The following is a 52,318-nucleotide window of genomic DNA, read 5'->3' as shown; positions in this document are numbered from 1 at the left end:
TCCTGCCCGAAGACGAGAGTCCTTAGAATAATTTCGGGTGACCCGTCCACTCGCATTGTCGCTTAAACTTTTCACATGCAGGAAGTGTTTTTCTTCACTGACGTGAGAAAGAAAACTCCTTTTCCCTTCTCTTTCTCTCGCCTGACGGATGGGTGTTCACTGTGTTTCCATATTTCACACATTTTCTTTTAAATCTTCCGTTGCTCCTCATTTTTGAGCAGATTAGGGTTCGGATTGTTGGTTGTGGGGGTAGGGGGTGTTGGGTGAGGGTTGGAGGGACAAATCGCTGGGGGTTGGAGTATTCGGGCCGCACGACGTTCGACTGGCGACCTTCCGGCAACCGAGGAGGGGCATTGAAAGACAGGTCTCGCGTCCACGTAGCAACCCGGTTTACAGCGTCCTCGATGTCCGCTTCCCGGTGCTCTCGCGGTGCACCATTCACCCTCCCTCGCCCAACATGCACGCGGATCATAAGAATTTCGAATCCGACCAGACGCGGCGGGAATTAAGAGAAGACTGTTTGCTTTCTTCTTTACTTCTTTTTACTTTCTTCACGAAATTTTCCTAAATCGTTCGATGGTTCGGTGGTTTTGCTGAGTTAGCTGCGAGGTTTCGAAACATCCCGCCGCTGGCGTATATAATTACTATAATGTATACATATATTTATAATATATCATTTATACAATCTAGAGAAAAAGGGATCTTTTTTTCAACGGGGTTTGCTGCGGGGAAGGTCGCGCGTCGCGTGTCACCGGACGGCCCTGGAAAAGTATATACTAAGGCCGATTTTGGTTAAGAATACGCTTCGCATTATTTTTTTTTCTCTCCTCATCTTCCACTCTTTTGATCAACTTTTAATTTTAACATTAAGGCGCAACGTGATAAACTTGTACTTTTTTCCTTGATGTGTCTTTTAGATTCTGGCCGAAACTGCGTGTACGTGTGCCGGGTGTGAGTGTGACTCGATGTGTGTGTATGTGTGTGTGTGTTGTTCCTGTGTGTGAATGTCCTTCTACATAATGTGTGCACGACGTGTCGTTGTACGCTTGTGTGTGTGGGTGTGCTGCTAGGCGATTGATGCACTTCGCCTTGCCGAGCACTGACTGTTGTGTAATTTTCTGAGGAGCGGGAACACTACCGCCACGTACCAAATGCGTGACGCGTCGCGCGTGTTCCCGCTCGCCATTCGAGCTGAGTTTCTCTTTCTTTTTTGGTGTTTGCCGAAAAACGGAATTTTTGCATTCTCCGTCTGCGAGGAAATGTCCCCGTTTCCGCTTAACGCGCCGGCGAACATCTCGAGTTATCCTCGAGTTTTCGATCGGTTCGAGTCGTCTCGCGGAACGGTCCGAGGACCATTCCCCGCACCACGTCTCTGTGTGTCGTCTTGTGCGCAACCTAGGACAGCAATGAATCGATCCAAAACTTCTCGTGTCGAAAGCGAACCGAATAAAACGCCGGTAAAACTTACGAAAGGAATATGTTCTCTCGTGTCGAAAGTGGTATAGTCTTTAAATATCGTAATGCGTGAAAAGTAGACAGGTTGACGAGCTAGGACCTCTGTCTCAAATCCTGGACTAATTGGGAAGTGTTAATAGTTCGGGAGATTGGAGTATACACAATCGTCACCGATGCCTGTTGTAACGAAAACCGGTTGTATAATTGTCGACGAGCGATGTAAACGCAAATGTTTGTACTTCTTGACTCGTTAATGCGATGTTATGGTTTAATATTTACTCGAAATTGGTCGCTGTTGATCATTGGCCCTTGTACTTTTCATTATTGTTGCTGAACTATGAATTCTAGCTAAGAGTTAGTAAGAATGAAATTTTCAGGCTTTATAAGTTTCTTTTATACAGAATATGTACTTACATTGAATTATTTTACAAATACATCGCTCGTGTTTAAACGAAATCCAGTGAAGGCTCTAAGGGCTTCCATAAAGACAAATACAATAGTATCGTCTATGGGCCGCTTAACAATAAAATCTGTGTTGTGTGAAGCACTGATAACGGAATGATGAGTCGTTAATGTGTGAATCCTGTTGAATAGTCCAGCGTGAAACAGAGACAGAGGTGCCAAGTCGAAAATGTATATACTCGCTTGTGCAGGTTGCCCCGACATAGGCCAGAATAGTCGAGCCAGCCGGGGCGCAGAAAAACAATTCCCACAATATTCTTACAAGACGTTCCAGCCGACCGGGCAAAGTCAGCACCACCGTTCGTCGCACCGTGTTGTTTTCCCCGTGTCTATTATCGGTACACCTTTTGAAAAAAATATTTCCGCTCGAAATCTTTGTTTCCCCCGTGACCGCGCGAGCTGTGACACGCTCACGCCCCGCGACGGAAATTTAACGACTAACATTTATTTTATCAAAGTATTGTCTGGCTTTGGCGTGATAATTTTAAAGTCTATATAAAATCCCCTTGACTCTTGTCCCGGTGCGACGAAGCTGGGCCGACACGGTGCCCAGGCTCGCGTCCCATTTTTATCACCTCAATCTGCGGAGGGTCTGCGCTTCTACATATATTATCTCTGAGGACTTCAATTGGACTCAACGCGGCGATCTAGCTCACATCCTCACACATCAACGTAGGTATTTTTTGCTTTGTATTTCTGTTGGTTTGCTGCTAACTGCTTGTCTTTCACTTCATCGTTACTAAATAAGTATCTTTCTCTCTCACATCTTTCGCAGTATCTTTGTTAACTTCTTTTTCCTACACACGATAATACGTATATAACCTAACACGACTTTTTTTGCTGGCTGAGACGTATGCGCAAGAAATACACTCCATTGACATTTAAACATTATTCATCATTTTCTCATCTAGTGTGTGCTCTTCTCGGGTACACGCACGTCACATTCACCACCTTTCTTTCGGGCTCCTTCGACTCGCTCACTGACGCAGGAATTCGCAACGATAAATTAGAAAGTTTCACCAAAAATGGACGCGACGTTAGTCGGTCGCGTTAATTCTTTAATTTCTCTTTTTACATCCGCTGAAAAATCGCTGGATGAGAGTGATGAAAATCGAGGGGAAAATCACGCGCGAATATTTTTTAGAAGGACATCTCGCGACGCAACGAATACGTGCAAAGGTGCGAATCCGATTAGCGTTTCTCGATGCAATCGAAATGGGCATATGTTGCGACAACCAAACGACGCGGACAAGGTACGAATTTTTTAATTATGTTTCCGTTTGCCAGAAATCGATGGGACCAGCAATTGATGTCCCGTCGAAATATTTTTACGCCACAAGAGGGCGAAGAATACCGAATACCGATATCAATGAAAATGAAAATTTCTCGTTTTGGGGACGGTGGGTTGGAGGGATGGAGGACGAAATATATTCCATTAGCAAGCAGGATCCTTATTAAGTTTTTTCCCGCTGGTATCATTCGTAGCTTTCACACTCGGTGGCTGGAGGGCTGGATGGATAGTGACACGTTTAGTATCTGTCATTCCTGGTGCTTTGTGTGTATCGCCTGCCTTTTTGCAATCGATTTTATCCTTCTGGATAATGCTACTGAGTCGGACGACGGACCTGAAATTGGCCACTAGATTCCGTCCTTTTCTTTTCCTCTCTCTTTTGTTTACTTCTTCTTTTGTTAATTTCCTTTTTTCTTTAAAAAAGACAACCTTCCTATATCATGCGTCTCTCTTTCTCTCTCTCTCTCTCTCTCTCTCTCTCTCTCTCTCTCTCTTTCTCTCTCGCTTTCTCTCTTTCTTTCTTTCTCTCTTTCTCTCCCTCTCTCTCTATGTATCACTCTCACTTTTATCGTTCGTATGCTTTCAAGCATGTTCACGTACATAAATCACGTTTCAGCTGTTTCTCCTATGCATTCATGCTCGCGAAAGATTTGCCAAAAGTATCGTGCACGAAAAGGATGAATGGGAGTGGGTGGGGGAATTCATCGTTAAACTTACATTTACAACTGGTCTAATAATTTCTTCTCTCTCCTCTTATTCTCCACTCTCCTAAACTCATCTTCTCTTTTATCATTTACTAGTCTTGTTTTTCTTTACAATACATATATGCGGACCTCCCGGTAGGCAAAGAGGTCGGCGATCTCTGTATAATTTTTTCTCAATTTTTTTCACTTTTCAATTTTTTTCCTCAACTCACACACTTTCGTTGTCCCCTACTGCTCGTCGCACTCGCTCGGTCGGCTCATTCACACTGTTCCCGTTCGCTCGTCACCCGTTCACACCCTCTCGCTCCAGTCTTCACTCTTTCTCTCAACTAGGATCGGTTTGCGCCGAACGTCTATCGCCCGTGGCTCCGAACTCAGTTCTGAAATCGCAATTCGCAATGGATTTCTTGTTCAGACGTGACTTTTTTTCTTTACCCACTACACATTCCCTTGATCTTCCCCTACTCTGTAACAGCTGTTCTGCTACTACGCCTACCATCGAACACCGTTTTCCCCGATTGTTCCTCCTCCAACCAAAAAAATCACCTGTTGAGATCGCGAGATTTCGTGGCTTCAACTACACGCTTTCTACACCGTTCCCAATTTCGTCGGTATCCACCTCTATCCCCTTTGAACGCCCACCCATCCCGCAGGCTCCCGACATCAACGGATCCTTCGGTCACGGTTGACGGACTCCGAGAGCTTCCGGTTTTCTTCGATCCGCGTCCGAGGTCCCTGGACATCGCGTTGGGACCCCAGAAACAGTTCGATTCGATTGCGTAACTCTTCGTTCGCTGACTCGATGGGATTCGAGATGTGCATGGGATCGTGTAATCGTGGAGATTAATCGAGGAGCACAAGTCTTTCGAGAGCTGGAGTATCAACAGCCTCTCGTTACGGCGATTGTCGATGAAAATATACGCGAGGGGTAAGATGGTTGGGGCCGAGTTAACACTTTGCAGGCTGTTTTTGGTCGTTGTTGGCTGCCGTCGGTGGTTTTTTTCTAATTCGAGGTAGTTGAACGGCGATCGATGTACTCATGCAGGAACAAGGGATTGTTTATTCGAAACTGGTCGCCGAAGTTCAGCTAGAAGGCTAAGCGATAGGAACTTTAATTTAGAATTTTCGCTACCTCTATTAAATTTTTTCTTATCTTCATTTTTGCTTTCTCTCTCTTTCTCTCTCTCTCTCTCTTTCTCTCACTCTCCCACTCTCTCTCTCTTTCTCTCATCACGAAATAGATCTCGAAAAGCAGCCAAAGACATTACTTAAACTAATTCTCTCGACACTTAGTCCCTTCATGGTGCGAAATTTCCGACTGAATATATTTTTATTCACATTTCGAATAAACAATCCCGGTTAGAAACAGAACGATAACATCTCTGCGGTGAACGAAATTTATTGCACGATTAACGATGAAAATAGTAACGGAAAGTATTAAGCGATCATAGTAAAGGGAACCGAACCCAGTTGGAACATCACAGCCTGCAAAATGTGAAATCCGTGATCGAGGCAGGAGCATCGACTGCCTCTTGTTCTGCAAAGGAACACAAAAACAACGATCTCGAATATCGTAGTCAGCGACGAAAAATTTTCCAATGAAAAGAATTCTACGATTCGAAAGCAAAAAACTAATTTTATCTACGTTAATTCGACGAGGCCCGGAGTAATCGACAGGCATCCGTCGAGTTCCCTGTAACCAACTGACACAAATCGATACTAAGATACACTCGATGATATGTAGATAGTCGATGAATGGACCGACCACCACCGACAAATTTTTTTTTCCCAAAGACACCGTAAAGTGTTCACGCGAACACACCTCTCGGAATCCTCGACCGGAGGGTTTCCAAATTTTTCTTCTTCGCCCCCACATCAATTTTCTTTTTCCGTCCGTCTTTTCCTCATTTTTAAAAAGTTTAGTCGCTTTCACCTAAAAATCTCCTACCGAAACTTATCGTAGACTTAACGCGCTACGTGTACTACGAGATTATCACACAGAAAGTTTGCTCACTCGGTGTCAACAATCAGTAATTCTCCCTGCTTCTCTCTCTTTTTTCTCCTTAATCGTCTCATCTTATTTTTTCACTTTAATTTCTTCGCATACGCACCTGCTCCCTCGCATAAAAACATAACCTCTTTCTTCGCATTCATCCCGTCTTTGTATGTTTCTCGTACGCGTTCTCGTTCACCGTATCTATCTATTCATCTCTCTCTCTCTCTCCCAAATTCACACCATCCTACGCATTCACTATTCCCCATTCCAGTCACACCATCGCCGAATCACTCGAATTTCTTTTCCTTTGCGTCCCTAGCCTATCAAAATTAACGTCGTGCGCGCGCGTGTGCGCCCAATCCGAAAGGCGCGATTTTCGGTTCGCAATTGAGACTCTATAGAGACAAAAAAAAGAAAAAGAAAATGATCGTTCACTGTATATCATCCCCCTTTCTTTCCCCTTTTCTCTAACTCCCTTTCTCTATATCGCGCGCGTCCGCAAATATCGACACGTTTATTCTCCGTAATCACGTATTCCGACATAATAAGTATATCCTAATTACGTTTCTAATAGTTTGAGGAATGATTATTCTCGATGAACGTACTTCGAAGTATTCTCAGCTTTCATTTCGCTCGCGCGCGCATGCACACACTCACGCACACATACACACACACGCGCGCGCGTTCTCGTACTGTCGCATTCTATTCTCGAGATTAATCTCGCATTCACTCACCGCCTTAAATTCCTATTCGTACGACTTTATCAATTTTTTCATCTTTATCACGACGATTCTCAAACTCGATAGTAATAATCGTAATAATAATATATAAATATATAGTAATAATTAGTTTATTAGTGTGTGTTCTTTTTCTGTTAATTTGTTATTCCTCATTAAACGGGTATTTCTCATTTCTTCCTCTGCAGCGTGATACGACCTTCCGCTCGGTTTTCAATAGTATTTTTACTTTTTTTGGTTTAATTACCTCGAGTTTAATCGTTTATATAATAATTAATAGCTTGCAAGTATTTAACGTTAAATTACTATTACCTAATTCTGCTTACACGTGTTCCTTAAGACTTACGCGTTTAGGTATGTATGTAATGTGCTTCACCATCAGCTTTCGATTCTTTCAAATCTTCTCTTTCGGTTCCCATTCGGATCTCTCGCGCATGCTCACCTTCTTCTCATGTCTGTATATTCGAAAAAATCTTCTCGTTTTCGTCCTTATGTGGTGTACACACACGTTCTCCGTGCCTCGGCCCCGCTACAGAAAATGTAATAACGGCGAGTCGATCGGCTTTCGTTCGTTCATCCTCCATTCGCAATCGTGTCTTCCTTCCACCGTCTCTCTCCATGCTTCGAACAGGATCACGCGCGGACTCGTGTTGTCTGTGAAAGTTATTATCGTCAGCACAAAGAAATCCGTTTTTTTTTTCACATTCCCCGGAGTTTCACTCCAGGGTCCATGTCCCCTCGCCTCCCCTCGTCAGACGACCGTCGACGACCACGGGACACCTGCCTCGTCCACCGCTGCATCCTCGAACGGGACAACCCCTTTCGGGGTTGCGTTGTCGGATGGACGCCGTACGATCGTGGCGTTGACGCGATCGCGACATTGCGACGCGTCACGATCACGGGACAGATCAATCGGAACACAAGGGAAGCGGGACGCGTAAGTCGGCTACGATACGCGTTTCTGCAAATTTTTTCGGTTGCTTGTTTCGCGATTCGTTACCTCGATTCGTGGCGGTTCGTCCTTCGCGTCCCCGGGACCATCCTCTCGATCCTCGATCGACGGAGAAAGAAATTCGATACTCTGTTCTTCACTTGGTAATTTACGCTTCGACGAATAGCTCTCCTCGGTTCACGGAAATTGTCGGCTGGTGGTTTCCGTTCGGACGACGCTCGCGGGACATCCGCGAGCCTTTCATTTGTCTGCGATGAGAAGGACGACTCGGGATTTTTTGTTATTTTCGGAAAATGGATTTTTCTTTTTCAAGCGACGTTCGTCGGTGATCGTGTCGGCGCCGGGTTCAACCGGCAACAAATGTTTGTCGGTCTTATTGTTGGCGTGGCTTCTGTTACTGATATGCGTGTGAATCGAATCAAGTTCGGATTGGCTTGAATCATTTTAAACGAATTGTCATACTATCGATAATGTGGTTTTCCCTTTTCTGGCGGGAATGTGTAGGTCGGCTTCCGATGTAATACATACGGTATTTTTGCTTGTATTTCTCGCAGAAGTAGTGGAGTATCAGGGGTGGGGCTGCGGTTTTGTAATCGAATGCACGATGAATGTTTCCATTCACGAATTGTTTGGTTTTTACTGGAATTTGTTGAAGTTTCTTGTAGTTCTGTTAACTTGGTTATGAAGAAGATGCTTCCTTTCGGAAAAGATGTTGACGCGTAAAATAGTTTCGAAAGTTTCGCGAAGCGAGCGCTGTTTAATTCGCGAATGCTTGTTGTTTTACAAAATCTCTTATTAAAATCAGAAAGATTGTTATTAATCGTTGATTCGAACACGTATATTCGTAGGAATATCAAACTTATTTGCGAAAAAAATAACGTTTAGCCGTTTCATTTATACTAATTCCCTCGACCCTTTGAATAATTTATTGTTAAACATAATCGATCGATCCCACGGAACATCGATAAATTTCCCCTCTTCGCTAAATTCAACCTTACTGTCGCTTTTCGTCGATCCGTTGTTTAAAGTGCTGGATAAAAAAATTCAGAACGGTCGAAAAGTTTTTCCGGAAAATTTAAACGTACCGCCAAATATTTGCGGCACAAACGAGCGCAATTTGTCGAACGCAACGTGCATGCTAATCACGTCGCGCATTGATAGATTAAATTTCCTTCGAAATTCGTTATTAAAATTTCCCCCTGGCGTGTAGTGTTTGTGGGTTGCGAGTAACGTAGGAACTAAAGTCGAACGAAAACAAGAATTTCCGCACAACGGTGCGTGAATCGGGCTGGAGAAACCGGAAGGATCGAATCGTCGAGCCTCGACGGCGACCACCAGGTACATTGTTATCGTTTTCGAAAAAATTTCCTACAGTTTTTTCCCTCTAATTCGCTTCCTACCCCCATATTTCTTTCTCTTCCTCTATTCTTTCCCGTGAACGTTTAGACCAAAAAATCTTAGGCCAGCGCCGAAGGAAATATCTAATTTTAGGCCAGTGTCATCTAAGTTATCTAAAAGTCGAAATTTTTCAAATTTTTCTCACGTCCCTCCGAGATATACATTTTCTTTGTCTTTATTATTACACAGAGACACGAAAGCCTCTCGTGTCCTTCGCGTGGCGATTCGACCCCGACGACGATCGGTTTCCAACCCAGAAATTCTTCGTCGCGTTTTTCGCGACGTGTTTCCGTTCATTTTGGATGGAAGGTAGGCCAGGTAGTTGATCGAACAATTTCGAGACAATTTGCCGAATGTTTTTCAAATTTTTGTCCTTCTTCGTTTGTTTTTTTATTTCGAGTTAGGGTGGCGCGTACTGAAGGTTGAATGAAAACAGAATGAACGAAAATAAAAAATACAACGCAAGTCCAATGTTTCGCTTTTATTGTCGTAAATAATAAATAAAATAATAATCAATAAGTTGATCGTTAAAATTAAAAAATAGTGACTCGTGACTAGGTTAAGACTCACCGCTTACAAAAAACGTGTGTTTCGTGTGATATTCCTTTTTGCTTTTGCTCTTAGCTGTGTACACTGCATAATACATGCTTAATAATAATAATAATAATAATAATAATAATAATAATAATAATAATCGTCATCGTCGTCGTCATAATAATACAATAACTAAATACAATAATAACTAAATGCCAGAACGGAGACGAAACGTCATCGAGAAGAAGCAAGGACGAAAGGGAAAAGAATGATAAGGGAAGTGGACAGGCGGACAGGGAACACGAGTTTACTCGTGATGTGTTTCTCGCGGCATAAAGGACGAGCCAACGCTTCGACGTAAACACTAAACCAATGACAATAAATAATTGCCACTAGACGTAGAAGTGATAATTGCGATTCGAATCAAAATTGTCACGTTTCCATGGAATAGTCAGAACACAACTAATCATAATAGTACTAATCATCATAATAATAATTATAATAATTGTTGACGGAAATATTTAATAATAATAGCGGTAATAACTAATAATAATAATAATAATAGTGCACGTAATAGCGAGAATAACAGTGGTAGTAATAGTGAGAAAGGTAAGTAGGTTAAGTTACAAGGGACTGGCTACCACCCAAGATATATTTATAATTGTAATTATTATACTTTACGATAAAATTATCTACAAACCGTCTCGCGGAAATGAAACTTTTTGCGGTAAGGATACATAGGCGTAGACATTGCGATTTCATCCTCTGTACAAAGTACGAGCGCGGTTGGGTTCTACGTCGTTTTAATAGTGTTTCGTGTTCGTGTGTACGTATCCGTGTGTGTGCGTAAATGTGTGTGTCTCCGAGTAATTGGGGTAGGGTACAAGAGGAATGAGGGAGGCGTCTATCCCTTTTGTCACACATTCTTCGTGCAATTTTAATCGCGCCAACATCCGTTTTTCGTTTCATAAGTCTCTAATATATATACATATAATTTGATATGCAATTACATGTATATATACATCTTCCGAATTTCTTCATATAATATAGATGTCTATATATATGTGTATATATAAGTTTTTATAATAATCTACTTTGTATATAGTTTACGCACCGGCTCGCGGTCATTTAACGTTCCTCCATGAATTTTCTTTACGTAGTCAATTTTATTACTCTTATTATCTTGTTTCGTGTATCTCTTTTTTTTTTTCTTAAAAATCATCTAACGCTTTAGAAAGCCGCCGGTGCTGGATCCGTTTCTAAATATCGCTTCGCCCATCCCTTTTATCGTCCCTGCTACTCGTACTCCTGTCTCTGCGACTAGCCTAACCTCGTTTCCTATCAATTAACCGTTAATAAAAACATCTCTACGTAATGATACCGCGTAATCATGATCCGTGCACCGTTCTCTCGTTTAATACAACGCGACTGTACTACACTCTGACATAATAGACATCTTACTTTGTTTTTTTCTTCTTCGTTTCTGTTCTCCTGTCGCCGAGGCAACATCGGACCACGAAAATATAATTATTAACGACAAAACATTCCTCGTCACCGTAGCAAAAACTGAAAACAGTTCACGGTTCTCGAGTGACCGCGTTCGCGAACAGCCGGATCGCGTCGCGTTTCACACAAGTTTTATGTGCTTCGGATGTTCGCCGCGTCACGTTTGTCCGATGTGGAATTCCGAGGCTCAGCGCCTCGAAATATCGTTGGAATGTTCGTATGTACATCCTAGGACATATAAGATTTCCGTTTTCAATCGAGCCGACTGTTTGTTTACGTCAACCTCGAACCCGCCCGTACGATTTTTGCACGGTGCGATCATTAAAATAATTATTATGTACAACTTAAGAGAAAGGATCGAGATCCTGTTGGGCAAGCCGTGGGTTGGCCCCACGACACGGCCCCGATCTTCATTGGTAACTGATGTTTGCTCCTGTCGAAGGGGGATAAAAAAGTAAATCGTAGCTAAACAGTCCGTCGAAGGTTTCGTGCCCGTCGATTCGATACGAACCGCCGTTTTCTCGACTCTGGTCGAATTATAACAAATCGTCATCGTGGCTCGTTTAATACGAGCAAAAGTTTGCGGTGTGATCGTGCTAAAAAACAAATTCTTTGCCGGTGACGACGATCGATGGGTGCGTGTGTATCTCTCTGGGCGCGGCCAACCCGATCGACGCACGGGGTTCACCGCTTTAAAAAAAAAAAGAACACGACGAGGTACAGCGTGACGAAATGCCGCGTGTGAAACTGGCCATCGTTGTTTTCAGTGCGCTTGAAACGGCTCCGAACGGAGGGCGAAGCATCCGTTCCGAGCCATTTCCGAAGATCCACAAGAAGGGTTCCTCTTCTGCCCCGCAATCGGAAGCTTGCGGAGGATCCGTCCAGCGGATCTCGCTCCACGATTAGACAATAACGGTATTATCGGCTCTTTGAAAAAACATGGATAAAATAATACACCGTGCACCTCGTGTCTCTCTCTCTCTCTCTCTCTCTCTCTCTCTCTCTATCTCTCACTCTCTGTCTTTCTCTCCGAATACGAACGAAAGCCACCCATTCGCTCGTCGTCGTGGGCACTACACATGTTTCTTATCCCTATTCCCACCAAAAAACGACTCCTTATGAATTAGGCGGTAATCGTGGACTGTACGCAACAAATCGAAACAATACTCGACGCTCTCGAAGTAGTATGTGTGTGTGTACAATATGAATCCTTGCCGTTCATTGATCACGCCCTCTCGTCCTGTTTCTCTTCGTTTTTCACCAAAGACAGTCGGTGCGTTTTGATAACTCGGTGTATGGTTGCGTCGTCGCGGCGAGAAACAGGGTGGACAGGTTCGTGGCCTCGCTAATGCAACTCGAGGTACCGAGGGATCTATACGAGACACGCTCGGTCAGGAATTCTTTTTTTGTTGAAGGCACGAAGCGTAAAAGAGATATATCCACCCGGTCTCGCGCGATGACGTTGTTCTCGTGATTAGGTCACAGCCTGATCCTTTGTCGGCACTCCTCATCGTCGTCTGGTTGATGATCGATGCCTCCGTCGCTTGTTCGTTATTTTGCGTGTGTTTTTTCTCATTCCTTTGCACACGCGTACCATTTACACATCCGAACGCTGCGTTTCTTCCATGTAGTATCTTCCCTAACGTAAGGTCTACCTCACGTTTTCTCTCGCGCTCTCTCTCTCTCACTCTCTCTACCTGTCTCTCTCTCTCTCTCTCACGTTCGTTCTGCGATATGTTAGTTTAAGGATACCTGAACGCGCTTTACGCGAAGGACGTGTACCTCCCATGGCGGATGCGATCCTTCTTCGCTGGGCCGTTCCGTCATCTCTCTTACTGTTTCTTGGTATTACCGGGAGCCGACGAGCGCTGATGAGCCCGCGCACCACGAAGAGCAAGAGCCACGCGACATCCTGATTCATTCGAGCTGCTCCAGGAAGTTCGGGGTCTTGAAGTACTCCGGCACTGGGTCGTCCAGCCTTGAGATCACCTTGTAGATCGACTTTTTCCAACTCTGCTCGGTGTCCTTGCCGCCCTGGATTGCTTTGAAGAACTCTTTCAACGTCTGTTCGACGACATACCTGAAGTTGCTCGGTACCTGCAATTGTTATCAAAATCGTTAGATTAGTCTGTTGAACCCGGGACTTTTGACGTATTTACGTTTATTGGCACCCCTATTACCGTGAACCGTGGGTACACGAGACAATAATAATTTTGCAGTCGATGTTAATGAAATATAACCGTTTGGCGCATTCAAATAATATTGGGTCAGTGTAAACATTTTAATACTACAACTAATAATAATTTTAATTGTAATTTCAGAATACATTAACGGAAAAAAAGTTTTATTCCAATAAACAAATTTGTGGACTATTATTATTTATCGAATTTCTATAATTAAATTGTATTAATAAATTTTCAAGTTTTCTCGAAATAGATCACAAGTGTTTTTTACGGTGTTTGTAACGTTTATCTCTTCGATAAGCAAAAAACATAGTTAAAGGGAAATACAAACTACTACTTGGAACATAAATAGTAATCTTAAAGTGTAGTGAAAATGATGAAGTTTTATACTCGATCTTTATGTTGCTGGTTACAGATACAATCAAATGTAAAGAACCTATAAATAATTGTAACATAGAAGATTTATTCAACATTTTGATCTTTTGCTCAATTTTCCGTTCGTTCCATAATTATCGCCCTACTAATAAGCATGTGAAATATTGAAATCTGAGATTCTGTACAGTAAACTTCACACGTTATCAACTTTGAATTACAACAGCCATATCGATGTCTGTCCCATCATCCCCGCCTACCCACCCAAAAAAGATTATCGATGGTCGAACTTTGCATAAGGCAAGGAAGCATCAAAGATTTAATCGTCAGACAGTTTGCTGGCGGGAACGCATAAATCCGGTGCATAAGCGCGAAAGATAATTTCTCCGCGTTCATTACGGTCCACCGAAGGAGCTGTGAATCCGAAGAATTAATGCGATGTTACGTATCGCTTAACGAGCGGCGCGGGCGCGCGGTGCAAAGAGTTTCCCCACTCATAATTAGTACGTTTGGGTTATTAACGAATACGAGTAATTAATTACACGTCAAGCGGGCCGCGATTGTGACCGCGTGCGGAAAAGAATAAGGCCCCCGGGTTTCACCGAAGACTCGTTAAATAATATTAAATAGCTGCTTTACGCCGTGCATACACGCCGTCACGTGGATACCGCGAATACACAATCAGAGTCGTTAGCCGTGACGAAAGTAAATTGCGTCTCACAATGGAAAATAGAGATCAACGAGTGATTTGCAGTGTGGAAACGTAACCGGCCACCGGCGTGTAAACAGGATGTATTCCAGTTTGTAGTGGTCGAAATCCCGAAATCGAATCCGCATCGATCTTAGCTTAAATTTTGGGATTTTATCATTAATATCTGGTATCGAGTTGGAGAGAATTGTGTTGAAAAATAAGTCGCAGAATATGCAAAATAAACATACAAGAATATAGTAAAATTTAGGAAATGAAAAATATTAATATTATCTATTAGTTTATCGAGTCCTTATCTAACCAATGGTTCTGTTTATTTTTCCCTTTGTAAAATTTGTTTATAATTGGACTGTCTTAACTAATAATGCCAGTACTCTTTCGGACAAATGATTTTGGAAATTATGATTGTTAGGTCCTGCTGCTTTTTAGGACACCTTTTTAGATTTATTCTATATAATTCAATAGGAAGATTATTTTCGTTGTTTTAAAGTCGCCATTGCTTGTAGCAGTTATCCATCCGACATAGAGATGAATATTTAACATTGCAGTGTATATAGAATTTCAGTTAATAAAGTTGTACTAGCTATAAAAAAGTTATATGAAAATAAAGAAAGAGATCTTACCTCAAGGTGGTTATTTCGGTTGTAATGGAGGTTGAGAACCCGGTAGATTTCCGAGTCACCTCCGACCCGAAGATCATCGACGTTCTTCACTCCTTCTGAAACCGCTTGCCTCGCGTATTTCTCCATTTGGATGTAGTAGAACTCTCTGTAAAACGAAAGCGACTTAATCAGAGGATGCATGATTCTCCAATAACTCTAATCTAAAGAGTTATACTACTCTGCGAGTACCCAATATTGTATAAACGAATGTCTCATCGTTCCAATGCGCGAAACATCGGGAATTGACGTTAATTAATAGTGACACACAACCCGATAGATAAAAAAGAACGAACACGCGGGGCAGTATTATCCAAGACATACGAACGAAAGTATCAGAGACTCCCATGCTTAAGGAAGGGAAAGGGTTGAAACCGTCAAAAAAGGGGCGAAAATAATTTCTTTCCCTCCGAGTTGTCCACCATCGTGCCTGACGTTAATTCTCGCGGATCGGAGAATGCTAATGCACTACCGATAATTAATTAAGGTCGATACTGAAAGTGGTCTGACGCAAGCGGGAGAAGATGAAGAACGAAGAAGGGGACAGAGTGGCAAAGAGGTGTGTACAACTCCTCGTCGGCTGGCAAGCGACGCGGTTCAAAGAGACTATTAAGAACGTGTTACAGTGTATCGTCCAAGAAGATCTCGACACCCTCGTCGGGGCAACCGCCGCCGACTTTCACAGGGACGTGTGTGGTGCACGCCGGCGAAGGCGCAGGCGCGCCCGCGCGCGTCCAAACATCGTGGAATTGGTGTGTTACGCCTTCTTTTTTTCCCTCTCCTTTCCTTGTCCCGCAAAGGAAAAAATCGAGCTCCCGTCAAGTTTGCCGGTTTACGTTCATTAATTAACGCAGTTAAAACAAGCGCAAGTCACTAATTGGCGGGTAATTTGTATAGTAATAGTGACCTGCGACTTCGTACAGGGAGCCGAAAGGGGAGAGGGGGGGGCGGGGGTGGCACCGCGCAAAGGGGTGGCTCCGCTTCGGTGGATCTCACCGAAAACTGAGGAAAGGAGCGCGCCGCTACAGGAGCGAATACTTTGAACCGCCGTGATCCTTTGTACGGCGCGTCTTTGCCAGCGGGACTTCAATGGGGCCACCACTGATTAAGAAATTAATTATTTTTCTTTCAGTTGAAACGCCCTGGTTCCGCGTCGGATTCGTTCATTCGGTTACGTAGGAGCAACCACAGGAAAGGTGTTGGTAAACTTCTGGTAAAAAGATCGCTAATGGTATCATTGTATACTTAACGTCACCTGAAAAGGTTTTCCGTCTTTTATGATTTCCGAAACAAAGATTGGATAACTTAGCGAAATGATCTAAATACTGGAAGTATATTTAAATCATACTATAAGTGAACATTAAAATTTATAAAATATACAGAATAGTAATAAAATATTTTTAAGAAGTATGGATCGTATCATTTGGATAGAAGCAAATATGCATATTACTCTAGACTAGTTTTCTTCGAGCACTGAATCTTTTCAGTAAAAAAAGGGAGTAGCAAGGGAAAAATACGGAAAGACGACGACGAAGAAGAGGGCCGTCCTTGTATTCTTTCGTACCGTGAGCGAACAAGTCGAGCGAAGTAAACACACCGAACGACTTAACGCGAAATGGAAAGAGAGAGAGAGAGAGAGAGAGAGAGAGAGAGAGAGAGACAGAGTCGGGAGAACGAGTAAGCGGAGTTTGTTACGTGCCCGGATATTTTTTCCATTCTTCCCTTGATCTTTCGTTCCCGGAGTCCCTATCCTGCTCACCCTTAAACGCACACAGAAGTCGGGGCCGCGGTGGTGGAAAGTATCCTAGAGTAGCAAGCCCAGAATGGCAGTGAGAATGGCAGCAAGGTTGATCTTGCACTTTGGATCCCGAGGGGATGGAAAGAAGTACGGTTCAGCGGGAAATCAACCAGTAGTGCTACTGCGGCTTGTATAACTCGAGGTTCCTGAATGCTCGACAATGTGAGGCAACCAGTTCAACCTTCGGGTCTTGGTCTTTGCTCGGTGCCGTTGGGAGCAATTTTTAAGATTGCTTCCGCCTGGCAGAGTCGCGCACGACTCGTCGGAGAATCGTCGAACGTTTCCATATTCGTCGTGGTTACCGAGTGAATCGAGGTGCACTGTGGACGACGATATATTCTATTAAGATGCTTTATCTCCTCTCCTGCCTATAATTTATCAATTTACTTTTTGTATATTTCGAATGGTTTGTTACAGACTATTTGTTCTTTCAGATCGACGGTACAAATGATCTTCGCAAGAGTTGAAAGTTCGAAACGACAACCCGAGGATCTAGGCAGCTCTAGATTTCATGGACACTCGGGATAACGAATAAGACCGCAGGATAGAGAAATGCGAAAACAAGATCACCGGTGGAATGGCACTCATCGATCGAACGTACTCGAACCAACGGAAGAAAACAATGGGATCTTTCGTGCATCGCGACCGGATCTACATATATCTGGCGACCAGAAGAAAGGGCGAGAGGAGGAGTCAGGTGGCAGAAACGCGAGAGGCTCTTCTCATTCGATCACTCCAGATTGGCTCTCTCGCCAATTAAGACAATTTCGCGTGCTCTTATCAGCAGTCAGTCAGAGAAGGTTATGCACACGAGAGAGGAGAATTGAAAGAGGAGTGTGTCTCTGCAAAATCGTGTCCCGTACCCTTTCTCTCACTCTCTCTCTCTCACCTCCCCTCTACCCCTTTCGCCGTAGCACGTTCTCGTTCACTATCTCCCTTTCCGGCTGCTCTCCCTTTCGCTGCGTTCTCTCTCTCTTTCCATCTCTCTATTTCAACGTCTCCTTGAACCGTCACCGGCATCCACCCATCAGGACCGAGCCACCCCCGACTTCAGGCTCTCGGAGGTAACGTGTATGTGTCACCTGCGTCTATAATCCTTACTCAACCACCCATCAACCGCATTCAAGCTCGTCGGATCGCCGAGTATAGGCGGAATATGGTAGGTAGACTGGGCTAGGTCTGGGCTGGGCTGGGCTTGGCTGGGTTATGTACCTACGTAATACCGCATGGTAGATACGCATATATATCCGCGAAGTGCCTAATTAAAACAGACACCAGGAGACAGAGAGAAAACGGGACGAGAGACGAGGTTGGTCGCATAATAGGGTGTAAGGGCGCGAGGGAGATGGGACTAGTTCCGTAGTCGGTTTGACAAAAAGCCCGAGTGCTAGAATTGCCACTCTTCGACCACCAAGTGCAGAGGAGAAGAGCAACGGTGAGCGAGAAGAAAGGAGGAGGAGTGAGAGGGAGGAAAGTGAGAAAGGAGAAGAGTGCCACCGGGAGGAAGATAGTGAGAGTAAGGGCTAGAGGGTGAGCCACGAAGTCATTCATTATAGTATTGTATAATTAGGATAATAATAAGCTCTTCAGGGGCTTGGGATTTCTTGCGCCCCGTTGCAACGGGTCGACGTCAAGAGAGAAAGAGAGAGAAAGAAAAAGAGAGAGAGAGAGAGAGAGAGAGAGAGAGAGAGAGAGAAAGAGAGAGAGAGAGCCGGGAGCAGAAACAGAGGAAAAGAGCGTGATCCTCCTGGAGGGTGCTGATTATTAGCATCTAATTACGACCTGCTCTTGCCACCGAAAAAAAAAGAGAGGAAGCGAGGGAGGTGGTGGTTAGAAAGAAGATGAAGATGCGGGGTGTCTTCGAGGAGGGAATAATTAGCCCTTGCCGCGAACGGAAATCGTTACGTCGCGTTTCTCGCGATCCTTAGCCCCGTAAGAGAGATTCTTTTTCTGGGGAGGAAGGGTACAGAACGGCCAAAGTGTTAATGAGAGTTGGTTTCGTAATATAATTCAACGATGTTTCTAACAATATTTAACGATTTTTACTAAATATTTTCTTTAATATTTTCCATCTTCTGTATGTATCAAATGTTTATGAATATCGTCGACAGAACAGTCATGCTGTTCGAGGGTTTCTTGAATTTCCATTCTTTTCCTCTTTCTCCCTCACCATGTTCCCCTCCTGCTACCCCGCACAAAGGACCGCGAATTGAGGCACGACACCCGCAAATTCGTGAATTCCTTTTTAGTCACGGCGACGCGTTCTGCAACGCAGGTGAGGCAACAATGAGAGCTTTAGAGGTGCCGTGTATTGAAGCGTTTAATGGCAATGATGGTTGTCGACGTGACACCTCCTTCATACGTGATCTTTATCGTCGCGAGTTGCTGTTTCGACGCGTCTCTTTTGTAACGGGTTACACGCCGTATAGGCGAGAGTACCAATTAAAAGGGGGAACATCAGCGCATGGGTGTTTTTTTTGTAATTTTACGCCACTCCGTACTCACTGGGGTCGATTCGTGAAAGAAATAGGAGTATCTTCTTTACGATACGTTCGATCCTCATCGATCCCTTATTTTTTTTCTTGACTTCCGTTTCTGCTCGGGGAACGCAGGGTTGACAAGGTGACTTACGTCGTCTCGTTCAACCAAAGAGAAGCCCATTTGCATTTTGACTCGGCAAACAAGGGGTAACGGAACGTCGACTAGGAGGAAAATCGCGATATGGAATCGTGTGGATTTCCAAGCCGCAAAATGACTCTGGGCGTAACGACGACTTGCGTCTTCTCGCCTTATACTCTCCCCTTCCCCTGGTTCTATTCAAAGATCCTCAATCGTGCTTCTTAAGCCAACCAACCGGCTCCCTTTTAACGGTTATACCAAGTCGGTCGACCTTCGACAATGCAGAACACCTCGGTTCCCCAAGACCGGAGTTGACCCTTAAAATCTCAACCCCTCGCCCGGCTTTCTTGGCGGAACTTTCCCACGGACGACTCCCTCGAAGGGGAGAAGACGCTTAAGAAACAGCCGACAATCTGCCAAGATTCGCAAAGTGTCGGCTCCGGTGTCGATCACCTTGAAAGCTTTGTCCCCCTTCCTCTATGAAACAGCTGTGGCCGAGCTGGGAACAAATTTCTACATCCTTTAAATGTATCCTCGAGGGAAAGGTATCGACGTTTTGAAATTGCAATCGATTTGTAAGCATGTATTTGAAGGAAACTTATTTAATTTTTTTATTGTACCGCATATACTGTTAAATTATAGTTACACCTCAAAGGATTTATGAATTATTTTCAATTCGATTCTCAGACATTTGAGTAATTACTTGTATACTGTGGTTCAGTTGATTTTTAATTAAGAATGATAACGAATTGTGATGTGTTAGCTAAACGAATGTTTATAACACAGCCCATGCAACGTACAAACTGTTTTAAAATTATGTACTCGTATGTTTGTTTTTAGGGTTGTAATATTACCAGATTTGTGAATTTCAATGTCCTACAGAATAAGAATTAATTCAGAACCATATTTCCTTCTCCTAATTTGAATGACACAAGGAAAAAGTACACGAACAATATCAACAAACGAGAATTACAGACTGTCCTCCGAAAAACCCCAAATTACGTGTATGGAAGCCACAGGCCTCGACTTCAGGAACATTTAAAGGAGCATTTAATTACGTGCTGGAAGGAAAGTGACAACGATGGGCCGTGGGTTTCTTTATTTCCACATGCGACGTTTACTTGCGCATTCAACTGCCATCGCCGGAGATAAATTCACGCGTAGCCGCTTTTGTGCGAGCGACCGATGGCGTCACAGCCACCTGGAAAAACCGTCGCGGTCGCGGCGAGGGTGCGGAAGAAGAAGCTTGCAAAGAATTCGAGAGTAACGTCGTGCCGGCGCGCTCTACTTTATCCTCACGGATAACAGGCACGAGGCGTGAAAGTGCATATAACCAGAGAACATTAAGCATCCACGCGCGCGCTCGCTCCCGTGGCTGCGTGTCGCGTCGCGCGCGCGTTCCGGTGTCACGCTTCTACGCACGGGTCACGTGACGTCGTGTCGCGTCGTCTCGTGTCGTTGGTGCCGCATCTCGCGCGCGTGTAACCGAGTTGTAGACCTTCTACAGACGCGCGTCTTCTCTCTGGGCGAATCGTACTACGGGTATGCGTGGCCTCCTCTGTGTACATATACACCTATCTGTGTGCGCACACGTGCGCGGTTGTGTGTGGCTCATGAGCGCGGATGGATGGGTGAGTACACGCGTTTGCCCGTCAGGGCGTAAACGTCCATTCAGAGGGCGCGTTCAAAAAGGTGTCGCGCAGGGTCTTGATGCTGCACCCTGTGCACCCTTCTTAATTGGTAATTAACACTTTAACGCCATCTGCACTCAGACTTGCAGCGGCAAACGCGACGAGCGTCGTCGTCGCGGTTGCCACCGTTGTCGATGGTCGCCCCGGTTGGTAGTACGTACGCGTCGTTGTCGACAACCAGGCTGGCGGCAACCGCGGCCCGGAAAATCAAGTAATTAAAATACAAGTTAACAAGTGATTACTTCATTCTCTTCCGTCACGGCCACTCAACGAAAGTACGATGTATTCCGTGGGCACCCGCGTATTTCCGACGCGAGCTTAAGGGGTCGCTCGCCTGCCGCCGCAGCCGCCGCCGACGGTGTGTTGTTGATTACGACCGGCGAAGCGGTGCGTTGGACTCACTGAAGGGTGTTAGGGGGAACGGGGTGATATCCGATGTGCCGCCTTTCGGTAGGGGTGACGGCTCGTGGCTCATGAACGATGAATTTTTCCGCGGAACATCCGAGGGTATCCGGCGTATGGATATACGAATTAGATCATTTTCTCGGGGTGGAAGCGTCTCGCGTTTAAATTATGGCGGAACGTAATTGGAATTTCTTTCAGGACACTAGAAAATTCAGGGGACAGCTGTATGTAGCAGTGCTTGCTCGTCGTGGCGCATGTAATACAGTTAACCACACGAGATTCATCGATTGTTCATGCTGAATGAATAGAGAAAAGTATAAAAGCAATAAAATGTTCCAATGACATTGTAGAAACCATATAATACAATGAACTATACGTATAACGGATATTAGTCTTTTCGTTAATCATACGTTCATAGGTAATACAAAAATAATAAATCGAATGATTCTGTCAGTACTGGAGAAATAGTTAACAGTTATTAGTCGTAAAACAGATATTAACCTACGGACCCTAGTGCCGGGTTTATTTTGATTTATGTTTTCGAGAACTTCATTGGACAGTTCAGCTTCATCGTACTGACAAAGCGACTCGGATGTCTCGATGAAAATAATTCTTTAGATTAGTCAGTATTCACTTCTGTATCTCGAAGAAAGACGTATACGCTGGTAATTAATTTTTTACCAGTAGAATTGTTTGATTATTATATAAATTGAGCTTGAATATCTCTTTTTTTTTATTTTGTGATTTTTACATCACAGTGTTTAAAAACAATCAAAAGGCAGTTAATTTACTCATATTTTGGTTATCGATTGGTTATTTACATGTTTTATAGTTGGAAATGTCAGTTATTATAAGCAAAGAATTACGTACCTAAACGATAAAAAAGAAAGGAGATGCGTATGGGTCAATACTGACCCATTTTGGGCTTCCGCAGAACCACTGAATCGTCGGTATTCCGGGGGTAAGAGACTGATGTCATTGACAGGCGATTCTAATCTTACTTTCCCACGATTAAAATACTGAAATTTACTTTAAAAAAAAATCGTCCCCAACAACAATAATAAAATGTAGACAAAACACCTTGTATATTGCATTATATTGATTTCGAGCATTTGGCGAGTCCTTCAGGTCGACTGTTCAAGATTCATCCATTATGTGTTAAAAACAAGAATAGCATGGCCTTGTCAATCAGTCTGCCATCTATAAGAAAATAAAACGCATCGTTCTGCTTAATTTTTTAATTCTGTGTCGTGTTTACTGTTCTCTGTGTTTCCTACAAAAATAAATATGGACGTCCGCTCGCCTCATGGAAATAAGATCCAAATTGTTAACACACAGATTGGCATTTTGCGAAAGTTATATCGCCAACACGACAACAGCCGTCCCCCTGACCATCTCCACAAAAGGGACACGCGTGTCCATGTCTCCACCGGCGTGCCTCCTCGTCCCGCTGCTAAGCTACCTTTTTTCACGAGCGAGTTTCCTAAGCTTGCGAGACAATCGTTCGGCAATCGCGCAGCAGATGTGCCCCCGACAATGAGCTTCTGGGCCCTCACCCTTCATAATAGAGGGAACTCGAGAAACGGTGGCACGAAAAGGTAGGAAGGGAGAAGGGGGCCCCGGCTTGAACACGGGGGTTCTACGACGGGGGCATAGACTTAGCCAGCGAAGGTTCCGCGTGCCGCACGCGCCGATCTTACAATACGCTCTTCGTGTGTCCCTTGCTTTTCGACTCCCCTTCTCCTCCCTTCCCCTCTACTTTGTCGCTGTCTCACTCTCTTTTCTCTTTTTTTTTCTACATCTGGCTGCCTTAGACACACGTCCCCCTTATTCTCCCCTCGCTGATCCTCTCTTTTTCTCCACTCTAACTCGTTTTCATTCTCTTAGCCGTCGAGCGGGGCGCATCGGTGCCTTTCGGGGAGACAGATAGACAAATAATTTCTACGTCCGTGGCACACGCTTGCCCGATGCAAATCACACGGAATTTATTATGCAAAGAGCATTAGAGCCGAAACCGACTGGGAAAACTTGTCTGCGCGCGAGCCGGTGTGTTCATTGAAATCGGCGGTCATTTGCATACCTTGTTCGATGCGGCGTTGTGGTAACTGATAGTGCGTGGCTCGGGGATTCTATTATTCCCTCGAACCTTTTTATTTCGAGGGAAGTGTTCTTTGGAAATACGCTGTTCTGTTACATCAACAAGTGCTGTTACCATATATTTTCCGTGCCTCTCAGTCCGTATAATAATTAATACGAATCGATAATTAAGCTTGATCGTTCAGAAAATTCTATTGCAACCAGGATCGATGGACCGAATCGCTACACGCTAACTCTGAAAACGAGGGTAGCGGCAGACACACGGTCCGAAAAACAGGACGACAAATCAATCGGAGAAACATAACCCGGTTTCTTCGCTGCAGCCACATGGAAACCTCCTACTGCACGGGTTTTGGGCTCCCTTAAGGGAGCCAGAGAGAGCGAGACAGAGAAAAAGGAAAGGTGGGGTGGGGGTAGTGCAGGACTGCATGATACGTCCAAGTAGAGAGGGGTGGGTTTCAAAGCTACGAAGAGTAAGAGAGAGTCGAGGTTCTGGGGTCGGTGGGCGCACAGACCGAAGCGGGCGAGGATCAGGGGCGAGGAGGAGGGTGAAAGGTTGGCCGCGGGAGGGGGTGGGGGCAGCTGCTTTGAGCGGTTTCACTCTTCAATGGTCCCGGACTATCCCTCCTTCTGCTACCGTACTAAGCCCCCGTCCGCCTTCCACCCCTCCTTTAACCACGCTGGTGTCCTCGTCCTCCTCCACCTCCACCTATCGGTCGCGATTCGCGTCCTTGTCACACGTCGGCATCGGCCAAGCATTTTTTTATTCGATCGATTTTTTCCCAGCGGCTGAGCTGGTGCACCGGACGTGTTGCACTATGCATGTGCAACCTCGCGTGCATAAGGTGCGAAAGCTGGACTAGACTATTTGGGTGTATGGTGCTCCAAAAAGACCGAGCTCTAACGTGGATGCACTTTCAACGGCGGACTGGCCGCTGTAAGCGTTGGTGGGGATGTCAGACGCGGCGCCAAAGTGCCCGATCACTTTGCTTTAAAAGTATTCTTTGATTATGGCGGATCCGTTGGATCGAACGAATTTTTAATGGTTCAATTACCGGGTTACGGTACGGTGCATTCCTAGGTGTCTTGGTTGTGGAATGACGATCCTGTTTTGTGAGGAAATTACGGATCTGGTATTATTGACCTTCAATCGGCTAATGGAAATGTTTTCAGACTCTTAACCGGATCATGTTATTATCTTAGTTATCTTTGTAAATGTATCTATATAAATTCAGTTTTTGTACCGGATTCGTACACTGACTATTTTATTATGTATTTATAATAAGTATGAATTTCAGACGTACGTAGGTTAAAATGATGTATTATTGGTACCGTAACGAATACTGAACGATTCAAAGGGTTTCATTTGAACCATTTCCGTCTGGAATATCGAAGAATTATCCGAGCCATTGGACGGTACGAAAGACGCAGCTGACGAATTCTGTCGCTCTGTATTTATCAATCCAATCGGAGGCAACACGTCGGTCATCGACTCCCCATTCATCGACGGAGTGATGGAGAGCCGTTACCACGAGAATGATGAAAGAGGCTGAACGAGCAAGTCCGGGTCTCGACGTCACTGACGATTTCTCTGGTATTCTAACCTTAAATTTTGCACATCTGTCCCGAAGCTCCGATGCCTGCTGGGACGACAACGAGGCAGTTAAGTCCTTGGTGCATCGGCTGAGTACACACGGCGTGCGGGGTGCGGGCAGCCGGAGACGAAAAAGAGGGGGAAGAGGACAAGCGAAAGGGAGAAGGAGAGAAAGAGTAGGACGAATCCCTGGCACACACGTCGACGCAGGGGCAAGTATACACCCACGGACTCTGGGTAGTATGCGGAAACACGTACACATCCATGAGAAGCGTAGGAGAAGGGTTACCTAGGTTAGGGACTCGGAAAACATCCTTTGTCGAATACCCTACCGGGACCGCTCAACCGCCCAGCAACTCGTTCAACTCGCTCAGAAAAAATCAATAATTCTTTGTCGTCAAGTTTACCTCCTGTCATGCCACGCTAAACCACATTACGAACGCAGCTCTCATAGCTTAAAAGCGCTGCATGGCGAAATAAAGACGCGGGTCTAGGTCGCGTGATTCAAAAGAACATCGATGGTCTACCACGCAATATGCAACTATTTGATATACGCTTCTTCCAGCGTCTTAATTGTTTTTGTATCTAAAGCAGAGCAGATATTTTTTTAATACATTCGAAGAAATGTTTATATCATACTTGATCTTATGTATACTGCTTTCCCTAAAGAAGAAATTTAATCCGTTAATAAATTAGACTATCTCGTACATAACAGATCTCACGATTTGTATTTTGTATTTATTGTGGAGCATTCGAAACGATTACCAGCAGAACCGTAGGGGTGCGTTAAACATAAGCGAATGGGGAACGGTTTCCCTGGTATGAGAACCTTGAAAAATACAACCGCCCTTCGTTTGTCCCACAGAAAGCGGAGAATATCGTGAGATCATCGGGTGATCCGATCTATGAAGGACCGTTACGCGTGCGATGAAAGATGGTGACGTTGCGTGGTGCGAGATGTAGGGAGGGGAAGGGGGGGCAAGAGCCCGACTGCGGCAAAGGTGTACGAGGGAGACGAAAAATATGCGAGCGGCCGTGAAAGAAAGAAAGATACGAGAGACTCTTTCAGGGGTGAGACTCATGGCAGTAGGGCAGTAGGTTAGCTAGGGGCGATAGGCATCCCCCAGCATCTCTAGTGCACATAGTCGGTTAGGTAACAGTAAATAGGATTTGCTAGACAACTGTCGACCACTGGGGATGAACCGAAGCTACCGTAAATATTCGACCGACTTACGTTTATGGCACTGAAACGACCCTGTTCCATTGAGTCTCGGTATAGAGAACCCTTGCTTCTTCTGCCGCGAAAAGAACGTTCGCAGATTGTTCGAATATTAAATTTCATGCCTTCAACGTCTAGAGTTAATTCGGGTGATGAGCAATACATAATTTCTGACTTCACCAAAGGTAGCAAACACAATATAATAATTAGAAAAATCTTTGTAGTAAAGTATTTTATCCTTAACCCTCCATAGATAATGTGGGTCGTTGACGACCCAAGCGACTTCTTATTATTCCTCAACTTTCCTTCGAATTTTTGTTTCTGTGGACAAAAGTTATAAACGTTTGACTTAACAAACAATTCTGTAATTGTATTGTAGAATTTTTTCAGATTTTTTGAAAACTTAAAACTTTAACAAAATTAAGTTTGGTCATAGTACTTATCCATGTAATGCGAAAAAAGTATCTACGGATGATCAAATCATGTGTTTCGCGTACTATTTTTCGATTGTAGAAGTTTATACATTTTTGATTTGTGCAATAAAGTGAGTCTCCGGCTAGTATAAGTGATACGCCCGTAGAATTTCTCATCCGTTTATTCACGCTGTGAAGTTACCAGGTAGTAAAGACCTCTGTTAATCGTTCCATGAAAAGTGGTCTCCTACATTTTTCTCGAACAGATACGTTCGAGGTTGCTACTCCTTTAACGATGTCGGCCTACTTGTCGCCCGTATGCCCTGTCGTAAGATAGTTGTGCTACGCGTACTTCGTTTGCCCGCATGCTTCCAATATGCTTAAGAGTCGACTCGGTGATATGGGCGATTTACATACGACGTCAATAAGAGTCCCGTTCGACGACCATTGCTCAGGGTTCGCGATCTCTGTGCACGTTCGAATGAATTTGTTTGGTGTGACGTCAGATTAAGAATACACCATTAAAATGAATTTAGAACAGTTTCCGTGTAAGTTTCATTGATACAGCTCCGAGTGACTTTCGCAGGAGGAACACCAGTCTCGATTCGAAAGACGAAACGGGTACACTGGAAGTGCGCGGTGTCATCTTAACGACTCGAATCGCAGAAACACAGTGGATTATTCGATAAATCTGAATCTCGCGTGTCTGCGAATTTATTGTTTGCTCTCGCACGCCCCTTCTAGCGTCGAAAGGCACTCGATCGACGCCTGGCTGCCGGATAGGAACGAGAAAGTGCAGCCTGGGACCGACGATGCCGAGGGAAGAGTAATATCCCAGGACGAATACCGTTTGATCTGGCTCGGAGCCATGGTGTAAAGGACAGATGCAATTTGCCTGATATCGTTTTACTGACAAAAATATCGAATGACGTGGCGCCGGGATCAGTGACACCAACCCTCCTACCCCCATCTTTGAATGGACGACGGATATTATCGGTTAGAGACCAGTAGTTGTTAAATCTCCTGCAAATCTCTCTTTCTCTCTCTCTCTCCTTTTTTTTTTAAAAACTAGCCCTTTCATTTAACCTCTCATCCGGCTCTACGATCATCGGTTTATTTTGCTTCTACCCGGCATCATCGAGTCATTCCGCGTTCATTGATCTCTCTTTGGCCTCGCGTAAGGTTCATTGATTACCCGAGTCTATCGACGGGGTTCGTTGAATTTTGAACTAACCGCGATGCTCTATTATTTTGCAATTCGCTCTTTTGATGTACCGCGAACCGTATCGTTTCGCATTATATCGCTGAACCACGGCTTCTAACTTCAACCGTTTGAATCGTGGAAATAAACGTGTTGTTTATATATGGGATTCCAACCATCACGTGAGAACCGCGCATTACATACACGTATATGGAATGTATTAATTCAGAGTCGCGGTAGTTCGGCGAAAAATGAAGGAAGAAGCAAACAGATGCTATCGGTGGAAAGCAGCGTTGTTTTCGGAATTCAGGAGTGTTTGCGAAGGGATACCTTCCGCCGCTGATGGGAGGTAAAAAAAGAATCAAAGCCGGGGGTAGTCGAGGAAGTAACCGTCACGCCTGCGACTACGCGACCACACGAGCACGCATTGTTTCGCAATCGGGTGGCTAAATTGCAGAAATTTCGACGGGTCACGCACCATGGGGAAATACCGGTTGCCCGTTATTGATTGTGGAATCACTTTCTCCGTTCGTATATCCCGTTGGCTTGACTAATGTGACTGCCCCTTTTTTATTTTGCACGTGCGCGCGCGCGTGAACGTTTCGAACACGCAGATGTGACCGATAGAAAATGGCGTGGATTGAAATGCATTTTGCCCGGTCTGTACGTAGACGTCGCAGACCCGGACGAGATTTGAAAGCGGAGTGAGGGGGTGAAAAAGAGGGAGAAAGCGGGAGAGAGGGACACGCGGGCAGAGCGAACGAGAGGAGAGGAGAGAACGTCGGCGGTGTAAGAGTGAGAGCGGAAAATCGAGAGTGGCGAACAACGATCCGGGGAGTGATAGGGTGAGAGAGAGAGAGAGGGGGGAAGGGAGGAGGGTGAACAGCGGACGGCAGAAGAGGTAGAAGGGAGGCACGGGGGGGATGGGATTTCAAACGAAATCAATTCAGAGTCGCTGTCCAGTCGAACGTTACCCCCGGCGAGTGCGGGGTAAATGTTGGCCGAAACAGTAATTTTACGCTCGGTCCACGCCGATTTCGAATTCCGACGTTTTGCCGCGAAACGTCACAAGAGGAATCGAACCGAATCCCCGTGGGATTAGCGGGAAATTTAAAGTTACGCTCGACGAGCCCGTCCCATGAACGTTTTCCGCGTCAGGGGTCACGCGCGAGCGTTCTTTTCACTTGAATGTACCGCTTTTTTTCCACTCTTCGATTCGTTGAAATCCCAACGAGGACCAGAGCACGATTGCCGCGATACACGCTCAAGTGAGAAGAAATACATCCTCTTAGCGAAAAACAAGGAAATTATTCATAAAACCGTGCGTTCCTCTATCGTGTATCTAGAAGATGATGGTTAGAAGGCGTCAAGGGAACATGAACAAGAATAATGGGTAGAAACAGAGGGCGTATAAATTAAATCGGTGTTTATCCCACGAATAATAAAAAGAAACCACCAGAAACAGTATATAGCGTAATATATGACAGGGGTACATACATATAAGTGGTCGCACGAGCTAAGAGGTTTTATTAAAAAATACTTAAGTGTTGTTTTAGGAGCGGCGAATAAATGATGCGCCGCGCGATAGAGCCAGAAGAATGAACATGTAGAACCGAGAGAAAGAGGGAAGTCGGAGGGGCGGAGGGAGAGACTAATTCGAGGGTATAACGAAGTCGACGGTAATCCATGCACGGACAATTTCATTTCTGCCGTCGTGAACCCTCTTTCTATCCCTCACCCCCCTCCCCTTTTCCTCCGGCATCCCGTTCTCCTCCACATCTTCCTCGTCCACCTCCACCCTTCCCCACGTTCTCTCTCTCCTCTCTCTCTCACTCTCACGCTTTAGCTGCCTCTTTGTCGTTGAAGCCTGCGCAGTAACTTTTTTGATAAACTGTTTTCTGCGTTTTTCGCCGGTGGATGTAAATTAAATCCTCCATGGAGGCCGGAGGAGACTTGCATCTCCCAACTGCCCCCAGGATCCGCCGCCACCCCCCTCCGCCACCGATGTCCTCCGCTCGGCTTGCAGTCCACCCCCGCCCCTCCCACTCCGCGCCCGGTCCACCAGCCATCGCGGCGGATACAAAGCCGATTAGGGCGGGATACCGAGTACATTATCATTTCACATTTTTTCCTGCAGAGTCTCTGAGCTGCGTGTGGCCCGGTATCGCGCGGATAACCGGGGGGGCCTCTCTCACGCATTCGTGCGCGTTTGCTTCTCGAGATTTCGCATACGGGGAGGGGGGCGGGGGGATGCAGCACGTTAGGTAGCCGAGCGCGTTACGCTTTTCCGCGGAAATCCTTCGAAACTGGATGAAAAATGACGCTTAACGGTCGGGCGTCGTAACTAGCGCAGACAGCCGTAATAATGGATTGCGTGGCACTATTATGGAATTTATTTAGAATCTCTTCGACTACGGATATTGATATACGTGAATAGGGTGTGTCCACTTTGTCCGGGAAAAAATTATCGAGATGAGTACTTAAAAATAAAGTAACCGATGAGAAGACTTTAATAATGGCGGTTTTGTAAAGAATGGCTTAGGTAAGAAAACACTGTTCGCTTACCATCAGATATTAAACAACAATATTGCTATCGCCAAATTATAAGTTACTATAAATTTAACACGATAAGATCAAATAGTCGAATAAGAAACGAAATCAAATACACAGTGCGTCAGAAGAATAGTGAGATTTGCAATGCATTAATTTAAATACTCATCGCATGCTTAAAAATTATTCATTTTATTGAAAGTATGTTCCCTCGGCAATAATGTAACGCTAGGGAACGGTAAGACAATGTATGAATAGATTTCTGGAAATCTGCTTTTAGAATCTCAGTATTTGATTTAAGATATTATCAATACCGTTATTTATCAGACATCATGTGTCTACCGGGAATTTAAAATAATTACGCTCAAATTTAAAAATCAATTCTACCATATGTTCCAGTTCTAATTAATTCCCGGAAAATACACGTTAGAAGATTTCACTCTATGCAGAAATGTCTAGCCTGGTGCTTCTGGAATTTCCTTTTTTTCTTGCTGCGTCTAAAAAGTACGCGAGTCCCGGCCTCCACGGGGGAAACAATTACGCAAAGCCGGCGAGTCCGCGTGTACTTAACGACGGAAAGAAAAGAAGTGAAGGGGTTCAAGGAGTGGAATCAGTGTCGCGAGAAAACCGAGCCCAACCCAGTCGGTAATAGCTGCTACTCTCCCGTCTTAAGGCAGGAAAGAAGATATTCGTGTCAGTTGGCCTCTCCGGTTGCAAATGAAACAAAGGGGGGATCGCAAAGGAGAACGATCAATATTTAGTTACCCATAGTCGCGGTCAATATAGCATTTTAATTCCGTACCGAACAAGAGCACCGTCCCTTTTGTAACTCGGTGGCGAAGGCGATCGCGGTGCACAGGAAAAAAAACGCCGCGGAGACGGGAGCGCGCATTCATCGAACGATGAATTTTCTGGGTCTCTCTGTGCTTACACTTGCCGGCTAAGTAATGCATCGTAAGTAGCACATCCATAGCTAAAGCCGCGGAGAGAGCGAGAGAGAGAGAGAGTGAGGGGGGGGAGTGAAAGAGCTCGGCGCCGTGCCAACTGTTTCCTTCGCGGATCGTCCAACTATTTCCAATATTTCTTAGGGAGAACCTGATATTGTACACTAGCGCGGGAGATGTTTCGGTGTAATTTGTGGTTGGCAGGAATACATTTCGGCGAACAATGGGAAGATGGATAACGAGTCCTCGGACGTTGTGCATATGGCCGAAGACAATGAAATTCTTTATAACGTCGCCGATATTTTTCTCGGGATATTAAATACCCGCGGTATGAAGAAATTTCGAGGCTTTACGTAATCAGGCCACCGTACAGTATTGTTTTTTCCCCGAGGAATCTAATCAATTGACCCCGCTACTTTTTCTGTTAATACAATAACGGGATGCTGTACATTCCATGCGGTGGAAATAATTTAACACAGTTTGCATGGAGTCATCGAACACTCCTTGGTAGGATTATTTTGTTTAGGTTTGCGAAGACTTCAATCGGCACCATCTTCCGCAGCTCGCCACAGTCGAAATCACTTGGGATCACTGAGCACGCCCTTTCGATGAAAAGAAAACAACGACGAAGGAAACATCTTCCTTCGTCCTTCGGTTTGCTTTCCCCCTTGGCGGGGTCAACGAACCGTTCCGTTCGACCAACAGGACAACCGGAAAGGAGCCTCCCCCCTCTGGGGGGGGGGGAGGGCGTGGGCGGCAGGAAAAAGGTCTTTGGCAGGGAGTGTACCGTACTCATGCTGCAAGTAGCAGCTCATAGTGGCGGATTAGCCTTGCAGTGGCGATGCTTACATCCCCTATAAAGTCCCCTGGCATCACCCTCTGCTACCCCCCTTTCTCTCCAGTTCCTCCTCCTTTTCTCTCCCTGCGCAGAAACTCGTTCCCATCGAAACCCCGTCAGCCCCCCCCCTTCGCCGCCTTCGTTGTTCCTCCCGCGATAACCCTGCGGCCACCGCATTGTCTGCCGCCCAGCCAATACCAGTCGTGGTTCTCGTACTTGTGTTCATTATCAAAAAATTCGAAAAGGAACGATGCTGTTGCTACTGCTGCTACTGCCTGCTGCAACGCCAGCAGGTACCCTGTATGTTACGGCACTGACATTTCATAAGGGTAGTAAGTTCGTTCGCTCGCTTTCTCGTCTGTCTGATCAGGAGTCTTATTCTTTCTGATCGAGTCGCGTGGCAAAGGTGTTGCACGAGAGACTTTCCTTCGTAACAGGAATTTTCAATTAATAATGGTCTATGTGGAATTATTTTACAGCGGGAATTTGTAGAGATGTATATATGATTGATAGACGATTAACGTAGAACAAGTAAATTAGAAAATGAATAGCAACGGAGGTTCTATTTAAAAATGTATACTCCCGTACAATAAAGTCAATAATTATATTTATATTATTCCATACATCGGAGAAAAAAATAAAATGACCTTTTCGCGAACTCCGTATATAGAGTCTCAAAGATGATTTCGCGTTCGTATACTTGGCAACAAAAGGGTAATCCCGATGGATGCTCGGGGTACGGCGGAGGGAGGCTGGAGGGTTGATGGTGCGTGAAAACCAGGAAGAAAACGGAATAAAAAGAAAAATAACGTTAACCGGAAGTTTACGGCGCTTCGGGTAACTCATTGCTAGTCTGACTTCCGGCGAGCCGGGAAAGAAAAGGGGTGGAGGGAATAGGGCGGATTGTTAGCGGTGGTGAGGGGGGACGTCGGGGAGTCAGCGGTATTACGGTAGCGGAAGAGAGAAGAAGAATGCAAACCAAGACAGAGATTTCGCTACCGGCTGGTTGTGACCGGAGTGTAGAAGCGAAGGAGGGTGTAAGAGGAGATGGAGGAGGCAGCTAACGGACGAGGAGGGCAAGAGGGTTGAAGGAGGTCGTGGTGTGGGAGGACTGAGAGAGAAAGAAGAGGTGGCACCGGTGCCTAGGCAGTCGAGGCGCACAGGCAAGAGCGAGAGAGCCAAGCGCCACTAATTAGTGCCAAGAACGTAATTAAGTAATTTTTAATTAAGTGACTGCCGTTTACGCGCACAACCACCACGTACGGGGTAAGCTCGCTCGATGCAGGGTGCTTCATCTCGGTTGCACCGCCGTAAGTCAGATTACCCTTCTTCCGAAAAATTCGCTATCTCACGAATGCGCACGCCTCGCTCTTTCCATTTCCTTGAAAATATTTCCGTCTGACGCGCACGAGAGTAGAGAATATTCGTTGTGTCTGTTCATTACGGATATTATCGATTCAGCGTCCAACGTGCAACATTGACAATTGATACGCTGCAGTCGAAGATAAGAAGGATTGCAATTAAAGCATTCTTTGAGCTAAGGAGTTCAAACGACAAGTAACCTGATAATAAACTAATAAATGCACTGATTCGGAATAATGTTAATCTAAAGACTAATAAAATTTCCTATGTCGCGAATTCAGCTGGTACTCGATACGAAATGAGGCACCCTGATCTCCTCGAAAAGGAAGTAAAAGTTTGCTGGCAGGGTAGGTCGGTATTGTAGATACCTGTCTACAGAAGGCTGCCGTCAGCAGCGATAGCAGCAAGTAGCGGTCCCAAAGAGTTGCCACTCCATTGTGCCATGCACTGAGTTTTTAATTAAGGAGCTGGCGCGAATTCCTCGAGATCTCGCTCAGCTACCTATATACATAACTCTGGCTTTAGCCGTTTACATCCGTACATGTATGTCTTCTTGCACACACTAGTGTCCAGAGACAACTGTGTACAGATACGGGAGAGAACACGAGGAAGGGGCACTCCTTTGTGAACTTCAAGGGCCTCGCGGCGGCTGAAGAGATCACTGACGTCTTCGTCTTTTCCATTCCTTCGTTCCCTTCGAGGACCAGGTATAGCCGTTAGCAAGGCCGCGGTCCGAATGTCAAAGACCAAAGTTTCCTTCTTTTCATTAGTGGGTCCTGTGCTACGGAGCTACCATGATACACTTTCCTGTTTTCCTGCTCCTTTCTTTTCGTACTAACCCTCTCATCCCCCTGGACATCGTCTTCTCCTTTTCACCCTTTTTTACTCTCTCCACTTCTTGCCAGTATTCCTGCCATCCCCAACTCTTTTTCATGTTCGATATATTACCTCTGGTCCTACCACTGAGCAGCCTCCTCTCCTCGTCTCTCTCCTTCTCGAGCAGCTTTTGTCTCAAAGAACTGCTACTTGCTCATTTTACCCAGGATCCTTTCTTCCCTCGGAGGGCGAGACTATTCCGTGCGGGAGGAGAACAAAATCGAAGGAGGACTTTTTTCAGACATGAACATGGATACTTGGAACAGAAAGAAAGGGAAAGAACACCGATAGAAGCTTATTCCTCTTGGAACTAGGAACGATTCACTTTGATGCTTTTGTTCCGCCAAGAAAATCCATCTCCTCCATGAGAACCAGAAAAAACGTGAACGAAGAAATACAAATTTTTCTAACTTCCAATCAACCGTACTACCTAATTCTATAGAACAAGTCTAATTACACAAATAATTCTAACTGTTTACTATTGTAAACTTGTTTTGTTAAACATGTCGTTGAACGAGGAAGCTGTTAATAGACTGAAGAACCTTTTCGATCCTACAGCCTCAAATAGGACCGTACATCATCCATACCATTTGACCACGCGTCGAATAAAAACAATGCCTGCATGTAACAACGTACAAAGATAGCCCAGAGATACCTAAGCCTCGCGAAACAAGGGAACAGTGAGCATATAACTGCTAAAATACTGACAAGAACAGAACAGAACATGCCGGAAGAAGCGGTGGTGGTAGTGGATAAAAAAGTAGAAAAGATTACGAGAGCACACTAATTACAAGGCACGCGTTCTTCCGGCTCTACCCCGGAAGCTCACATACTCTACAGGAGAACGGTCCGCTACCTATGAACGTAAGCACGCGTTTCGCATCTCTTCCACCTCCAGTTCCACCAACGAACGTTTGCATATGTGTAGCCCGGTGGTTCGGTTTCCTCCTGTAAACGTCTCTCTCGTTCCCGTGTGTGGGTTACCTCAAGGCTCGAATTTTCTCCGACCGTCCCACCCCCTTTCTTTTCCCTCGGTTGCAGTCAGCTTATTCCTCACAATAAGAGAAAACCGGGGCTCGGTCGTCATCGTTCGCGTATGGGTGCACGGCGTGTGTATGCACACTCACTCACGTGTTTTCCACGTCGCATACGTATATACAGGCACACGCGTGACGCTCGCGTCTGGCCTTCTTGCTAAATGGCCCTCGTCAGCTCGCTGTTTACCACGCAGCCGCCCACGCACGCCTTCCACTGCCAACCTACCCCCGGCCAACACCGACGCGCTACTTCTCTCCTCCTACGAGGCATGCACAATCTTGTGGGATTAAAACACAAGCCGCCGCCACCACCGTGGAGGAGCGAACACACGCGGTCCCATACGTGGAGATTGCCTGGAACCTACCCGGCCCGCCTTCAGTCAAGATTTCGGTGTACCTCTGGTGACAACTACCGAGATTTTCACTTTTCGGTTCTTTTCGGTTGCTTTCGCTTTCCGAATTGTTTCGGGCTTTCTTTGTCCTACGGGGGCCGCTCAGAAATTCCCTGTTCCATGGATGATTCCGTGGGACTATTTTTTCAACGACTGGATCTTTATCGATATTGTCAAATTACGAGTTTGGGAAACATAATGCAGAACCAGAATTGCATTTGAAAATATTTACAAACTGCAGATTTCTTGGAATTCATAGAGAATTGATGTTTATAGATGACCAAGGTAAATATAACAATTTTTAAAGGAGCAAGTTAATATAAATGAATCAACAGTTATAATTACTAATTCTTATACATGACTATAAATAAATAATTCAGTATTGTAATATAATAGCAGTTTAAATATTTAATGAAGTTTACTATGCTCGGGCAAGTAATAATGATTCATGATGTTTTCTACAATAACGGAAAAGCTAAGGACTTCACACGAAACAGGCCACCAGGCATGGCAAGGAAACGAAGGACGGTTGACGTTAACGACCGGTCACGTGCGCGACCGGTAGGCAGGGGTTCAGAAAGGAAATTCCAGTTTAGAAAATTACCACGTCATTACTGTAACCACCAAGGGGCGGCAGGCGATAGGGAGGGGGTCCGGTAATGTCCACTGCGAGGTAGATCCTTGTCGATAAGAACGAGGCAAAGAAGAAGTTAGACAGAGAGACAGGAGGAGGTCACCCTCGTTGGAGAATTATCGAGGACTCCGAGACGATAAGCAACCCCTCGAAAGCGTGACTGGGTAAATTCATCGTCGACTTTATTATTCGGCCGTTCAAGAGCTTTCGATTCTTCATTTATATCGTACACCTCTTCTTATTATTACTTTGCCCGTGCTCCAGACACTTCCGAGGCTCAACCGGTGCCTCGCGTTTATGTTTATCAGGCCATGCTTCTGGATCTTTTTACGGGACCCGACTGCTACCTCCCACCTCGTCTTGCTTCATCCCCTCTATTATGGGGTGTGAATATTTCAAGGGAATAATGAGGGAAGAGTATTAGTTGGTGGCCCACTGAAATGTACCTTCTGCTGTTAAGAGACGATCTAGCCAATATAAATTATTAATATCGTTGGGTGAATGATGATTTAGATTCATCGATACTGTCTTTGGCTCCTATTTATCGCTTTCCTATCAATTCGGAAACTCTAAAGAACTACAGGAACATTAAACCCGCAAACACCACACTAGTGCGAATTTGCACCAGCGAAACATTGTTTCGTTTGAAACATTCTATCTACCCAGTATAACAGTTTCTTTCCACTACGATTAAAATTAGTTCTCACTTCTACAATTATTACCATTGAATTTCCGATGGAAATTCTACTCAAAAGAATATTTGTTATAAGTTCAATTTGCTTTTATTCCCTGCAAGCTCTTAATCATCAAAAATTCAAAATGCCATTTCGTAGTTGTGCGGTGTTTACGTGTGCGGAAGTGGTGTGTGATTTCAGAGGGTTAAATTTTATGAATATCTTCCCTCTAATATATCCTAAACACATACGGTAGTAAATACAATCTTGAAATAAGTGAGTTCACGTGTCATATTTAATTATTGGATTTAACGGTAGCCTCAGAATTAAACGTCAAAGAATCGATAGTTTGATTCTCGTTCGCCGCACAGGAACCGTGGCACCGCTGCGACGTGGATTCCATCGTCCCTGTCCTGTACGCCCCGATGTCCATTTATACGACATAAAATTCCTTCCATCCGGAAGATAGGATCACCGCTGGCCGAGTCGCGTGTCCTACCGTAAGATCTGATAACGAACCAACCCGAGTTCGCGCGATTCTCACCCTTTCTTTCTCTCTGTCGCCCTTTTTCCTTTATTTCGCGCGCGAACGGACGGACGGGACGGAAGGACGGAAAGCGGAGATGCACGCAGATAGAGAGACTCGTATACGCGCGAGGCTCGCGTAGCAGTTGCCGCACACACACGGACACACAGGCGTCGCGCAACCCTGTCATCGACGACCCCAATCATCCCCCCCGGCGAGCTTCATCGAACGAAGGCTGTCAATATCGTCGTCGGTATAAGCAGATCCGATGATGTACGCTCGACGTCAACGAGTCTCCGTAAGATATCGGACGTGCTTTCGATTCGACGTGGCGCGTGAGAAAATAGGGTGCGAAGAATTGCTTTGTGAAAGAGCTTGTCCCACTCTCTTTCGCTCCCTGTCTCTCCTTTCGTACCGTGTTCCCTCCTCCCTCGATCCCTAAACCCTCCCACCACCCCTCGACGTTCGTCTCCGTCCCTTTTCTGTTGCGCCTTTTTCGCTTCAGGACCGATTTTCTCGTTGCCGGGGGACCGGGGGGCAATTCGCGGCAGACGACGTGAAAACGATCCTCGCGACTCCCACCGTGAATTATTATTTCGATAGAGGGTTGGTTTTTCTCGTGACTCGCCAGCTAGGCGTGTTTACCTTCCGGCAGTTTTGTTTAATTTAAGGAATCCGAACGCTATGTTATCGGATACTGAAATTTCTCATTCGAATGTTTGTTTGAAGTACCGGCGAAGAAGTCTGTCGTGAGGGTTCTGAAAAGTACCTTTGAAGAATCGGCGAACGTAATCGTTTTCGTCTTGTGCGTACAAGGTCTGTACTAATTACTTCCAAACTAAAGTTAAAACTTTAAAATATTTTTAATACTTCATAGAAAAATTGCTTTCATAATTAACTTGTCACTACAATAAGAAAATACAATACGAAGACGAAAGAAACAATATTGCAAATATTTTTGAACTTTCTGACATTCTTTTCAACTTTATCAACCGTTAACAATCAAATCGATCCCTCGATATATTCCACCTATGTTTACCTAATCAATCCAAAAATTCATTCCTTTCGCAGGTTCTTATCGTAATCTCGACTAATATTCATATCTTCGATGGTGATTCGGTGATTAAAATAGAACATGAGGGAAATATCGATATTAATGTAACTGTTTAATAGTCTAAGACCATGTATCCCAGTTACAACTGTGAATAAAAAGATAAAATGAATTGCTTTCAAAATAATTAGTACGGAATACGCAGCCACAGAGTTATTTACTAATAATTTCCAGTGCTTCGAAGAGGTCAGAATATAACGAAAAAATAATTAGAGCGTTGTTCGCTATTCCCATCAATTTTCCATACGAAACGTTTTTGCGCCTTTGCCTATGACAGTAAAATCTTTATACCCTTCCTTTAAATATTAAAGTAAATCTAGAAATCGATTCTGTTGAATCTTCTTTGACTAAAACTCGTTCGAAACTGCGGAAGATTGGCAAAAACACGGTGACAGAGCACGGCGTGGCGGTTCACGTGACAAAACTACAACGTTGAACCGGCAATCGTGAAGGGTAGAAGGGTGTCCAGGTAGGTACACGTTGGCATCGTAGAATAATGTGGCGAGGCATTTCCGCATAGGAAGCCGTGCATTAGGCTATCAGATCGAGCACGCTCAACAACGACTGCCGTAGAGCCAGAGGAAAAAGTGTCTGGGGTAAACCCTTACGTGATTAGTCGTCAAAGGAGAGGGTCCGTAGGGTGAAAGTGTGCCTAATGAGGCGCGAGATTGGCACCTTCGTGTCGTCCTTTAATCGCCATTTTCACGGGAAAACTTGTACGAAACTGATATGCAAGGATTATCAAGAGGAAAGTTTCGATTTCTCCCTTTTACGACCGTTAGGGTGGTCGCCATAGGGAGATGTGGAAATTATTTATGGACACCGGTGACTAGAAACATTGAGATTATATGCGGACACGGTCCGAAGGGAGATCTTTTTTCCCCCGCGGTTCATTCTTCATGAACGACGACAGATAACTGTCGCAAACACAGTCCAATCTGAACACTTTAATTTTACCGCAGGTTCGGGGTATATTCCACATATATTATATTTTTTCACGCCGTCTAAGGAAAAGGAATAACTATTTGGTATACCAATATTTAATCGACTTATTACTTGCCGAAATTAGTATCAGTTTCTGTGGAACTCAAGGATCTACATATAGAGCTTCATTTATATTCATTTTCTAACTTCTTACACGTTACGTTTACTCAATGAATAGTTGGAACGGATTACCTTTCAGCCACAGTATATAGCCCGATAATAAAAAGAACAGTGAATTACTTATTGTTCTACGTAAAACGTAGTTTCGCGATTAATTGACACAAAAATTACATTAGGCGGAGGAACAAATAGACCATCCGTTCGAGATCGAATTTCCTTCGATTTCACTCAGTATCGTGAACAAAATTCGAAGAACAGAAAAGGGTTGGACAGCCGCGCTCTGCTCGCAGTTCTAATCGACGCTGCAAGAGATTCTGGGAGAACCCTTGTCGTGTTCATCCCGTGTTTCGTCTGATTCGTCAACGGGCAGCACGAGCTACACGAGACGGAGGAAAAGGAAAGACTGAAGAATAGGAGGGTTGGGGGATGGATGGGTAGTTCGGAGAAGAGAGACCAAAGCCCCTGCGGCCGACACGACAAAATGTAGCGAAATATATTCAGCTGGTAATTAGCTTTGTGCTTGACGACGGACGCCGGCCTCCGATGCAATTTTTGCTGGACATTTCAAACTTTCGCTAACACGCTTCGCGGGGTCAGGTCTCTCTCTTATCAACCACTCTAACCGATTCTCTTTCTCGCTGGTGTACGATGGAAAATGTTTCGTGAGAGCGAAACAGGGCCAGGGAAGAGGGATTGGTAGCAGAGGTCGAAGTGCGGGGAGCGCGAGCAATCGGCGCGAGGGATAAGTTGCTCGTGCAACTGATCTGCGCGTACCTTTTTGCTTTTCACTCGGCATACACGCCCGTGATTTTTTTATACCGTGCCCATTTTCACCGCGGTACCCGCCTCTCCCTTCTAATCCTTCGAGCCGACGCAGCGCGCTCCTAATTCGAAGCGATTCGCGAGAGCCCTGATACCTCGGGTCCCATTCTATTCCAACGGACAACATTTTTGGCCGGGAGTGTGTCTGCTCATTTTCGCAGCGGAATTTTAAGTGTGCCCCTGCCTAATTTTTCTTTTTTTTTTACGCGGGACCGTTTTTAATGGACCTTTCGTCTGCATTAATTGAATTTCGAGGCTGGGGCTTGCCCTGCGGCACGCTCGAGCGCTTCGAATATTTCGTACGAGATCGGTGAAACGGTCTGGTATGATGGAGGTATTGAAAATCGATTGGTAAAATCGAGCACCATGTTTTATGGTGTCAAGTTCGTGCTTCTGATGTGTTCCCTTCTAACGTGGACATTTCTGTTACTAGATGTCAACCGGAGTACATAATAATAAAATACTTTCTTAGAACGAGGAATTTGAAAGGACACAATGTTCAAAGTAGTCTCCTAAGCCCATAGCTACAGACCACTTGTCTAATCGACGAATTTGAATTTTTCCTTCACTAGCACAATTTAGTCGAGGATTTTGGAAGCTCGATCCTTTCAGTACCACCAATTTTCAGTAAGTGGCACAGTGTCTCCAAATAGATATGAAAAATTCAGTTGGTTATTAAAAGTGTTACAAAGTATACGTTGTCGAATTATTCACCTCGGAGACGAGTCGTTTGTAGTTAGGGGTTAATAATAAATTTTATCGTGGGAATAAACGAGAGGGGCGAACCACCCACCGCGACAACGGGAGACGTCGTAGCAAACGTTGGAGACCCCATTGAAAACTTATGGTTTCCGGGAGGATAGTGGTCTCTCGCGATAAGAAAACGACAATAATGTAGCGGCGTGACCACATACGGCCTCTTCGACCACCTTATATCTCGGATCTGTACTGTACTCAGGCTAATTATAATCAGGCTAATGCCTGCCGGCCGGCATGTGTCGGTACCCAACCGCCTCCAACGCTTTATACCTGCGGCAATGTAGCCACGTTACTTATCCCCGGCCCGAAGAGAGGGTAATTAAGATTCGGGCACACCCATCGTGACTCTCGTCTCTTGGGCTCTGACCGTTTCTGCGTAGGGAGTGGTCGATCCCTTGGAAAGCTCGTTTTCGTTTGCATACACGAAATGGGGAACGCGTACCAGGTAACGTCTTCCACGATCTTGTTCTATTTTTCTGTCGCAGGGTGAACATTGGAAATCGAATTCAGCGACGGTGTCAATTCGTCGGAATCGAACGACTCGAAGATTTACGAGCTCGATAACGATCTCTGTTCTTGGATTTTACACTGGCATTCTTGTCGGCGATCGTGAATGTTATGCAAATTTTCGCGTACCCGTACGGTGTTAAATTCTTTTCGAAAGCGACACGATGATTGAACGGAAGTTGAGCATGCGATTATTAAAAGGCGACCGAGGACTGTTTCTGTACTTAATAAATTATGAAAACTGTATCTTTAAATGAATTCATCGATTGACTGAGATAACGGTTATTTCTTAAGGTATGAGAATACTAGTTTATTATTACAAGCTTGAAACAGCTCTTGGTCGACTTAACATTTGTAAACGGAAATATTAAATTTTTGTTGTACTCACCGGAAATTGGAGAACCATTTGACCAGCTGCGCTGTGTTGTTCTTATTGAACTTGATGTCGGGGAAATACATTTTGAGGATGGACGAAGACGGGTACCTGACCCAGAAGAACATTAGCTTCGCCTTCCTCAAATGCATCGGCGTCAGCGTTGACGAGTTCACCGTGGTTAAGGAAATACTCTTTTGCTGTGTAATCGTTAACCGACATTCAAATTACCCTCAATAACAATCGTCGTCTGTCGTAATCGACAGACGGTTTAATTAATATTACTCGAACATCTTGTCAGAAACAGGAAGAGTATGGACCAGACCATCTAAACATAACCAGCAAGCGGAAGAAGGACGATCTGTCCGCGACCATCTGTTTCTGTGTACGTAAATATCTCAAACTTAATCGTGTTTTCTTCGTATCAAATTGGATTAGAAATCGTACAAGCTGTGGATGTCGCGAGGGTAGTAGGGGTCTAACGTTCTCGCCGAGGTTGACCCACGATTGGCCGTATCCTCAGTGGAAGCCTTACTGACTCCTTATCGGTAATAGGATATCCTCATGTGGTTTCATCGCATTCTTATTTGGCTAATCCGTGTGTTCAATCTCTTACGTATTGTCTGTGCCTTCGACTAACTTTTTAAGTAACCCTTCACTTCTCGAAGAATTTAATTCAAAGAACGAACAAAGTCTTCCCGGTTTCAACTAATATGTTTCTCGATCCTCTCTTAATTAATGTACCAAACTAAAGGATAGATATGTACAAGTTGAATTAGCATCGACACGAATGAGTTGTTTCTGAACATCGTTCCGATCTTATAGAACTGCTTTCACGGATAATTCGAATTGTTCTCTCTGATTTACTCGATGCGAAACAACGCGAGAGTGGCGAATAATCGTGGAAAATCTGTGCAATGTTCTCCCCGGACACTCGATCCGCGTAAAGCCATCTAATTCCGTCAGAGACGGGGAAAAACGTTCTCTGTCTCTCTCTCTCTCTCTCTCTCAGCGCACAAGCGAGGTTCGTCGTTTACAAGCGAACGAGTCGACAAGTGTAACCGTTGCCATCAAACGTGCGCGCACTACGCGTCGCATTTTGCGTTCTCTCGGTAACGTCGATGAGTGATAACGAGATACCCGGGCTGTAATAAGGATTATTCCGCCGCGTAGCCACCCTTACATTGTCGAGCTAGTTCTTCCGCCAACCCTCATAATGCATAGCGCATATCACGGGCCGTCTGCTTATTATACATGAGAGTCGCATTTCGAATGTTAAAAAAGATTCCGCGCTTTGCGAATACAATATCAATTACGGACATTTGTAAGTAAAAGCAAAAATGCACTTGCAATGAAATTCGTAATTTAAACAAAAGACTCAGTTTCTCAAATTCAATGCGTGAAGTTTTCTAAATTCTGTTATTATTTATTGCAAAAAAAAAAAGATTATACGCCGAATTGACTATTAGTATATTCAAATATATAAGATATTAAAATTTGAAACAATTACAGCCAGTTCAGACGACAAGGGTTTTTGACCGATTCGGTAATTTTGCCTAATCGATAATAAAGCAAGGTTCATACGATTCCGTATCTTCACCGAAAATCCAATTCTGACGCGTATGCTTACTTCCTTGTTTGCACGTGTGAACGTTCCTTTCGGCAAAATTACCGAATCGGTAAAAAAAACCGTATCGTCTGAACTGGCTGTTACAGGAGTAATCGTTCTAATGCACAAGTATTTTCGAAAAAATCAAATAGAAATTCTGTTCCGAGTGAATTACTAATAGGTACTTTAATATTTATATTTCTCAAATAATCAATAATATATATGTATAAAAAAAATAGTCTACGCAATTATCTGTGTTTTGATATGCACCGAAAGCCAGAATACCTTCCGACAGGCCGTAACGACCTCATTGGTGAACATTCACCGCGTGCACCAACCCGGTTCACGTGAACGCAGGCAATACCGGGAAGGAAACTCGGACAGCGTGAAAAGCATATTCGGGATACGTCGAAGGCCCAGCAGCACGAGCGGAGTGAGAGACAAGGGTAAATTCAGAGGAGAATGGTGAACAGCAGGTTGTGCCGCGGCCATGCGCTCGACCTACCCCAAGAGGAGGGAGTGAAAAAATGCGCCATTGATTTTACATCAAAGGCCGGCTAAAAAGGTGGTAAAGAACGCCGCGCGGCCGATCGAACGAACCGAACCAACACACACCGTTGCAGTTCCGACGTTGCATCGTTCCCGACGCGTTTACACGTCCAACCAAACCCACCCCTCCCGCCCCGCGACATACGTCTTTTTTCCACCGCGGTTTTGAGCCCGATATTTGCCAGAGAGTTTTCGGTAAGCGAGAAGGACACAGAGTACTCCCTGGTCGGGTCATGCGTAATAATCGATCCGATGAACTTTTTCGCGCCCGTGTGATCATTTTCAAACAGTCGTAGGAACATTTCGAGTTCCTCGGTTTTCGGATTATTTTTACGAATTCGAATGATAGTAAGTCTCCTTTTCATCCAACTATGGTCTTCGACAACGATTACTTTTCATTCTGAAGCATATGAAATTCCGAACTGCTACATAGAAATTTTAATAACACATTTTCCTACGGGTTTCCCGGTATCTATCTAAGGGAAATGGCCAGTGGCCGGAAGCGGAAGGTATCGTCATGAGAAATACAACGGAAGAGCAAAACAGAGTCCGTTACAGGCCGTCAAGTATAAGGAATCTAGTTGGCGGGAAGTTGACCCTGTAGAAACGGAGTTCCGTGGATTCTCATACAGCCGGAGAAGTAGTAGAAGTGGCTTATCTACGATAAGTCGAGGAGACGCTTGTGATAGGAAGTTCACAGACCGCCTCCTCTCTCGTTTCCGCGGTTAAATTCCGAAATTGCGGGACAGATTATTGGCTTGCGAAGTTGGGTGAGACTCGGGGTCGAGGGTGGGCCGAGTAGGCAAAGAACTTTCGACCTCGCGCGTTGTTGCCGGACAAACTCTACTCGTAGGTGCAGCCAACATTAGCCTAACTCCGTGGCAAACTAATCTAACATTCGTCCGAGCTTCCTCCCGCCTCCTGCTATTCTCCCGGCTTCCTTCTCCTTGTTGGCGGGCTAGCTTTTTCTCTCGGAGAACTCGACGTTGTTCTCCAAAGTTTCCGAGTTTCGCGTTCCCTTCCACGGGGAAAAACATTCCTAAGCATCGTCATCAACTCTTCCGCTTATCTATCGTTTTTCGACGCTCAATTTTCCTGGTCACTTTGTCTAAACTTTTTAGATCGCGTGGTCGTTACACTCTTCCCGGTTTAATATTGGAACTTTAACTATACTTTCTTTGGAGAACGTTCAGGCTCTGGCCCATCATACAATTACTTACTTATCGGACTCCACACAAATTACGTAGGTCGCTGGTTTTAAACAGCAACCTCGACAAGTTTTCAACTATTACACAACAGTGTCCAGCTTGAGGACGCTGTTCTGGACGTTCTCCAACATTTAACCAATAGACCTTTTCTCATTGTAGCATTAGAAAAGGATATTGTAGGCGGAACTCCGTCGTAGCTAATGTCGCCATTGTTGCATTCGCTGCTTCGGTCGTTGCTGTCCATCCTGAGATGTCCATAGTCTGGACTGCCATGTTGGGCAGCCGCCAATAAGGCAGGATGCAATATAGCTGGCGGATGAGGCAATGGCGGGGAATCCCTGAGTTCTACACTTCCATCTGGAGGACTCGCAGGTAGGTGATGCGATCCTCGGGGTGGTACCTGACCCGGATGACCCGTGTGAGGATTGAAGAACGGTGAGTACGGCGAAAACACTTGACTCTCGTGGAGGCTAGGGTTTGGTATCGCTACGCTGGTTGGCAGGGACACTGGCAGCATCGGTGGTGCCCCGTGGTAAGGTCTCGGTGGAGGTGGGGGCGGTGGACTCTCATTTCCCCCTTGCGAACCGCCACCCTCATGCGCCAACATTCTGGACACTGTCCTCGGTGTGATCCTCGTATCCGTAACCTGTGAATGAAAATGCTAATTGATACCTTGACTTACTATTGTGAAATTGAGAACCTTACAAATATTAAGATTATTGTAAAACAAGCACAGAATGTAATTGTGAATTCAAAGCAATTTAGTAATTAAGAAAATGAGTTTATGTTAGTAATTACAAAATGTTTTTCATAGTTTACAAATGTATACCGATACATGACTGCTCGATAAAACACGAGAAACAGAAAACTTAAATATCTCTGCTGGATATATGTATAATACAAATATGTTGGTTGAGATAAAATTTACATGAATTTTTACGAATAGAAATATTCTTGTATAAGATTATTTTTGTCCAAAAACGGTTAAAAAATATTTTAGTGAATGCACTATAATACGAATCTTAACCATCTATTGTAACTACAGTAATTGTAAGTCGGCGAATGAAGAAACTCGAATGTAAGCTCATTTTCCTAAGAATAACGTATTTTGAAATAGTTCGGAATGGCTAAATGTGTGCCAAAAATTATTCTATAATATATAAAGTGACAATTACCTTATGACGTTTTTTCTTCGGTGTCATGACCAGCGAAAGGGCCTCATTTTGTTCCGAATCCCTGCTTTCTCTCTCGTCACTCCTCAGGTTGCAATATTGGTCGCGTTGCTGCTGTTCTCTTTGCTGGTGCTCACGATGTTGTTGATGTTGTTGCTGTTGTTGCTGCTGCTGCGCCTGCATGGAGGACATGGCGTATATCGTCGGCGGTTTTGGCGTCTGAAATATACCGCCATTCGGTCTGACATGCGGGGGTAACGTGTTCATTTGATTAATGTTATTTTCTGTGGGGCCAGAATGGGGACCATGGGGCCCACCACCCATGAGTCCGATTTGAGGGAAAGCCGTAGACTGCGGAGGAGGGGGCCCGCCACTGTGGGGCCCCCGTGGCCCGTTTGGGCCACCGGGTGGTTGTGGTGCTCCTCTATCTACTACTTTCGTCCTGGGTGATTTTCGTTCGAGTATTTGACTCGCCAAAAGAAGATCCTTGTTTAATTGTTCAGCAGCAACTTGCGCCGCCTCACTTTGTTTACCAATAAACCTCCTTTGTTGCACGAATCTTGTCACTATACTGTCGATTAGGTTCGTTACAGACGAAGTGACCTCCGTCTTAAGGATATCCGCCAAGCCTTCTAGATCCGCACCAGTGATATGTGGACCCGATGAGCCAACTGCGGCTGCGGCACCTCTAAAAACATTTAACCTCTCATGGAAGTCCTTATGTTGAAGAGGCGTACTCGCCGATTGCATTTGTGGCGTTTGCGGCGTGGACGGGCCAGTATTGCTTTGACTCTGTTGTTGTGTTTGACTTGGAGGGGGTGGTGGAGGGGTCTGCCGTTGAAGCTGTTGTTGTTGTTGTTGTTGTTGTTGTTGTTGTTGCTGTTGCTGCTGTTGCCTCGCAGCAGCCTCCTGATGCTGTTTCATTCTCTCCAGAGCAGCGTGTTGCTGTTCGAGGTAGGCTTTGTGTCCCATGTGGTATATAGCTGCCGAGGCGTGCGTGTGTTCAGGTGGTATGGCTGGGAGGCCGTTGTACTGCGGTGGATGAGGTCGCGGTGGTCTGGGTGGTGGTGGTGGTTGAGGTTGATGCTGAGGACTGGCGGGCGCATCACCGCTCTCGCTCGTGTCTGGTTCCATTCTGCTTGAAAGCTCATTGTACTTTTGCTGCATTAGCGCTAACTGCTCGTGCAACGACTTTAACTGACTTTTGAGGTTATCCTTCTCCTCGCGTTTTTGCCTGATCGTCGAAGGATCTTCCTCCTCTTCGCTTTCTTCCTCGTCGTCTATCATGGTGTCGGTGACACTGTGTTGGAGAACGTGATGTACCGTTTGTTGTTGAGGTTGATAGAGCTTCCGTTTCTTACAACCGTTCACCGTGGTAGTTTGAAGGGCAGGACTGCTACGCATCGTGCTGACAATATTTTCCACACGTGCACGTTTGATTTCCGTCGTTGGCGAACTGGTCTCGGTTTTTGGTACTATCGGGCAAGGAGAATTGCTCGGACTTCGTTTGATATTCAATGAATCCTGTATTTCCTCCTTGACGGACACCGACCCTGACCTTGGTTGCGTGGGACTGGGTGGTAAACTTTGGTCACAGTCCGACCCATCTAGATTGGCCCCAGGTTCCATACCAGCTTCGGCGAACGCCTCTTCCATGGCACGTGCAGCTGCGGCTGCGTCCTCGGCGCTATCCTCAGCATCCCCCGGCATCACAGTATCACGATCACTGTGATTCGCGTTATTCACGATGTTATTCCCATCAACACTCTCCTCTCCACCACTCTGCACTGTTCCACTACGCGCACTATCACTATTCTGTTGTTGAGGACTCTGTTGATGTTGCTGCTGAGACTTAAGTAGATCCGTTGTTGTGTTGTTGTTGTTACTGTGTATACTGTTATTGTTGTTGGGTTGCTCCTGCACCGAGAGCGCAGTAAGCTTGCGCCCTTGTAGTATGTCACGAAGCATGTGCTGCGTGAGATCGGTGGTAGCAGGATCGTCGCAATTAACTACAGCACCTGATTGCAAATTCGCGGCAGAATCCATGCCGGCGCCAGTCATCCCGTGGCCGCCCTCTGGCGGTGAACCACCGGCGTCACTGGCCTGCTTGACTTGTCGCCCGAGCAGCTCGTTCAACATCTTGGCGGGGCCGTAACCCGGTGCCCCGAAGAAACCGTAAGCCGCGTGGGCGGAATGCTGCTGAGCGGTGGGCCCCGTCGTAACTGTACCTAAGTTACCTTGACCGATTGCTGCTCCAGCTTGTTGTTGCTGGAACTGTTGTTGCGATTGTGACTGGTGATGTTGCGATTGCTGTTGCGGGTGCGTTGGCCCGTTGCCACCAAAGATCGAACCGTATAGACCACCGCCGTGGAAGGATGGCCGGGAGGTGAAGTGCGGTATACTCGAGTAGTTGTTGCGCGGCTCGCCGGCGTCCACGCGCTGTCTGGTGCGCTTCTGCTTCTTCTGGAGTTGCTGTTGCTTGCTTTCCGTGGTTGCTCCGTAGGGGGCGAAATACTCGGTCTCCTCCCCCGATGACATCATCGGCCGTCTGGTTGGTCGGCCCCCCGAAGGCCTCCGCGTCCCCTCCCCGCCAGGGTTCCTTGTCTCCCCTCCCCTTCTCGCTCGAATAGCCCCTCGTGGCTCAGCGCGCGGCCTATGCTTTTCTGCTCCGTACTCTCACTCTTCCCCTACCACAACCGCCTTTCCTCCACCTTCCTTCCACCTTGCGCTCCCCACTCTGACGGCCGATACTTCCCCCACTCCACTTTCTTCGTCTTCAGCGTTTCCTTCTCCTTCTCCTCCGTCGCCTCCGCCTCCGCCACCTCGGCTCCTTCCTTCTCCTCCTCCTCCTCCTCCTCCTCCTTCTCCTCCTCCCCCTCCTCCTCCTCCTCCTCGGCCTCCTCCTCCTATGCCACCGCCGCCTCTTCTTTCTCCTCTTCTTCCTTCTCCGCCGTTGCCGGCGACGACGATGTCGGCAGCCCTCTCCTTGCCGACGAACTTCTGCTTCCTCCTCGTCTCCTTCTCTTGCACCTTCTCTTCCTCTTCTTCCGTCGTTCCTTGGTTTTTCTACGCCTTTTTTCACTATTCCTCGCCGCCCTCTTTCCGCCGTGGAATTGACACCAACAGTTGGGATTTCGCGATGATTCGGTGCCGGCAATTCGTCTTCGTCTCGAAATGACGACTTCTTCTCGCGACACGGGACTCCTTGTGGGGACTATTTCCACTACTTCCGATTATTCTTGCGTTTTTACTACGATGACAATGTAAGCCAACACTGCCGCTTCCCCTTGTGTTTCTGCCGTTGTACTGTTTCTTTGCCACAGTCGATAAGATGTTATTCACGTTAATAATTACGAGAAGTGACGCCGGTGATCTCGCGGGTGGAATCCTCGTGCTCCCACCTGGGAGCTGCATCCTTCGAGCTCACCAAAGGGCTGGCTGCCCCTCTCTCCCTCGTCTCGATTTTCGTTGCCGCGATTCTCCTTATACGTCTGCAACAGAAACATCGTCGAACACTGTTCAGTTAGAATACGAAAGTGGCTCGGCTACGCTATCAATGAAGAAAAATCGATGTTAGACGTAAAGTTACACAGAACCGTATTTTATTTTAGACACGATCTATATATAGACACTGCTTGATTTGCGTAGATAGGAATGTCTACGGCGACGTATGCAACTGTTGTCGACCTTTCCCAGTGACATAACTCTATCAGGGTCACTTAATAAGATTAAGAGTATGATTTAATTTAATATTAAAAAGCAAAATAGTTGATACGAAATTTTGAAGAAAAATAGAACGTGTATACTGGTACTATTCATAAATCGAAATATATACCGATAATTCTTTATCATTGATGTTTTCAATTTCTGCGTAGACGAATTCTCTAAAGAATGTTAAAGATCACTAAATTTGTTATCATTTTCCGTGTTTTATTTCAAGTATTTGTGAACACGTAAGTACTTATACCGGGAAATCTCATGGATAAGAATAGAGTTTCTTTCCCCACTAGAGCCACGTAAAAGTAGAGAAAATATATCGGTTCGTCGTACAATCGTGACACGTGATGTCAGGAAATGTAGCGGAAGGTGCCGAGGAATATCGATTAAAAATACAGTGATCGACCACGACGACAAGGCGTACGATTCTCCTCGGGGCAATACGAACAACGCATTTTAAGTTTAGTCGATGTCTCGCCGACTGTTTAAATGGAAACTGAAAGTATAGTGAACCGTTCGTGACGGAGGGATTGGTCGAAGAAGAAAGTGACTTGAGGCCGAGGAGAGACCATAAGAAAATTACTCGCATTGAATTTCTCATTCGAGACGGAGGAAGTTACGAACAAGTCGAGTATGCGTCAGGGATTACACGTTCCCGTTGATCGATAGTTCGGGAAGGAAGGGGACGCAAAAAAGTAATTGATAGTGAATCCTCGGTCATAGATTAGCAGACCATCTGGCTCGGTCGATGTTCTACGTACAATAGTCTACGTAAGCTTTTGAGAAATTCTCCTCGGCTTTTTTTCCGAATTCGACGTCGCAAAGCAACTTTCCTGGACGATAAAATTTGTTTTCCTCTCGAGCTTGATATTTGCAAAAAAAATTGTTTCTCAGGAAGAGCTATAAACGATGAAAGATAATAATCGACGACCGTCCAACAAATTCATTCACCGACGACAAGGCTCGATCGTTTCACGATTCAATTGCCGATACGCATAAGTGCGTGGGTACACGCGAGTCGGCCTTCTGCATTTGCACGCACGCAGTTTGATACGCTGGCTGCTTATGTGTGGGGCGCACCAATATCACCGACGATATATATATATATATATGTATATATGTTTGTATGAATGTGCATGAGATTCGAAGCAACAGCTGAGCAGCTTAAAGCACCTGCGCTCAATAGGCCGACATATTCCATAGTTTGCCTACGCACGAGCCGCCTGCGTTCGAGGACACGAGTACTCATCCCTATACATATATCGACAGAGCGACTAGACGTATGTATACGCGGCGGCTCATGAAGCAACAAGGAGGCTCAAAGAGAAATGCGTATATAGCAACACGTGGCAAAAGCGGCGAATTAGCGGAGGCACCGGATCGTTGTACTTTTTTTCCTTCAAACCGTGCGCCAGCTTTCAGTTTTGCACTGTTCTCAACCGGTTTTTACGCGATCGCGCGAGGAAAAGGAAGAAAACAACCTGGTGTAAAATTCATCGATCGTTCGCTTGCTTGCAGAGTATGCATGCGATGGAATATTGAATTATTGTATTTCGTTC

The 52,318-nt window shown here is 45.3% G+C and overlaps 1 protein-coding gene across 1 annotated transcript; it reads right to left on the bottom strand.

Annotated features, from left to right (window-relative positions):
* Positions 1-12,952: 12,952 nt before the first annotated feature.
* On the bottom strand, positions 12,953-49,848 carry LOC107194718 (homeobox protein prospero). The gene is made up of 5 exons (XM_015584387.1): positions 47,046-49,848; positions 46,046-46,516; positions 42,520-42,674; positions 14,923-15,067; positions 12,953-13,132 (listed from the first exon to the last, which is right to left on the bottom strand). Exons 1-5 carry the CDS (start codon positions 49,581-49,583, stop codon positions 12,953-12,955), a joined length of 3,489 nt encoding a protein of 1,162 aa, XP_015439873.1. The 5' UTR covers positions 49,584-49,848.
* Between the last annotated feature and the right edge of the window lie 2,470 nt (positions 49,849-52,318).

The sequence above is a fragment of the Dufourea novaeangliae genome, unplaced genomic scaffold (assembly GCF_001272555.1).
Source record: "Dufourea novaeangliae isolate 0120121106 unplaced genomic scaffold, ASM127255v1 scaffold8, whole genome shotgun sequence".
NCBI lineage: Eukaryota > Metazoa > Arthropoda > Insecta > Hymenoptera > Halictidae > Dufourea > Dufourea novaeangliae.
The sequence above is the reverse complement of the archived record's forward strand: the minus strand, read 5'-3'. Positions and strand labels throughout refer to the sequence as shown.

Excerpts from the sequence above, each read along its gene's own strand:
- LOC107194718 (XM_015584387.1), bottom strand. The coding sequence starts at position 49,583 with ATGATGTCATCGGGGGAGGAGACCGAGTATTTCGCCCCCTACGGAGCA. Across the intron at positions 15,068-42,519 it reads AAATGGTTCTCCAATTTCCG|AGAGTTCTACTACATCCAAA; the intron begins GTGAGTACAACA and ends TTCGTTTTACAG. Across the intron at positions 13,133-14,922 it reads ACCGAAATAACCACCTTGAG|GTACCGAGCAACTTCAGGTA; the intron begins GTAAGATCTCTT and ends TAACAATTGCAG.